Below are 72,089 nucleotides of genomic sequence, written 5' to 3'. Positions count from 1 at the left end.
TACTGTAAGAAAGGAAACTCACTGTTCTGCACAGTATGTTTGGCATATGCAAAGCCATCTGCAAATGAAAGTGCATTCATTAAGGGGGGAATGACAGCCTGGAAGCATGTACATCAGAGAATAGAAGAGCACGAAAGAAACCAAGTTCACAGAGACAGTGCAGAAGCATATTTTATGATGGCCAGTCAAGCAGACATAGCAAGCTTACTAAGTGGAAAACAAGTGTCTCTTCACCGTGACCAAGTCAGAAAGAAACGCCAAGTCACGGACCGTGTCATTGAAGTGATAAAAGTCATCAGAAAGTGTGGTCTTAGCTATAGAGGCATCAAATTTGAAGCTGCATACACATGGGACAACATTGTTGTTGATCATGGAAACATCTTGGAAATTATCATTCTGCTGAGCAATTTTTATGTCTCTCTGCAAGAACATGTAAATGAATGTGTGCAAAAAAGCAAAAGCCTAAATAAGACCGGGGTTAAAGGCAGAGGGTCTTTCGTTACACTGCTCTCTAAAACATTTGTCAACAAAGTGATTGATGTAATCAGCCACTTAATCAAAGAAAGCATTTCAAGGGAAGTAAGGCAAGCAGGAATGTTTTCTCTGCAGATTGACACCACATGTTACCTCCACAGACCAGTGTGCTGTTATCCTCAGATATGTGACTGATATGGTCCATGAGAAGCTCATAGGTGTGGTTGAATGTGAGTCATCAACTGGAGAATATTTTGTGGAGCTACTCTCTAAAACTCTGGCAAAGGTGGATATTGAGCTTAAGAACTGTGTTGGCAACTCAACAGATATTCTTGGTCTGGGAGACACCACGAGTGCTATGATAGAAAGTGCATCCATTTTCTCCATAGTGAAGGATGTTGCTGTATTTATCAAGGAGTCATACAAGCGTATGAAAATGTGGGAGGAAGTGAGTGATAACAAGCGACACAGACGGCTGTCTCCTATCGGGGAGAGAAGATGGTGGGCCAAGGACCAGGCCCTAAGCAAGATATTTGGCTGTTTTGGTAACCCTGACAATGCTTTGTATGTTGATTTAATCATAACACTGAAAAGGATAGGAAAGAAGTCAGACCAGCTCCATTGAGGGAAATCAGCTTCCACAAACCAAAGAGACTAGACAGGCAGCTTCAAGCACCTTTAATATCTGCTAGGAAAAATAGTATCACACCCAGAGGCATGTAATAGTTGACAGCCTAGATAAGCTTCCTATTGCCATAGTGTTTTGACACCATAATGTAGCATGAGAAAGGTGTAACTTGGTGATGCAGAGATGAAAATGCCTACAGACACAGTTTAATTTTTATCAGTGTAAGGGGTAGGACATTAGGACCTAGTAGACATCACCTCAGAGCACGTCATTGCTCAGCTGGCTATTTAGTGTGACGTAGTCACAGAGCGACAAGCCAAGCTAGCATTCCAGCATAGTGTGTCGGTACAGCGTGGGGAATGAAAGCACCAGGATCGATGGTTCAAACCAGTGCTTTTGTCATTGCTTGAGGCTGGAGATTGGCCAGTGGACAAAACGGTTGTTCTGGGAAAAAAACTGTTGCAGGTACCAAGTTAGATTAGGAAATGTTGTGAATGATCGTAAAAGCTTGGTATATTGATTTTGTATATTCTGTCATAGTAACACAGTTTGAGATTGTGGTGAGGATGCATCCTAGTCTGTCACGGTAACGCAGTGCGATTGTGGTGAAGACGCGTTGTGCAAACATTTGTTTGCTATTCAGGTATGAACATGCCTATAACTATTGATTGTATGTTGTTACAAAAGAAGCCTATTTCATGACATTTTATTATTGTTATAGGACGGGTGTCCAGTCACTGTTTTTCCTATTTAGTTTTAGCTATACAAACTGCCTACCATAATTTGTACGACTGTTTGTTGAACGCCCTAGGGGTATGTGAAGAGGGAGAGAGAGGGAGAAGGTTTTTTTTTTTTTTGTGTGTGTGTGTTTATCATTATTGTTACTTTGTCTATTATTGTTATTATCATTATTTTGTATATATATATATATATATATATATATATATATATATCATTTTTTTTTTGTCATGTCTGTAGGTTTAGAAGATCAGGTTAGGGCTCTGACCGAGCAACTCCAGCAGCTGCAAGCTGTTAATACCAGGCTTCAACAGGAAGCAGCAGCGCAACCAAATGCTGTGGCAGGACAGGGAGGGGTAACCAGCAGTCAGCAAGAAAGTTTAGTAAACCCAAGGTATGTCATTATCCCAAGAGAGCGGAAATGCCCAAGGTTTTCAGGTAACAATAGTACTGGATGTCTGGGGGTTGAGGAGTGGGTAGAAGAAGCCCGTAGATGTTTTAATTTTAAACATATGACCCCTACTGAGCAGGCATTGTTTCTGTATGACCATCTTGATGGGGAAGCTAAGTCAGAGATCCGATTTCGTCCCACTGCAGATAGAAATAACCCTGATCGAATACTGGCTATTTTGCTTGAAACATTTGGTTGCCCTCAATCTTATATTGAAGCTCAGAAACAATTTTTTCAACGACGCCAGCATGATGGGGAATCTTTACGTGAATTTTCTCATGCAGTAATGTCTTTGATGGAGATAATTGAGCGTAAGAATCCAGGGGGAATTCCTGATTCTGATATTGTAATTCGTGATCATTTTGCTGAGTATGTCCGTGATAATATGCTTCGCAGAGAGTTAAAACGCCTTATACGATTACAACCTAGTATGTCCTTCATTGACGTTCGCAGTGAAGCTCTGCGTTGGTCAGATGACGGGGAGCGTCCTAGCCTTCCCCGGGCTAGAGCCTATTCTTGTGATACCCATATTGATGCCTGTGAATTGGGGGTAAACTCAAGTGCGGTAGCGGTAGAACCAGGTAAAGAAATTAGTGAATTAAAAGAAACTTTGCACAAGCAACAAGTACAGTTAGATGCAATTTTGCAACGTTTGTCTAACCCAGTTTGGCATGCTGCCCCCAGTGGCCCTAGCCCCCAGCCTAGGCGATATCAGTTTGATTCAGAAGGTCAACCTATCTGTATGCGGTGTGGACACCCAGGTCATATAGCTAGGCGCTGTCGTAATTGGGAGGGAGCCCATCAAGCTGCTGCAGTCGGGGTCGGGGCAGAAATGTCATGGGGCCCTCGGGAAACTAGCTTCATCTAGTGCTCAGAGTCAGGCTCTAGATGGTGGATTGGGTGGCTCCTCTTTAAAATCAATGGTATCTTCACATTCTTCACTCATTGGTCAATGTCCAGTAATGAAGGTTGTAATGGCAGGTGTAATTGTGCCATGTCTTGTTGATACAGGCTCAATGGTGTCAACTATTACAGAGGAATTTTTTGCAGAACATTTCCAACTCCAGGGTCAGGGTATTTTGCAGTCATGTGGCTGGCTACAGTTGAAAGCCGCCAATGGACTAGATATCCCGTATAAAGGATATTTAGAGTTGGATGTGGAAGTACTTGGTAGAACTTTGTCTAGAATGGGTATTTTGGTTGTACGAGATCCCCCCGATGTACAGACTCAGACAAGAAAACGTAATGTTCCTGGTCTGTTGGGAATGAATATTCTGCAAAGTTGTTACCAAGAGCTGTTGAGTCAACATGGCTCTGCGTTATTTCATTCCCCACCAGCTGTACCTGATGTGCTGAAAAACGCTATGTCTGAGTGTCAGGTTCTTGAACGTTTAACTGATTCAGAATTTATCGGTAGTGTCTCAATTCCCCCAGGTCCCTCCATTTGTGTTCCCTCTGGGTCATTTAAGCTAGTCACAGCCTTATGCAGACAGGGAGTTGGTTCACTTATTCCTGCCGCATTTTTAGAACCCCCAGGTATAGGTGACTGGAAACTACCCGCAGACCTCCTTATTCCATCTTCCTTGGTAACTATTGGGGAGGGAACTGTCTATGTACCCGTGGTTAATATAGGTACTCAGGACAGGTGGTTAAGACCCCGTACTTTTTTGGGTAGACTTCAAATGGTGAGTGTATGTCCCCATAGTCAACCCGTAATTTTTGGTAGCGAAGAGAGTTGTGAAAGCCCTACCGTGTTCATTCAGTCAGCTGAAGTAGTGAATCGTACTGTCCCTGGTCTGGCCAATATATCATGGCCTAATCTAAAAGAGGTAGAACAGGAAGATGCTAAGGCTTTGTTGGCGAAGTATAGTGTGGTTTTCAGTCAGAATGATGGGGATTTAGGATGCACAAACTTGATAGAGCATGAGATTCCCTTGCTAGATAATGCACCTATTCGCCAACGTTATAGACGACTCCCTCCCTCTCAGTATGATCTTGTGAAGGCTCATATTCAAGATTTGGTAGAGCAGGGGGTAGTGCGGGTGAGTTGTAGCCCCTTCTCATCTCCCATTGTGGTGGTCAAGAAGAAGGACGGGTCAATTCGCCTGTGTGTTGATTATCGCCAATTAAATGCGAAAACCAGGAAGGATGCATTCCCCCTTCCACGCATAGAGGAATCTTTGGATGCCCTGACTGGTGCTTGCATGTTTTCGACATTGGATTTGGCGAGTGGTTACAACCAGGTCCCCGTAGCTGAGAAGGATCAAGCTAAGACTGCTTTCTGAACACCTTTTGGTCTGTTTGAATTTCAGCGAATGCCATTCGGCCTTTGTAATGCACCAGGGACATTCCAGAGATTGATGGAGCGCATCTTTGGATATGAACGATTTCACTCCCTCCTCCTATATTTGGACGATGTGTTTTTTTCATCATCATTTCAGAATCATCTGGAGCGGTTGGAGCTAGTGTTACACCGGTTGCAACAGAATGGCCTGAAACTTAAGCTCAGAAAATGTCACTTCTTCCAGCCAGAGGTAAAGTACCTTGGGCATGTCATCTCCGCATCTGGTGTCGCCACTGACCCTGAAAAGATCAGTGCTGTTAAGGAGTGGAAAACTCCATCTACTGTTGGGGAACTGCGTTCCTTCTTGGGTTTTGCCTCTTATTATAGGAGGTTTGTGGAAGATTTTGCAAAGTATGCCGCCCCTCTCCACAAATTAGTAGCAAAGTTGCAGCCTTCCAGTAAAAGAGCTAGGCCCAGATCAAATAGCTCCTGGAGTTATCACTGGGACTGGAGTTGCGAACAGGCATTTCATTTGCTTAAGGAGAAGTTGATTGGCGCCCCAGTGTTGGGGTATGCAGATTTTACCAGACCATTTGTCCTGGAAGTGGATGCTAGCAATCTGGGGCTGGGGGCAGTCCTGTCCCAGGAACAGGAAGGAGGGCAACGTCGGCCACTCGCATACGCAAGCCGTGGGCTCAGACCTACCGAGAGGAATATGACAAATTATTCAGCTATGAAATTAGAGCTGCTTGCACTCAAATGGGCGGTAACGGAAAAATTTAGAGATTACCTTCTCGGCTCTAAATTTACAGTCTTCACAGACAACAACCCTCTTTGTTATCTCCGTACGGCTAAACTAGGTGCCGTAGAACAACGCTGGGCATCACAGCTGGCACTCTTTGATTTCACTCTAATGTACAGACCTGGAACATCTAATAAAAATGCAGATGCACTCTCTCGCTTGCCTGCCGCCCCGCTGCTAAGTTCTATGAGAGAAGTCGCCCCTGGTATTACGGTTCCGGAAGAGGTTGCACAAGCTTGCATTAAAAACCATCAGCGGTGTTCTGCGTTTACATCTATTATTGAGGCAACTCCAGCAAGAGGTAAAGCTGACCTGCAAGTGTTACAGGCAGAAGATGCGCTGATACAGGCTTTCTTGGCGTATTGGAAACGTGGTGGCGTCCCCTCAGCTGTGGAGCGGACCAAGGAATCTCCAGCAGTCCTGGAAATGGTTCGCCAGTGGAATAGAATCCAAGAACAGCAGGGAGTCTTGTATCGGCGAAGTCATGTCCCTGGGGGTAGAGAGGAGGTGTTACAGCTGTTGTTACCACAGAGGCTGAGAAGTGAAGTACTTACTAATCTCCATGACAATCACGGTCATCAAGGGGTGGAACGTACTACCACCCTTGTACGTCAACGCTGTTACTGGCCCTTTATGCGTCAAGATATTGAACGTTGGTGTCAAGAGTGTACTAGGTGCCTGACAGCCAAGGCTGTACAGCCAAAGGTGAGAACTTTTATGGGCAGCCTGCTTGCTTCTAGACCCCTAGAGATTGTGGCCATTGATTTTACCACGCTTGGACGAGCTAGTGATGGTAGAGAGAACCTCCTTGTTGTGACCGATGTGTTTTCTAAGTTTGCACAAGCATATCCTGTATCTGACCAGAGAGCTGTGACGGTCGTTCGAATTCTTACGGAATGATGGTTTTATGCCTATGGTGTCCCAAAACGGATCCACTCAGATCAAGGACGAAACTTTGAGGGAGAGCTACTGAAACGCCTTTGCCAGTTGTATGGAATTGAGAAGTCACGAACTAGCCCTTATCATCCAGAAGGAAACGGGCAATGCGAACGCTTCAACCGGACATTGCACGATCTGCTGCGCACTTTACCTCCAGAGCAGAAAAAGAGATGGCCTCATCATTTGCCTCAGTTGTTGTTTGCCTATAACACCTCAGTGCATAGCTCTACAGGATTCTCTCCCTATGAGTTGATGTTTGGGAGAAAGCCTCTTCTTCCTATAGATTCGCTTCTGGGACTAACTGAGGTGACATCGGGTGGGACAGTAGAAGATTGGGTTCAAGAACATCAGAAGCATTTAACATCAATTTATCTTAAAGCACGAACTCAATTGGAAGACGCAGCCGCTTCTCGAGCACAACATCGTTCGGTCCCATTGCCAATTCTGCCTATTGGCTCATTTGTGTACAGGCGAAGTCATCCCCCTGGTCGCCATAAAATCCAAGATCAGTGGGAGCCTGTTGTATATGAAGTAGTGCGATGTCTGGATGAGGTTGGGTCAGTATACAAAATCAAGCCCAAGGGTCAGTCAGGCCCAGAGCGGAATATCCATCGACAAGAATTGCGCCCATTGCCAATCCATTTAGGCTCCCCGCACCCATGTGCGATTGAGGTGGAGTTATTTGGAGATGTGCCCAAGGGGGATGTGGTACTTAGCCCTGACCCTAGTACAGATGGGGAATTTGACTTGGGGGTGTGTGCATCGTTGAATCCACATGATTCAGAAAGACAGAGATGTGTTGCAGTCCCGTTGTTATCCAGGCAGCTAAATGAACCACCTGCTAGTCCAAGTTCCGATTCCATGGAATTGAGTCAAGACCTTGAGTGTGGTAGATCGGAGGAAGAAGAACAAGCATCAATTCAAACAACTCGACGAACCACACGGCTAACAGCAGGTCAGCACTCAAATCGTTTTCATCTCCCTCGTGCAGCCGTAAGAAATAGAGAGGGTGGGGAGGAGGCTACAACGCCCCCTACAGTCAATGCATTACATGCTGTGTTTAGACCCTGGTGTTGATGTTATTTTGTTTCTGTCACCGGGACGGTGACATTTTATGAGGGGGGTGAATGTAAGGGGTAGGACACGTCATTGCTCAGCTGGCTATTTAGTGTGACGTAGTCACAGAGCGACAAGCCAAGCTAGCATTCCAGCATAGTGTGTCGGTACAGCGTGGGGAATGAAAGCACCAGGATCGATGGTTCAAACCAGTGCTTTTGTCATTGCTTGAGGCTGGAGATTGGCCAGTGGACAAAACGGTTGTTCTGGGAAAAAAACTGTTGCAGGTACCAAGTTAGATTAGGAAATGTTGTGAATGATCGTAAAAGCTTGGTATATTGATTTTGTATCTTCTGTCATAGTAACACAGTTTGAGATTGTGGTGAGGATGCATCCTAGTCTGTCACGGTAACGCAGTGCGATTGTGGTGAAGACGCGTTGTGCAAACATTTGTTTGCTATTCAGGTATGAACATGCCTATAACTATTGATTGTATGTTGTTACAAAAGAAGCCTATTTCATGACATTTTATTATTGTTATAGGACGGGTGTCCAGTCACTGTTTTTCCTATTTAGTTTTAGCTATACAAACTGCCTACCATAATTTGTACGACTGTTTGTTGAACGCCCTAGGGGTATGTGAAGAGGGAGAGAGAGGGAGAAGGTTTGGTTTTTTTTTTATTGTATGTTTGTTTTTTTTGTTTGCTTTGTTTTTGTCTTGACTCTCTCTGATAACTCATGTATACATGGTGAGGTTCTTTTAATTGAAATACTTGGGTAATGTGTAGTTTCCTAAAGGGACAAACGCCTGCAGTGTTGTGTATGAAGTGAAGGGGGGATATTGCTGTGAATCACGTGAAATATTTAACTGGGTTGTTTCACCTGTGTATTCTTCTTAAATTATTTATTAAGAGTAACGTGTGGTGTGCTTTATATTCAGACACATCTCAGGAGGGAAACTCCGTACACACCCTTAACCATTTGGTGTTTTGATTTAGAGAAGTTTCATAAAGTATTACAGTTGTCTTTTAGAATTGTTTGTATAATTGAACCATTGTGAAATAAATAAATGTATATGTTTTGACACACCAGCTTCCATCTACGTCCTTTAATTAGGGTGGCTTGCGTGCCACCGGGTAGTTCTTTTGAACTGACTATTTTATAATTATGGGTCTTTGATTTAAGTAGTATTGAGAATATATAAAAAAACCCTGGTGGTTACATCAGTATAATTTATGTTAGTTTGAATAGGTCTGCGTTTGTCTTCAGGTTACTTATTTTTAGAAATTACATTTGTTTGTTGTATATTGTACACCTGTGTGTTTAAAGCTCTGATGTGAACATTATGCAGCACAGTAACTGTGTCTTTTTGTTGCTGTATTATCAGTGTTGACAGATGATGACATCCGGGAACTGCAGGTTGTGGACCCCTGTGCTGCAGTGCTGACAAGCCTGGAAAACAGTGACACAGACACCGCATCATCTGACACTGATTCAGAGGAGCATCCTGACTTACCTGAGCCTTTGACTGCTTTATTTGATGTAACACACAGGGAACTCTCACCACAGGAAATGCAGGTGAAATGTGAGGATACATTTCACAGACTTAAAACTACACTACAACCTCATCAATGTGAGAAACTGGAATTTGTGACACGGCAACAATCAAATTCAAAGGACTGGTACACCTATAGGGCTGGTCGAATCACAAGCACTAAATTACACCAATCGACCACAACTGACAAGATCAGCAAAACATACCTAAACGATATAATGCAGTATAAAAGAACAGAATTAAATGTCCCATCTGTGCTCTGGGGTAAGAACATGGAGGAAACGGCAAGACAAGCCTACACTGCATATATGTCCCAAAGCCATCCAGATTTCAGCGTAAGCTCATGTGGCTTAGTAGTGAAACCTTCTGAGCCACACCTTGGATCATCACCAGATGGGATAGCAAGATGTACCTGCTGTGGCAAAGGGGTGGTAGAGATCAAGTGTCCCTACAAATACAGCGATAGCCTTCAAGGATGTACAAAAGATGAGCAGTTTTGTCTGGACAAGTCATTCGCATTGAAGCATTCACACACATACTACTATCAATGTCAACTTCACATGTTTGTGTGTGATGTTAAATATTGTGATTTTGTGCTGTGGTCCAAGAAGGAGTTCATTGTGCAACGTATCCTAAGAAATGAAGAGTTTTTGAAGGAGGCTTTGCCAAAAGCACAAGACTTCTTCATCTCGAGTGTGTTGCCTGAACTACTGACAAGAAGACATGACCCTGTCTTGGTATCACAGAGAGCCTGCAAATACTGTGAAAGGCCAGATTTTGGAAAAATGATCATCTGTTTCAAATGCAGCAACCACGTTCACTACACCTGTGCACACATAAGAAGGAAGCCAGCAACATGGTTATGTAGGGAATGTCTGAGAGTTGATGTTTGAATGATTAAATTTAGGACTGGGAAATGTTCTGTATTGTGTTATGAATCTGGTCCAGGGGCGGACTTTACCATTAGGCAAAGGTCGGCAATTGCCTCGGGCCCCGAGCTACCTAGGGGCCCCCAAAATGCCCTATTAACTTATGCTTAAGTTTTTTTTTTTTTTTTTTCAAATTATATATTTCTAAAACTCCATTTGCGAAAAATGGCATCAATCATTAGTGTCGCAGACAGGAGGGGGCCCCCCCGCCTCACTACATTGGACTATTCCATTATCTCACTTTTACTGCGCATCTGTGAAAGTGACAAGGCTGTGCCAAAAAAACTGACGGAGAAAAAGAAGTGATTGACAGACAGAGTGTACATAGTAGACAGAGTAAAAATGAAGCGAAGCTAGCTACCCAAGCGGTGCTGAAAAAAGGAGGAAGCGGGAGGAAAGCAAAAAGTCAGAAAAAGTGCGCGGCGCGAAAGATAAACAACACGCAGTAACAGGAGGACTGGGAAATAGAGCAATTGATCCCCAGAGCAAGACGAGTCTAAACGCGAAAATTTAAAGTTTCGAAGTTACCCAAGCGGCTCAAATAAAAGAAAAAAAGTGAAAAGACGCTGATAAGTATTTGGGAACGCTGCCAAAGATGACAAACTTTTTTATGGCTACTGTTGGGGATACAGATCAGGAACAACAACGTCCAACGCACAGAAAAATCGTGAAGCAAAGAGGACACGGAGATCGACAGACAAAACTGAGCAGTTTATGAATCATGATATTTAAAAAAATCTCAGCTCTCAGATTCTGTCAATTCTATTACGAAATTCAAATAATACCGTTTTGCCGTTTTAATGTGACGTGACAGTTTCCTAGCGGCACGTGAACTGATCATCTCTACCTAATAGTAAATAAACATGAATTAACAATGTTGAAAGATACCGTATAACTTACCGAAATGTATATTCCTTATTCATAATATCGATCAATAAGTGTTTTTCAACCGCGGAAAGAGGTAAAACAGCTGGAGAACAATCGTCACATAACATTTACCTCAGGAAAGCCATTTAATTGGCTAGAAAAAAAGAGCTATAGAGAGTATTTGGCTAAATATGTGTACTATAGGCCTATTACTTATTTTAACCTTAAATTATACCAGCTGATAGTTTTTTTTTTTTTGATAAAAAGTAACGCCTGTCTTGTGAAACGTTACCTAATATTTATCCAAATGAGTCAATATTGAATCAAACCACAAGAATTGAATCGAAATGGTGAAATTTGCCAAGCAAAAAAAACATAGCTTACCAGAAATTGTACCATGTAAACATTGTAACATGTTTCTGTTTTAGGGTGACCACCCGTCCTGCGTAGCGCGTGCGCGCACAGCGTTTGAAGCCCAATTCACGCGTCATGCAAATTGAGACCGTGTCACGCATAATCATAATCATAATCTATGCTTGCTCAAAAAAAAGTTGGTCGCTCTATATACTCGAGCCCCAAGCAGACAAACGAACATTACTTGACATTTCAGCACGCTATTGTTGCCACACCCACCCCTCAGTTGAACTGCTGACTAGGTTGTTGTCAACTTTTTCGTTGTTGTCATGACAGCGCACGCACGCGCATACCAGACACACTGGGAAGGAAGGAACTTTTAGATGCGCGCTTTCCAATTCGAAAAATTCGAGAAAGAGACTGTCTGAGAGCCAACGCCATCATCAATTAAAAAGAGAAGGTGTAAGTACAAGAAACAAGAATGGGGAAATTAATATTTGTGGCTTAAAAAGGTGTTGAGGGGGATACCGAGAGAGCTTTTTGTGACCTTTGCAAAACGTCCTTCTCAATCGGACATGGAGGGAGGGGAATACGAGGTCAATCGTTCAATTTTTTTTAAATACTTTTTTTTTTAACTGTTCCTGTGGTGTTGAGCAACTACAATTCCGTTAATCCTATACATTTATATTATAATTTATTAATTTATTTAAAGTAAATAAATTGTAATGAAAAATAAATAAAATTAAATAGTAAATCTTAAGTGGAAGTACATCTGTCAATTCATTGAATGTTCAAAATATTATGAGTCTTTATTTAGAAAAAAATACACATTGGTTGGCCTATTCATGAGCATACATCAAAAGTTACACGTTTAGGAGAATAGGGCATTATTAATACTATGCAAGGTGGTATGTGCTAGAAATGGGTAAACCACTATCAGTGAGTCTGCCAGTGGGGCACCGCCGCGCCAGACAGTGTCCCACATTGTCCCTCAAAAACATACCCCTTGTCCCCCCTTGGGCTTAGTAGCAGGTGGTCACCCTATTCTGTTTAGGAGTAAAGAAGTGTAGCCTATGCAGGGTTTAAAGGGGACGTTTTTTCTCCTCTCTAATCTTCACCTACCCGTAGATTAGCTTTACCTCCCTATCCACCATTCAGTCGGTACATATTTTTTTCGTTCTCTTTTAAAGATTGGATGGGTAGGGGCCCATAGCCTACCTTCGCCTTGGGCCCCCGATTTGCTAAATCCGCCACTGATCTGGTCCATATTACCCAGACCTACATTTATTGTTTTCCTTAATTTTTTCCCTACATTCATTCTTTTCCATCATTCTTTCCTACATTTATTCTTATTCTTCACCCAGACCTACATTTATCCTTTTCCTTACATTTTATATTGTTGTTATTGATTGCTATGTGTTGACGCACTTCTGTTTACAGTTTTATTTTGTAATGCTATAGTACTTTAATTGTAACTATGTTGCTTGCATACATTGCAATTAAACTAATAATAACAATTACAAATGAATTTGAAAAGCACTGTGAATTGTTGAGATAATCTTGGGGGAAGTACATTATACACACCAGTGACAGCCAATGTTGGGAGGTTTATTATAATGCATTATGTTTCATGTACAGTAAATACGTTTTACAAATGTAAATCACGTTAAAACTAAAGGCCTCATTATACTTCTGCGTCGGACCTACGCCGGAGCCTATACGCCGTAAGCAACGTGTTGGTTTTAATTTATACTTCTGTGTCATTGTCCGCGTTGACGCGCACCTAGGGAGCATGTGAAACCCCGAGGGAGGGGTTCTGGCAGACCAATCACTGCGCTTGTGTCCGCGTAGAATTGACGCGTTGTTACATTTTTGGAAAGGTGCACGTCAGGGTACGCCGTAGGGTACGCGCGCTACACACAGCCTACGACGTAGCTACGGCGGCAGTTCCACGCAGAAGTATAAAACAGGCTTAATACATGGTAATGTGTTACTCATTTGGAAACAACACTCTTACAGTGGTTTGTGAAGGAACCACATACAGTCACAACATCTTCTAGCATGTTAACCTGTGACACTGGAATAACCGTTTGCAAAATCTTAAAGTTTTTCCACCGACCAATAACTCGCTCCACATGGATTCTCACACGAGAAAGTTGTCTAGATGTGTCAACTTCCTGTGCAGAAAGCTGCTTTTTTCCTTTTATGAAATGAGGGATACGAAGGGTTGCACACCATAAGCTGCAAGCTCGTCTCTGATGAGAAATCCCCTGTCGGCTAAAACCTCATCCCTACGCTCCAAAAGTTCTAAGAAACCTGACTCTTTTGTGATCTGCTTGTCTGAAACCCGTCCACCCCACCCAGGAGATAGAAATGAAATTGCACCAGCTGGAGTGATGCCAATTAAATATTTAATTGTGTTGTTGTGTTTATAATTTGACCATGTCTGGGCCCAAGCAGTCAGATTACTGGGTCTAGCTATGAAAATTTATGTGCAGTCTATTATGTTTTTAAAGTTCCGCTTGAATGTTTTTGGCATATTTTTAAGTATTGCACCCTTACTTGGCCATTTAATGAGTGGCTTAAGGACCAAGGCCATACCAGGGACCCAGCTCCACAAAATATTTGAAATCGTGGTTTTTGATACTTTAAATCTATATGCCAAGTCAGTATTACATAGACCCAACCTTAATTTCATCAATATAACCAACAGGTGGTCTTCTAGTGTAAGTTTTTGGATAATTCTTTCTAAGCTGCCTGTTATTTTTGTAACTAGCCACTCAAAGAGCACGGAGGTCAGTCCGGTGAGAAAAAACAATTGTCCAATGTTGCACTTAACAGTTGTGTAGGAAAATGTAGATTTCTGCAGCTCCTCTTTCAGCTTTACATTTTCTGCTTGTAGTGCTTCAAACTTCTGACACAGGTGTACATAGTCCTCCTGAAGCTGACTGTGTCTCCGGTTCAGGTCATCATACTCCCTCTTTGTAACTGGGATGTCGTCTTCAGCTTTAATAAAGAAAAGTGAAAAATTAGCATGTGCTGCAACCAATGCAGAAAATTTCACAATTGGGGGTTCTCACACATTTTAGCAATGATTTTTCAAAACTTTTCCATGATAGAAGAGAAGATACTTTATTGATCACAGGGCAAGATTTTTCGTCTGCATTTGACTCATCCAGGGGCCTGTGTACTCATATACAGATATGCAAATAGAGCAGTATGCCTGGCAGGACCACACACACACCCTGACAATCAATAAGTTAAGATGAAATATATTCATACCTGGACAATGATCCATGCTGCATTCTTGTTTCGGAGTTTCAGAAGGAACACATAGATTTGCTGCCGTTATAGGTCTGTCATCTCTCCTCCTTTTCCTATGGTACCTACAATAAAAACAGCAGAAATGTACAATTATGCAAGAGAGAAAAACAAACTAAATAGAACAGTGGGGGAAATGAAATATTCTTACCTCTCCAACTTTGCTTCGGGGTTCTGGCTCGGTTTTGTGTACACAAACACAGAAGGCACAAAATCAGGACTACTAGAGTCCAATGACGCCTCACCTGCAAATAAAACACACACACGTTTTTTTACTAACCAAATATACCGCCAGTTTATCAAACTTTACCTGCATTTGAATATTATTCTACATCGTACAGACAATCACTAATGTAAACGAGGGCCAACCGTTCCGTATAATACGGAATCGTCCCGTATTTGACACATAAAAGTCTTGTTCCGTATTGAACTGATACGGAACGCACTTTGTTCCGTATTTTTGAGAATCAATTCAGTGCAAATCCATGACAGACACATAGCTTCTAATATGAGAAGAAAAAAAAAACCGACGGTGCGGTAGATACTAATTTCTCCCTCTGTTTGTCTATGATCAGCGTAGCGTTTTTAACATCTTGGAACATCATCAGAGAATGCCCTTTTAATTGGTCGTTTCAGTTATTGTGAGTCACGTATCGTAGCAACGATGACGACAAGTGACAACAGCGGGAAATGTAAAAATCACTACCTCCGAGCAGCCGGCGAAAAAGAAGAGAGCACAAAAATATAGAATTGAATCGGAAAACGACTACCCATGGCTGGAATGCGTGAGGGAATACTGTTGTGCTTATTTTTCTTCAAATGCAGTCTAAGCCGATGAGTTTTGAATGTTATATGTTGTATTTGTTTAAGTTAAAAATAAAACGTATTATAAAGTAAACAAATCCATGGTTCATTGCTGGCAAAATGACCATGATAGCCTTTATATTTCACATCTATGTGGTTCAGTCTTGTATATTGATTAGGCCTACTTTGCTATTCTATAAATATATAGGCCTAATAAGTTGTTTAAGTTGTATTATAATATGCTACAATGTATGCAATATATTTATCTAAATGTATCAATTAGTTTCCACAATATTCACCAGAAGTCATCATTTCAGGGGTTATTTTTCTAAATTTTCTTCCGTGGGGGCACCAGACATTTTGATGCTGGGAAACCGTTTTGATAAACTTTCGGAGTTGCTAACACGTTAGAGCCAGTGGGGAACAACACCACTTCCGTTGCCAAAATGTGCGCGCAACTATTTGATCACGTGGGCTGTAAAAAGGTCTATAGCCAACAGTTTGATTTTGAAACCTCAAACATCAATTTGCATATTTAGAAATATATTTGTTCATTCTCTTGTGTTGTTGGTGTATGTTTTTAAGTTGCTAAATCAGTTCAACAGCACAAGTTTCGTCTATATTCCCAAATGCACGTTATTGTGGGGAAAATATGAAGCATAAAATAAAATAATACAAGGACCGTACATTTTTGCTACAAACTCAACTCTGTTGAACAGAATAGTACCAGAGGGTTAAAGGGTGGTGATGGCGCAGTGGATAAGACACATGCCTTTGGTGTGAGAGACCCGGGTTCTCTCCACTGTGAGACACCATGTGTCCCTGAGCAAGACCCCTAGTTGCTCCAGAGGCGTGTGACCTCTGACATGTATAGCAATTGTAAGTCGCTTTGGATAAAAGCGTCAGCTAAATGAATAAATGTAAATGGAAAGGGATAGGATCTTTATGTTGTCCCACACCGGTATTTCTTTTTCTTTCTTCTTTGGAAAATAAAAATTACACAGAGACTTATGGAAGACTTTTCCATGTCACTCAAAAATATGATTTTTTTTATTTCCTATGATAAACACAATGGTTCATTTCAGAGAAATTATGAAAACCAGGGCCGGATTCAGCCAGACTATCAGGGGGGTATTTTTGCCCAGGGGGGGCAAGTCATTTTTGGGGTGTCAAATCCCCCCAAACCCCTAAAATGCATAGAAATCTATACTAACTATACTATCATCATATCAGTTCATCTATTCATATATCTATCTTAGGGCTAGGCGATAAAACGATAACGATATCTATCGCGAAATAACATTTTCTCGATAGAAATATGAGACTTCTATTGCATAGAACTCATTTGTCCAATTTTTTTAAAATAGACATAAGAATAGCCAATCAGAATTTAGTAGCGCTGTGCCGAACCAATCATTGTGGGAACAGAGCCATGTTCCCAGACTTCCCACTGTTACCTACAACACTTGTGAATTAACAAACGGTACACATGTGGCTGTCTGGGCTGCAGGAGCCGACCGGGCAGCGGAGAACATTAATGTTCTGTCTGATGAAAAATTTACCGAGAACTCCAGCGTTATACCATAAGAGTGAAAAAAAAACAAAGAGATTTAAACATTAAAATAAAATAAGCCTTCACACACTGAATATAACCTAGCAGTCAAAAATCCCCCCACACACACACACACACCTGATTCTGGTCTGATTCTAAACAAAATAATTAACATCTGGCTTGACACTGCTAATAGCTTAGCATTTCATTCAGTTTATGTTGTCTTTGAAAGCTGCTCTAATTTGCACCAAGGATTTAAACAAAAATGTATCTATATTCTGTTTGATTTTTTGTTTTAAAAAAACAATTATTCTGATAATTTGTTGTTAGTTCCTAGCTAATTCATTTCATATTGACAATATTATCTTTTGAAACTTGAAAACCTTCACTTTTTGTTTAGTTTGTAATATGTGTAACTTTTTTTTTAGTTATCTGAAAAAGTTGTGCTGTGAGGCAATAAATGAAGGGAAATGAAATTACAAGTGTCGACCACAACCTGGGCAGAATGAGCGGGAGCTCTTGCCAAAATTACGTTTGGGGAAAACCAGAGCTATGGGTTGTGACGGTGCTTCAGTGTTTAAGCCTATGTTGTATACATCCGCAACAGCCACGGATGGGCTGGGAACAACGGGGGCTGTGGGTCTTGTGCAACTAGAACTAGGTGTACTGGTACTGGACTGGGCACGGGGGTTAGAAATTGTAGCGAGTCGAGGAGCAGTATCACCCGACGAGCCGGGTTATTCGGTCTCTGCTGCAGCTAATGCCCTAGCAGCCTCGTTGCTGCTGCCAGTGCTAGCTTTAGCAACCAGAAATCGGCGCATACTCGACTCGTCACTCGGTGCAAATTACAAGAGAAAGCGATAGAGAGATATGGAGGGAATGAGAACACGCTTACAGAAAGAGTAACCAAATAATTTCAGTGACTGACGGCGAAGGAAACTCAAAACGGGCTGAGCTCAGCTGACGACAGTGTGTCTGCGTGCTCCGCTCTGCAGTGACTGACTGAGACGTGAAGCTCAGCCGGTTCACCACAAGCCGGTGAAGCGACTGGCCACGCCCTCCCTATGCATCTACCAATCAGTAGCTACTTTGAATGAGGGATAGAGAGCAGAGAGCGCTCACTCTGACCATTTTTCTTGAAATATTTTTTTAAATTTGGGATCTTTGCATGCCATCACGTTTGGGGGGGCAGTCACGGCATTTGGGGGGGCATTGCCCCTCCTTGCCCATGCCTATATCCGGCCCTGATGAAAACTCTTGAAACCATTAACATTTACTGTACAGCTCACATATTTTTCTTGTTTCTTTTCTAATGTTTTTTGGTCTTGCTCAGCATTTTGCTGTTTTTAATCATTACTTGAAGGCACTGTTTGTACTCTGCTTGCTCACTTTTAGGAAAATAGTGAATGGTAATGATAAATTTAAGTTCATGCACCTGTGTAGCGTATTGAAATGCAATAATTAAGCTACTGGAGTTGTAGGTTCTCACGGAGTGGGGGAAGAAATATAAAATTAGACTGGTGACCAAAAAGCCGGCACTTTACTACAAGACAAACAATACACAGAACAGTTATTCAGGTGAAGGAGATTCTTGCAAATGACAAAAGGTAAGCAATAAAAGTAAGGTCTTCTTTCCTATTTCTTTTTAGTAATAATTAGAAATTAGTTTAGAAGTTAGTGTAGTGTAGTGGATCAAGTTCAGTTTGATCGTCTATTATGAGTATATGCCTATTAACAGTGTTGGGAGTAACGCGTTACAAAAGTAATTAATTACTGTAATGCATTGCTTTTTGCTGTAACGCGGTAATGTAAGGCATTACAGGGGGAAAAAATTGATTATATTTTACTCGGTACAAATGTCAGTAACGCGCGTTAAAATGCATTGTTAGTTAACCTGGAATAAAGTGGTAGTTTTTTTTTTCTTCATACAAATTCGCCAAAATCACCGCGAGATCAGCAGAGGAGAAATGTCCGCGCAAAATTCACTTCCTGTAGTCAGACAGAGCAGAGTGAGCGTAGTGAGCCTGCAGCTGATCTAACATCGGATAGTACATTCTCCAGATGGGCATATGCCCATTACTTTAAGTTTGTGAAAAATAAGGATATGAAGAACATCGTAGTCATATGCACTTTGTGTGTTACACCTAAAGAACTGTCAACTTCCCGAAATAGCACCAGTAATTTAACCAGACACTTAGAGAGGTGCCACAGTCACGTGAAGTTAGCAAAACGGAAGCAAGCAGAGGATGACAGTGGCGATAACACGATGATGAAGCAATCAAAATTAACGTTCTCCCGATCTGAGATACTACTTCAGCCACAAGAGGTGAGGAGACTTGTGGCGGATGTTGTTGAAGATATGCTGCCGCTTTCAACGGTGGAATCGCCAGCTTTTCGAAAACTCGTCAACAAGATCCCTGTCGCCACAAGCAGCAGCAGCAATGATGACAAGGTAAGCAAGGCTACCATTACTTAAACAGGTCCATTTTTACTGGACTACTGCTAGTTTACGTAGTTCTAGCCATCAGAACAGATACATAACGCCATTGTGAATCACGTCAATAGGCCTGTGTATTAAGATGTAATGTAGTCCAAAAAACCTCTGTTTAACACAATAAATCACATGATGCGTAGCGGTCCTGAACTTGAATTCAATATTATCGAAATGTGGATGCACTGCCTGTTTTTGCCCCACATCGATTTATATACTTATTTATTTGAAATTTGAAATATAATGTGGTGTAAAGCATTTTGTAAGGGCTGTCCGTGCTGAATATGAACAATGAATATTGAAACACTGGGGTGCGCTAGGCTACCTGTACCACCATTGAAGTACAGAACCATGTGTCCACCACCGCTGCTCTTTGGAGCGCAAATAACAGAAGCTACCTTGGGATCACAGTGCACTGGATCGACAATGAAAGTTGGGAGAATCCATATGCAAGCATACTTTAATAGAACAAACAGGAACAAACATGGAACTCAGGACAGGAAACAGCTACAACGACTGACAAACAGCAACTGAAGCACAGAGGTATATATACACAGGCAAACAAGCTAAACAAGATAACAAGGGGGTGTGGTTAATCAGAAACACCTGGGGAGACTAATAAACAAGAAGAACTACAAAGGACTACAAAACATGGCACAGGACAGGAAATAACAAAAGTCCACACACGAAAAGGGAAACACCGGACAGGAATCATGACAGTCATGATCCTGCCTCAAGAATTAAAGAACGACAAGGACTACTGTAGATGACAGAATCATGACAGAATATCTGAGTGAAATGGTTGGTGTCCCAGTTCACCTTCTTGTACTCAGCCCTAAATGTATGTACTCTTTTTGTGAAGAAAAAATGCATACTTGCATTATTTGCGTGTAGCAAAACAGTAGAATGGCTTTGGGACATATTGTCACGTCATTATATTGTCTTTTATGGAAACTATGTCGCTTAGTTATGAGCATCTAGACACCGTAAACTGGCCTGTCAATTGTCTTTAGTTAACGTCCTCCACATTTAATAAAACTGAACATATAATTTTATATAAAATAACACATCTCAGACAATGCACGGTCCCAAATTCAGGGTGCGCTTGGATGGTCAGTACACACAGAATTGCAGTATTTCAAGATGTCTTGGTGAGTATTAACGCAAACATAGTTGGTTATGTATTGTGCAAACATTTGAGGAGAAACATTTGATGTGTAACCTTACATTAGATCTGGGCATATGGTCATAACAAGCTGCTGTCTGTAATTAATGTTCATCAAATAACATAAAAGAGGGAATTATTGCTTTTGAAGTGATGCATTTTTTTTGCTGCAAAACGTGTATTCAATTTCTGTTTTTGTTACTTGAATGCTTCTGTTTAGATATGAAGTGTAAAACAAAGCACTGTTCGTTTGATTTGTTTCTTATAATTATTGTACTGTTTGTTGTTTTTAATAAAAACATACAATAACAAAAGCTAAAGCTACTGTGATTATCAATATAGCAATTCATTTTAATAAGAATGGGAGGAAAAGATGCATTGTGATACATCAAGAATTGTTTTGTAATCGAATCGTTACCATCTGAATCGTAATTGAATAGAATCATTAGGCAATACAAGATTCACACCTCTAGTCCAAAGTGATAATTTTTTTCTTTATATAGTTCATAACAAAGGGAAGACAACAGAGTAATCGGTACTGGAGGCCCACAACAGACCAGGATGTGGAAAATTCCAATGACTTTGTGAGAACTGTTTTGTTGTTCGGTATGTACACCCACTACGTGACAATGTTTATGTAAGTACTTGCAGACAGTGTGTTAATTTGTGAAATGGACCACTAAACTTAACATTACTACGCAACACAATGTTTATGTTTGACATTTTTCAGTTATACTTACAGTTTTTACAATCACTTTGTTACTATTTTCAGAACCTTGATGTAATTTTTCACAACTCTAGACACAAAACTCACAACCAATGATCAAAATGCACATTTTTCAAAACTCTAACCCTTTTCTCAATTGCTTGGATACAATACACATAAAACTTAGATCATTTGTTCATTCAACAAAAATCACCTGTTCAATATGACACAACTTAACATCAAAGTACTACTATTTCAAAAGGCAATTCACACATTACATTTCAAATGAGTGTCTATTCATTTCCTTACATTGATCTAACTATCAATTGATACAACTGCTCAAAATGATAAGTTACTGTTGCATTACTCTTAATGCATAGTTGTATGGAAACAGACAAACAATCTTTCATGTTTACTGTAAATCATGAGAGTTTCAAGATAACGAGATTCATTGTCACCAATTAGCATGGAGCATCAACCGATTAGACTACAATATCCATGGATGTAGCCTAATATTTTGGCTAATGAAAACATCCATTGTGATGTAGATGAGAACCTGTGGCCAAATCCACAACACAGAGTTGATGACAATGTAGAAGTACAGTAATCACTCCTGTTTTGTTTCTTACAGTACAAGCAAGCAAGTTGAGGAACATTGCATTTGATGTTTTACAGTAGTCTTTTCTTTTCTATTTCATAGCTAATTATTTTTGCTTTGATTCAAATAAACCTATGTTGTGATTGTACTGTAGTGTTTTGCATCAATATATTACAAACTTTGTTCAATGATTCCACTGTGTCTGTAGTATTCTCTCTACTACTGCAGTGCTTTTACAGAGATGTATTTACTGTACATGTAGTACCATAATGAAACCTGTATCACCTATTTTGTTCTGCAATATTTAATGATTGTACGAACAATGACACAATGAAACTATCGGTTGCTTGTGTGTGGGTGATCTATAGTTATGTTTCAATGGTATTTCACTGTAAATTAGTTTTTTGAACCAATGATTGTGCAAGTGCAAGATTTCTTTAAAGATGTGAATGCACAATGCAATGTTTTGAACATTAGATAGCCTGTGTTACAAGTGATAACCGTTTTGAGTTTTGTGTCTAGAGTTTTGAAAAATGACATCAAGGTTCTGAAAATAGTAGCAAAGTGATTGTAAAAAACTGTAAAGTGTGCATACCCTCAATGTCAATCAGCCAGTCTCTCCACTGGCCAACTGCACACTCATCCGGTGACCGCCGAGAACTGGTTTTGAGTGTCCCTTATTCTGTCCCTTATTTTCCTAAAAAGAACCACGATTGTCCCTTATTTTTCTTTCCATAAGTTGGCAACCCTATGTGTGTGTGTGTCTGTGAGTGTCTGTCTGTGAGTGAGTGAGTGAGTGAGTGAGTGAGTGAGTGAGTGAGTGAGTGAGTGTCTGTGAGTGAGTGAGTGAGTGAGTGAGTGAGTGTCTGTGACTGAGTGAGTGAGTGAGTGTCTGTGAGTGAGTGAATGAGTGTCTGTGAGTGAGTGTCTGTGAGTGAGTGGAGTGAGTGAGTGTCTATGAGAGAGAAAAGAGAGATTGTTCTCCACATCACACACTTCTGATACAGAGAGTCCTTCTTGTTGACATCTTCTCACAGGTCTTCACACCAACATGATGTGCAGATGTAGGAGCTGTACCTGTAAAATAGTAATAATAAAAAACATTGTCACCAACTCTTGTGTCTGTGTGAGAGAGGGCTGAAGTTGCAATTGCCATTGCATAAGCAGACCCATGTACAGGATACAGGGTATGACAGAAAGTGTGTGTGTGTATGTGTGTGTGTGTGTGTGGGGTAGGGTTGCCAACCGTTCCGTATAATACGGAATCGTCCCATATTTAATACATCAGTGAAGCATCCCGTATGAAAGCCATACGGAACGCAGTTTGTCCCGTATTTTCAGGCGTACGCTCTAAATTGAGAATTAACCATTTCTTTGAGACAAATCTTTGTTTGATTTGCAAACATAGACGTTCGCGGAAGGCTTTAAGACCCAGCAGAATCCTCTACCGACAGTCGCTCCCGCTTCACAGCCATCGGGACTCGGGCTAACGGCAAATCCATTCTTTCACTGTCCGCGTTTTGATTCCGGCTAATCAGTTTGGGCGTGATTATTGTTCCACATGAGTAACGCAAGAAAACATGCAATCTACCTGAGGGAAGGCGTTATCAAAAATCTTTCACTATTCACTGTTAATGTTAAATAGAGAAAAAACATTTTACATTAAACTTGTACCGTAGCCTAGCCTACTTGGCTGGACCTCGTTATTGAAACACAAAATAACCAATACAATCTCAAGCACCAAAAGCAGCACATACTAATCATCTAAGTTCTCTTTATCTGGAGAGTATGCACTTTTCATTTATTTATACATGGTTGCAAAAACATTTAGGTCTAGGTCAAAATTTTAAGTGCCATTGTTTAAATGGTTTTTTTTTTTTTGGCTGTAATTTCAAAGATGTTCAGTTATTGTGCTTTTAAATTTTATGCCATCTATATGTATCTTCCTGACAAAAAAAAAACACCTTTTATGTTTATTGTTTTGAATAGAGGTTGATGATACAGTAATATCTGTTGGTGTAGATATACAGGGTGGGCCATTTATATGGATACACCGTAATAACATGGGAATGGTTGGTGATATTAAAGTCCTGTTTGTGGCACATTAGTATATGTCATGGTCACCACCCATCTTGAGGAGTTTGCCCCCTCACATATACTAATATGCCACAAACAGGACTTTAATATCACCAACCATTCCCATGTTATTACGGTGTATCCATATAAATGGCCCACCCTGTATATTGAAAATGGGTAAAATTCAACAATTTGAACATGGAGCCTCATTATATTTATGGGATTGAACCATATAGGGCCTTTAAAATGAAGTTTATTAAGAATGAGAATATAGAAGGATATTAAGATATCTTTATTACTTTTAGAGTTACAGACACAAACTTTGGAAAAATACTATTTATGGCACTCATTAATTTTCAATTGTGTTGATATAAAAAACAAAAAAACAAACAAAAAAAACAAGATACATTTCTAGTTTCAACATTATTTGTTCTTCAGAAAATGTGCAACCATTGAAAACGTGTACTAGTTTACTCATGGAGCCACAGATATGTTTTCAGTCGTTTCAGTGTAGAGAAACTTCTCTCACCTGATGCAACTGTAACAGGAAGAGTAAACAAGAGCCGCAGGGCTATGGTTAGATTTGGATAAAGATCTAGGAGATTCTCTTTGTATATGTAGTTAAGAACTTCCAATGGCGATGAGATGTGTGGGGGGAAAGACTTAACAGCACCTGTAATTTCCATTTTTAGGTCCCCTGCATCCACATCCTCCATTGCCTTCTTAAACCTGTTGCAGCATTCATCTAGATTGCAGCTGTTGCAGATTGCACCTGTTGCAGCATTCACCTGTACGGTGCTTTTCATTATATCAGTGGAGTAGATAAATCCATACAACTTAAAGAAGTTCTCCATGTAGGAGAATCTCTCCCTAGTCTTGACCAGGGCAGTATCAACTAGGTGTAAGAAGAACTCTCTTCTGAAATGTTCCTCTGCAGTTGAAGTAATCTCCTCTGTGCCCTCATAGTCAAACTGCCTTTTTGTTTTTTTCTGCCGAACGTCTGCCTAGATCATCTCCACCTCAATCTTCTCTGCAATTTCCCTGGCATGTATTTTGGCGGCATTGAATCCGTGCTCCCTGAAATCTTGGAGGAAATCTATGACTGCAGAGATTTCCCTCTTCATGGTCTCAATGCTCACTTTGGGGCCCTGTAGGATCTTACTTTGTTGATAACGTACAATACATTGTACCACACCACACAACTTACCATAAATGGCCATTTCTTCAGTTCCCGGCAGAGGCTTGAAGCACTGGATGCATGCTCTGAATCACTCTTTTCTATGGTGAAGTCATGTAAAGCCTCCAGGGCATTCAAAATGTCTGGAAGCTGATACCGTACAGCTTTTACAGCCTCCACACGGCATTCCCATCTAGTGGTTGACAAGGCCTTGATGGTAAAATCCTTCACATTCACCTGGAGAATGGCCCACCATTGAACAGAGGCACTAAAAAGATTGTAGAGTCTCTGTAACACACCATAGAAGTTGAGGGATATTGTGGAGGATTTGGCAGCATCCCCAATGACCAGATTCAGTGTGTGACTTCCACACGGGACACAGAGGGCTTTGGGGTTGAGGTCAAGGACCCTCTTTTGTACACCCTGCTTTTTCCCCTGCATATTACTGCCATTGTCGTAAGATTGACCACGGCAGTCAGAGATATCCAGGAGCAATGTTTCCAGATGTCCAAGGAAAAGTTCGAGTATGCCTTTGCCAGTTGTGTCCTCTGCCAAAAGAAAGCGTACAAAATGCTTGTGGATGGACACGCCTTTGTGGAGCTCACAATAAACTATGCGCAGGACCACAGACAGCTGCTCATTGTGGCTGATGTTAGCTGTGCAATCCATTATGACAGCATAATATTTGGCCCTCTTCACTTTTTCAACAATGGCATCAAGGGTGCTCTTTGCCACATGTGATATCAATTCATTCTGGATGTGCTTACTCAAATAAGTGTCTGACAGCTCTTTTTCTTGGATTCTTCTTAAATGTTCTTTCATAAAAGGGTCAAATTTTGCCATCAGCTGTACTTGTCCTAAGAAGTTTCCATTTCCATGCTCATATAATTTCTCTGTATGCCCACGAAAAGCAAGATTTCGCTCAGCTAGATGGGTAATTATGGCAAGCAATCTTTTTAAAATATTTCTCCATCTCTCAATTTCTGCCATCATTGCATTTTGGTTCAGCTGATCAATTCCTGTCTGAAGTCTTTGGGTAAGTGTGTGCCAGGACTCCATATGAGACACATGTGTAACAAATTAGCTCAAAGGGGAAATATTAATACTAACTCATAATTATCAATTATGATTAATTATTAAAGGTGCTCTAAGTGATGTTGGGTGACATCACTTCTTGTTGACGTTTAAAGTATTGTCAAACAAAACGGAGGCTAGCTAGACCCTCCCTCCTCCTCATCCACGCACTAACCCCCCAAACCCCACCCCAAATCCTTCTTGACGGTTATTGGCTGGAACAATTTGTTATGTTTCATGGTGCAGGTTAGCCCAGTTTGTTTTTCTTGCTGTTTGTGGAGCCCGGGGTGTCTACAGAGACCACGTTTTTTTACAGTGTGTACAGGGGACAGGCAGCTAGCGGATAGTGAGGAGATGTTTGCTGTATGTGACAAAAAATGTTTTGGCCTAAAAAACGCGTGACATCGCTTAGAGCACCTTTAATATTTGGATCAGTTAATTGGATTAACTAGAGGTAGCTAAATTAAAATCAATTAATCAGTTCCAACGAACTCTTTTCTAAGAAAAGTGTACTTTTTGTGTGCTAAAACAAACAAAAATAACAACTTTATTCCACTTTTCATTTCCTTCTCTCTGGGCGTCGAGTCTTTTCGCGTAGTGTTTTAAGCGTAGCGCGTCTGTTGTACGTCACCACGCATCACACATGACCAGCGTCGGCCAATAGTGAGCCTACGTGGTCACGTGCAACAGACGCGCTACGCTTAAACACTACGCGAAAAGACTCGACGCCCAGAGAGAAGGAAATGAAAAGTGGAATAAAGTCGTTATTTTTGTTTGTTTTAGCGCACAAAAAGTATTCTCGTCGCTTTATAAACTTAAGATTGAGCCACTGGAGTCACTTGGACTATATTAACGATCTCTTTAATAACTTTTCTGGGCCAGCAAGTTTCAGTCCCTTAGAAGCCTATGGAGGAGTGAGACAGCGGTCAGATTTAATAAAAAATATCTTAATTTGTGTTCCAAAGATGAACGAAGGTCTTACGGGGTTGGAACAACATGAGGGTGAGTAATTACTGACAGAATTTTCATTTTTGGGTAAATTATCCCTTTAAGTTGTTTTTCTATATATATTTACATGTTTATTATATGAATATTGTATAACAATACTACAATACAAAAATTAATACAACAAAAACTACAATACAAAAATTAATACATATTGTACATATTGTATGTACAAAATCTAAATGTATAAACTATATACAGTATCATGTTTTACAGAGTATAATGTATATTTAACAATTTGTGGATCAGTGTTGCATTGAATGTAATAATAATAATAATAATAGTTTAAGTAATAATGTTAACTGATTGACAAACTACACTGCATACACAAATGCATACATAATGCACGACTGAGGTCTATCCCTTGTGATTGGTTGTGTGTGTCTACAATCTGAGTCCACGACGCACACGGTCTGGTACCTCGCCAGCAGGTGAGACAAAATATTTTGTGTATGTGTCTCTAATGTGGAGAGCCTCTTCAGATGCGCGGTTAACCCTTGGCCTCTGAAACTCCTGTAGACAGGCGTTGCCACCGCCAGCATCATCAACATCAAAGCTTTCACCCAGGCTGGCTTGTCCCACAAATTCATGGCGCAGGTAGTTGCATAAGATACAGGTGGCCTTGATGATGCTGTCTGACAGGTCAGGGTTCACCTCCATTGGCCTCTTGTAAACTCTGAATCTTTGAGTAAAAATGGCGAACGCATTTTCTGAGTTGCGCCGGGCTCTTGACAGGCGGAGGTTGAAGATGCGCTTGTCTTCTTCAAGGCGCTTTCCACCGTAGGGTCGGAGCAAATAAGGCTTCATGGGAAAGGCCTCGTCTGCCATGATAACATGGTTGACCTTCCCCAATTCAGGCGCAGATGGGAGCTCCAATGGGGGTGGAACATTCAGGGTCCCAGTGCAGAATCTGCAAAAATGCCTCCATCGCTGTTCCCACCATAGCTTCCCACATCGATGGCCAGGAAACGGTAATCAGCATCTACTAATGCGAGGAGGACAATGGAAAAAGTGCCTTTATAATTACAAAAAAGGGAACCTGTGTTTGCAGGGGCCTCAATCTTGACATGATTCCCATCGAGAGCGCCAATGCAATTTGCGAAGTTCCACTTCTCATTGAACCTCATCGCCGTGTGTTTCCAGATGTCCTCTGTTGGAGTTGGCATGTAGGTGTCCTTGAGCTGCAGCCAAATTTGGTCACAGGTCTCCCTCACAATCTTCCCTACAGTGCTTATGCCCAACCTAAAACTGCTGGCGATGGTGGTGAATGAGTCCCCAGTGCTCAGATACCTAAAATTATACATATATTATTATAGAACATGAAATGATGTGGTTTTTTATGTTGTTTTCAATAATGTGTGTGTGTGTGAGGCCAGGGGGAGACAAGCCAAGGCTCTGGGAAGAACAGCTCGCTCTGCACATGCGCAGTCCTTTCACTTTCGGTTTTCAATTCGATCAAGTGTTTACATGTTCTCTCAATCGTATTAGAAAAGGATTATAAACCACTGATCGAAATTTCGGATCGATTAAGGTGTGATTGAGCAGCCAATTCGAATGCTAATGTATTATTTGGTTAAAAAAATAAAGCCTGTAGGCTACAGCTGTTCTGTCTGCCTAGTGCTTCCGCCGGCCGGCTGGCCGTGTGTGTGTGTGTGTGTGTGTGTGTGTGTGTCCATACCTTAGACATACTGCCAGTCTCTGTTCAGGATGGATTGGTTCACGATAATTGGTGGTCTTCTTTTTAATGTGTGGCTCCAGTATTGCTAGCAAATCGTCAAACTGTTCCACTGACATTCTGAAGTAAATTTTAAATCGCTCGGGATAATTTCGTAACTCCTTAATTAGGAGGTGAAACTCTCCTTCTTCTCGCTGCAAAGTCAGAATTGGATGGACCCAATATTTCCTCTTTCTTTTATTTTTAAGAAGAGACAGGGCAACAAAATCATCCTCACTGCTTGACGAATCCATTTTGTATTGTTTGCGTTTTTTCCCGCAAATGTGTAAAAAATACGCATCGGACTCAGTGTGCAAGGTTTCTGTGCGTGACGAATTTCTAGGCTGACGAACACGAAAAAACGCATACGAAAAATTCGGACTCAGTGTGCAATGGCAATTTGACTTAGACATATCTAAATGTTTTCCAAATTATAAATATCTAATTAGCGTACTTTTTTATGTATTATTCTTTCTTTGTGGATTTACTTGTTCACATGACATTTCGTGTCACATTCGCGGCAGCATTACGTCCATCTACTGCACGCGAAACAGGAGGAGAGAAGGAGAAGCAAGTTGGTAAATGTCAGTTCAATTGTAAGTTCATTCTTTATGTGCGTAGTGGTGTGCGATGTGTATTTTCTATTATGATATTGTAATCATTGTTTTAACGATGTGTGAGGCACTGCGAGCTGACATCGCATTTGTCTCTCGTGCTTTCACTGCGTGATGTGTGCAGTTATAGGTATGTTCCCAAATGAGTTTTTGTCTTATATTTATATCATATTATGTTGTTATCATAGGCCTACAATATCACATCAGCAAGAGTTCCATTTTCCCACGCACAATTGCAAATGTGATATTTTATATAACAGTTAAATTAACAATAAATTAACATTGTGAGTTACATTAATATTGTCAATATTGTTTGTTTTCCTTTATTTCGCCGACGAGAATTTCAAAATGAAGCCATAGCAGAGTCTCAATCCAACAGACAGCGATGATTTTTTTAATGGAATCCGTGTTTTGAACAAATCAATTTAATGATTCAATGAACAATCACTTGCTTCTTTCCCGAATGAATCAGCTTTTTTAACAAATTGGTTGAATGAATGACTCCCTCAACTCACTTCTTAAGACAGTGACTTGCCGCCACCTACTGGCAGTTTTAGTTTCACATTTAAAGTAGGCCTACCCTTTAATAAGAACTTTAAAATTAGAACATATTTAACAATCTCATAGCTTTATTTATGCAATTGTAAATGCAGTGTAAATATATTAATGCCAGTTCTGATGCCGCTTCTGTGTCACCTCTGCACTGCAAAGATGAATTTTGATTTAATGATTTAATTTGACTGGTAACAGTGATATTGTGTAATTATTCTAATATAATTTAATTTGAATGTTAGAATTTGACATAAAAGGTGATGCATACATCTACAAATGTCCATATATTGATGAAAATGCCCCTGGAAATCAATTTAAGGTGGCTTAATAGAAAATGTTAATTTATGTCACTGCTGTGAACTGACCACTGCATAGAATATGAAAAATATGAATATCTTCGTCAGTCAGCTGTCAACAACAGGCCTAAATCAGCCATGGCACCAAGCACAGAAACACAATCAGTAAAATATTATCTAATTATTATCAACAAAACTTTGAAAATATCGAGACATATTTTGTCAATATTGCACACCCCTAATGCATGGTATTAATTTTGATTTGTTTGGGTCTTTAAAAGGTCTTAAAAAGCTTTAAATTTGACTTTTAAAAGTGTGCAGAAACCCTGGTTTATGCACATGTTTTTTTATCGGATTAAAAGTTTATCTAGTTGCGTGTCATAATGTAAACAATAATTTTTTTTTCTAAATGTCGTTAAAAAACTGTTGGGAAATGAGTGCATTTCCATTAGTGAATAGTGAATGAACCTCAAATGTATAGCAACATTTTCTAAATTACTTACTTGTTTTGTACAGTGAGCGGACTTTGAATGTTTCCCAGTCTGCTCCTGGTTTTTCATGTTGCAGCTGAGCTCTTTTTATATAATTGGGAAATTTATAAGGTGGCCAATAGCAAGCATCCTCACCAGCCATCCACCTCCTGCTTACTACTTCCACCTCTCCCCGTTCCAAGAAATCCACGACATGGAAAAATGTCATCTTATGCATTAAAGAAAATATAAGAATTAATTAGAATGGTTAATATTGTCAAACTGAAAAATATATAAAAATATAATTACTTCTGATAAATACAAACTTGCTTTTTAAACCAGTGTAGTTTGGCATCTTGTGTTGATGCAGTACATATGCCAAGTAATTGAGATTTATGTAAAAAAAAATTGTAGAACTGTGTACATTCAGTTGAATCTTTTTGTATTGTTTTTTTGTTGTTGTTGTTGTTGTTGTTGTTGTTGTTGTTGTTTTGTTGACAGAATCACTTGAGGTCCAACGTAGAACTGATTGAATTGAAGCTTCAATATACAGTTTTTTACAATCACTTTGCTACTATTTTCAGAACCTTGATGTCATTTTTCAAAACTCTAGACACAAAACTCACAACGGTTATCACTTGTAACACAGGCTGTCTAATGTTCAAAACATTGCATTGTGCATTCACATCTTTAAAGAAATCTTGCACTGGCACAATCATTGGTTCAAAAAACAAATTTACTGTGAAATACCATTGAAACATAACTATAGATCACCCACACACAAGCAACCGATAGTTTCACTGTGTTATTGTTCGTACAATCATTAAATATTGTAGAACAAAATAGGTGATACAGGTTTCATTATGGCACTACATGTACAGTAAATACATCTCTGTAAAAGTACTGCAGTAGTAGAGAGAATACTACAGACTCAGTGGAATCATTGAATAAAGTTTTTAATATATTGATGCAAAACACTACAGTACAATCACAACATAGGTTTATTTATAAAACTAATCATCAAAAATAATCATCTATGAAATAGAAATGAAAAGACAGTACTGTAAAACATCAAATGCAGTGTTCTTGCTTGCTTGTACTAGAAACAAAACATGAGTGATTACTGTACTTCTACATTGTCATCAACTCTGTGTTGTGGATTTGGCCACAGGTTCTCATCTACATCACAATGGATGTTTTCATTAGCCAAGCATCTTGGGAAAAACCTTAGGGCATGGCGAATCCAGGCCTGACACTGGTCTGCTGTGATGTCATTGCAGGCGTCATCCATGGCCTGGAGAAGAGTGACTTGTTCATGAGGGTGCCTATCATGAACCTTCCATCTCCACGAGGAGAAAAAATCCTCAATAGGGTTAAGGAAGGGAGAGTATGGGGGTAAATACAGGGTGGTAAATTGTGCATGGGCCTGAAACCATGCTTGCACCACATGAGCATGATGGAACCTGACATTGTCCCACACAATGACATAGGTCACACCTTCAGCTCTACAAACCTGATCGAGCTCATCAAGAAAGGTGACAAGGAGAGCTGCATTATATGGTCCAATGTGAGGTCTGCGTCCCACCACACCATCTTCTGATATAGCTGCACACATGGTAATGTTGGCCCCACGTTGTCCAGGTACTTGGATGGTTGCCCGCTGGCCAATGAAATTCCGACCTCTCCTCCTTGTCTTGGCCAGATTAAAACCTGCCTCATCCAAATATATGAATTTGTGATGGTCGTCATCAGCATCCAGCTCCATCACCCTCTACAAATACATTTTGGAAAGAGATTTAGAGATACTGTACAATGTAGAATTTTTGGGAATGTTTTTACAACAGCCATCTTGAAACTGAACTTACCTGAACATACTCAGCCCTCATTTGCTTCACTCTGTCTGCATTTCTTTCGAAAGGCACATGATATAGTTGTTTTATAGATACCTGGTGCCTTTTCAGTATGCGTGCAATAGTCGGCAAACTTATGGATCCCACATTGTTGAACATGTCTTCATTGTCCAAGATATGCTGGCGAATTTCTGTAAGGCGAATATCATTTCTGGTCCGAACCAAATCGACCACAGCCTGCTCTTGTTGGTCAGTTAGAATTTTGCCTCTGCCTCCACTATTTGGCCTGGTCTCAATTCTACAGGGAACATTAGAGTAAGAAGACACTTGGTCTCATCACCTATTCTGTGATACACATTGGTATGCAGTCATTTGACAATTGAGAGTAGCATAATGTTTAGTGCATGCTGATAACTTACCGGTTCTCATTGCGGAAAGTTCTGATTATTGAGGCCACGGTTGACCTTCTGAGGTTTGGTTGTATCATTGCAGCCGCCTCAGTCATTGTCATGCCATGATTTATGACATGGTCTACAACTATTGCCCGAATTTCATTGGACACTCTATGCTGTTGCTGCCGCTGTCTTGGTCCGTGGTCTTGTCCTCTACCACGTTCCCCCACACCTCTCAAACGAGGCCCACAACCACCTCTCAGAAGGGGTGCCTGTCCTCTACCACGTTCCCCCACACCTCTCAAACGAGGCCCACGACCACCTCTCAGAAGGGGTGCCTGTCCTCTACCACGTTCCCCCACACCTCTCAGAAGGGGTGCCTGGCCCCTGCCATTCCTTTGACCAACACGTCTTCCACGTCTTCCTCGTCTTCCTCCCACCACTGCTTGACCTCCATTGTGATCTGGATCACCTGCTGGCTCCATGTTACATATCACTATGCTCTTGCAATTGGATCCCAATCAACTCTTTATATACTCATTCCACAATGTGCACTCAATCATCAGTAACGAGTTGGCAAAATTGGACAAGCAATTACAAGGGCCTGAATATATACAGTGCAGTGCTGTCAATACTGTAAATAGTCTGAAGAGCTGGTACAGTATTTGGGACCATAGACACAGTGTCTGATGAAGCATTATTACTGTATACTGTAAAATATTAGGCTACATCCATGGATATTGTAGTCTAATTGGTTCATGCTCCACGCTAACTGGTGACAATGAATCTCGTTATCTTGAAACATTCATGATTGAACAAACATTGAACAAACATGGAAGATTGTTTGTCTGTTTCCATACAACTATGCATTAAGAATAATGCAACAGTTACTTATCATTTTGAGCAGTTGTATCAATTGATAGTTAGATCATTGTAAGGAAATGAATAGACACTCATTTGAAATGTAATGTGTGAATTGCCTTTTGAAATAGTAGTACTTTGATGTTAAGTTGTGTCATATTGAAAAGGTGATTTTTGTTGAATGAACAAATGATCTAAGTTTTATGTGTATTGTATCCAAGCAATTGAGAAAAGGGTTAGAGTTTTGAAAAATTTGCATTTTGATCATTGGTTGTGAGTTTTGTGTCTAGAGTTGTGAAAAATGACATCAAGGTTCTGAAAATAGTAGCAAAGTGATTGTAAAAAACTGTAAATGTAGCAATGGGGTTGCTGCCCATTTCAAACCAAATGGAAGCAAAACATATTTGGCCTCAATATCAGAAAGCTTGTACAGTTTAACCTCTGCAGCAAGCTCACAAGCTGTGTTGATGCCAATATCTGTAGAGATAATTGGCTCTGTGTACAGTGGGGTCAGATCCAGAAACCCTCTCAGCAGAATGAAAGTTTCTTCTGTGGTGGTGTCATGCAAAATGTTCTCAAACAAGCCAAGTTGTCCACCAATCATCACGCAGTTGTCTCCTGTCCTACATTTTATTGTAGCATTTTTAAGTGTGACCCTTTTGTATTGCAGTCTTGATGCACCGTTGGCACTGTTGGGCCATTTGAGTGATTTCCACCGAGTTTGGGTTTATCTGGTTGGTACGTGGACTTGTTCTGTGTGGACTGTCTCTCAACAACACGTGTCATTTGCTGGAGAATGTGTTGTGGTTTTTTGACCTTTCTTTTAAGCTGGCCCAGGAAGTTTTCGAAGCAAAATGCAGACACACAGTCTAAGGGACCAAACCTCCTCACATCATCTGCCAGACGACACAGAGAGTGGATATTGTAGACCATCTCCTCAACCCCATACAAGGTCCCGAACTGTTCAAGGAAGTACCTAATCAGGTTATCTGCATAATTGCAGTAATGGGCACACAGGGTTGGAGAAAGCATCAAATAGATGCTGATGGACAGTGAAATGAAGTTGTTGTGAAGTGGAGTTGGGAGAACATCTTTCAGTACTACTGGACCAGTGTACAGGAGAAACTGCCTAAACTCTGTAGCTTTCCAACGATTCAATTCCGAGAGTGACCTTGGCTTTTGCGCAAACTCAGAAGGTATGTGCTTTGACATCCCTACAAGTTTTTCTGAGATAGCTTTTATCTTATGGGAGCTTTGTCTGTATTTTAGGTTGCCTTTGGTCCAAAAGTTAAGCATCTTCCTGGTCACACCTAGACAAACAACATGCATATAGACCAGCACGAATTGTGTGACCATTCCCAAACATAATGTGGTGAGTATTGAGTGACCTCTGTGATGATTTTCATCACGAAGTTCAGCAAATGAATCATCTGTTCTGCGGGTGGCATATGTTTCGGGAAACGTCATTTTTCGTCCCACATAGGATCCCTCCTGCGTGCAGCGATCGCAACCAATAGCCTCCATGTCCCTTTGTTTGCTTTAAGAATGATCGTGCTGGAGTATCGCAAATAAAGCAGTCCAGGGACAGATGAAACATCCTCTCAATCGACAGTGAAACCTTGTTCTAGCGTGGAAACCTCCTCAGCAAAGTCTTGAAGATATTGGTTTGGATTGTGTGGTTTGCTGTTTCCACAAAAGACACCTATAACAAATGGATCCTTTTCAAAGGGAAATTTTTCTAAAATTGGCCAAAGTTGCTTCTGAGAGCTTTTAAATAATGGCAGTCCATCTACTTTCACCTGCAATTTGATTGTGTCAGTTTGTGACAGCAATCCATCTCTCTTTTGGAGCAAATGTTCCAATATTCCAAAATGGACATATTCCCCACCATCAATTGTTTTCACCTTATGTGAATGTGATGTTTTAATTAAAGTTCTTACACATTTTGGGAGAGAGGGGATGTGTTTGTTTAAAATTTTAAGTGGGCTGTCGGCTGCATTTTGTGTCACGTCAGACTCTACAACCCATTGACGCAGTTCGTCTGGCAAGTCATCAAAGTTGCCAGTGTTAGGTGTGTCACTGAAAAAAATCTTCATTCTCACTGAAGTTGCTGAGACAGTCAGTGAATCTGTCATCGTCATCAATGTTACTGTCATTGTCAAGGTCAATGTTGATGTCTGTGTTCTCAAAGATCATGTCTTCATCACATGTTGGTTCATTTGGCATAAGAGATTCCTTGGGACTTACCACTGGAGTGTCAGTTTAATTTTTTTGTTGAGTATGGAGCTTGTGAAGTTGGTAACAGAACTCACACCTCCCAAATCAGCCATGTTTCTATAAGAATTGAAGCACAAACATTTACATAAAACGTTTATGTAAATAACATTTTATGTAAACGTATATATCCTCATGGGACCCAGGAATAGACTTGTGTCCTCTGTAGTGGACATAATATTTGTCACATTCTAGGTGTCCTTTAAAGAGCACATTCAGGGCTTTTCAGAGATACCAAATGTTTGGAGGTTTCACCATGACAACCACTCCTTGGTATTTAAAATTGACTGACATTTAGTTTAGTGAAATTTGGAAATATGATAATATTTTGTGCTTATAATTTTAATATTTTTTAATTAAATTAAATTAAATATTTAACTTTGTTATTTCCCAATATTGAAGACATTGGTCAAGTTTCCAGATGTTTACACATATATCGATGTCCATATAAAATGAAGGGACAAGTGTATTTGCCTCTATAGACAATATACTTTTATTTGTATAAATACACTTATTTAGTGTTGTATGAAGAATACAACAAACATTTTATTTGCAAGACTGCAAGCAAAATATGCACATTCTAACACAAGCTTGGAAGTGCCGCAAACTTGGTACTGTGTCTTGACTTGATCCTTAGCAGGAACTGACTTTTTTGTGCACTGGGACTTGAGATTTGATGTGGTAAGTACTTGGTTTTGCCTTTAACATGCGTGACTTGCTCCCATCTCTGCCGATTTTGTTCCTCATAACCGGTATTATATTGTGGCAAGCCTATTGCAAATATTTGAAGCTTAAAAATCAGTAAATCAAAAAACAAAAACAAAACAAAAACAAACAAACAAAAAAATCCCAATATGATTTATTGCTAATTTATGGCCATTTACCCACATATTGTTAAATGACTTTAAACCTAAATATTGATTGAATGAAAAAAAAAAAATGAATATGTTTATATCCTGTATGTGAATAAAAAAGGCCAGCCTTAGTTTGGAAATTTGCAACCTAGTGGGCATATTAAAGAAACTTTCCATCTTATGTTGACTATTGTATTGTAATTGTGATGTTGGTTTTTGGACACCAGTGGGTGTATCATAAAGTAAATCCACTTTTTTGTTTTGTTTTCTGTCAAGGTTGGATGCTTCTGTTTTCCTAAGATTGAGATAAGTTAATGCACTTTTGAAATGTTATTGTGCAATAGTGTTGGTCCTTAATGAGCTCCTGTGAAATTGCCATGATTACTAAACCAACAATATATGATTCTGAAGTTAAGATTTTTCTGTAATATGCCACTAAGTCTGTTTTGTATTACTTAGTATAGATAGTAAAATTGTATAATACTTACTCTTTTGCCAATATGAACCAAAAAAACAAAACAAAAGCAAGAAACGGTCTGTAAAAAGAAAAATATATTAATGTAATATAATTACAAAAAAACAAGTTATATATGTAATAATTCGTGTCTTGCGTGGACTTTAGTTATTCCTGGGGCCCGTTCTTCGTACGTTGCTAACTCATTTAGCTGGATTTGATTGTTGGCGATTTGGCATGATCTTGGATTGTTTGGTTCTTCGAAGCTCATCCTGGACTTGCTGTCATAGCAACAGGTGCGCAAGCTTAAACCTGCTCGGGAGTAGGCTTATTTCATGTTAACAGAATTAGACTGCGGCTCATAAGCGGAGCTGATATGGGAAGCCCAGCGCTTAGATAGTGCACTTTCTGAGATATATATTTTTTCTCATGACTCGTGAGATTGTCGTTTACATTATTAATTTGTTGGAAACGCACATTTATTTTCGACTTGTCGGAGTCGGGCTTTAACTAGCACAAACTGTTTGCATTGCATACGATTATTTGCGAGTGGCTCTTTCCTTTACACTATTGGAGATGCGGAGAACTTGATGGAAAGTGCTGTCGTGTCATTCGGAGTTTACCTGGCGCTTAGGTTTAAAAAACAGTTTTAGGTTTTTTTGTGGCATTTCCAAGCCACTTAAGACCCAATGTTGTAAAGCAGTTTTTTTTAAAGCAGTTTTTTTTTTTTTTTAGGATATCATAATTTTTTATGAAGATCATGCATGCCGATTACAGTATATGTCACTCAGTCTTCACTAACGTGATTGGTACCATAGACTATAGGCTAGCTAGACCATAGACTGCCATTAAGGCCTCAATGAAGGGGATTATGTGAACAGAAAGGGGGATTATGTGAACAGAAAGGGGGTTCACAATGTAAATGTGCAGCCCAGTTACTATTGTGATTCTTAATATTCCAGATTAGTAATATTATATCAAATAAATAAAAAAGGCAGTTGACTAAAATCTTCCATATCACAAATGTGAAAGCAAAATGGCCAGGATCTGTGCATGACTTAAGAATTTTCAGAGATTCACATTTCTGCACATTATTTGCAAGTGGTAAGGAAAGTTCCACAATTAAATATCAAGCTGACTGTATTAAATACACTTATGCGGATCCTAACAGAACTGCATTTTTTCATAGGTGATTATGACATGTTCCTGCCTGCAGACAGGTGTTTTATGACCCCATTCCCTGACCCAAACCAGTAACAATGCAGCTCCAGGACAAGGGCACACAATGAAATGAACTTTGGCTAACTAAAGGGAAGATTTCAGTGTCTGAAAAGTCTGAGGGTTGCACACCTGACAGGGCCTGTGACATTGTTGCATGTGCCATATTACACAACACTGCCAAAAAAAAAAAAAAAAAAAAAAAAAAAAAAACACTTTTCATTAAATGTTTAATAAAAGACAAATATGCTTAGTTCCTTGAGTTTTATTTCAATTGTTCTTTGTAAAGAAAAGCCAGTGGTCAAGTGCCTGCAACAAGAGACACATGCCTCATGCAACAAATAAAAATAAAAGTTGGCTATACACTGCCCACCTGTAGGCCTACTGTATGTCTCTGTCTGTGCAGACTCTTCTGTAGGCCTTTCTGTAGATGTGGAATCCTGCAACCTATATTGCAGCCATAAAGCATACAAGTATAAATTCAGTAAAGTTATTTATGCACTCTCAGGTAGGCTAGTTCCTCCATATGACAGTTATCTGAGAGGGTTTATTCACTGTCCAGTGCAATGGAATATATACTTATACTTTTTTTCCTTTGGAAAGTTAGAAAATGTCCACTTACTGCACATATTTCAGCCACCACTTTCTTGGGGACAGATACAAGTGTTGGTGTATTATGTAAAAGTGCACAAAAGAGGAAAACACAATGTCATTACAATGAACTACACTCAGGAAAAATGTGATCAATAACTCATGGCAAAATATTTTTACATTAACATAAGTTTATCAGTTTTCACTTTCACAATCCAAAGCAATTCATCATTACTCAATATTTAACAGTTGAAATGACTATACGGCCTTAATTTAATGCAGCAAAAATTATTTTACAGTGTAGGCTACTAAGATCTTTTCTTCTTTTTTTTCTCAGCCTTTTTCTTGGTTGCTTTTATAAACAGACAGCCATTTATTTAACAGTGCCTTTTATAAAAGAGACTGTAATATAACTAAAAATTACCATTATGTAGAATATTTTTGTACTTCACTTTTATTTGTTCCCATGTTCTAGTGTGGTGACTCTGACATTACAATGAACAAAGTAATTATGCAATTATTAAAATACAAATATATAGGCTAATAAGTGATAAAAACATCTAACATGGCCACTTCTAACGGATTTAAATTGTCTGCTACTTTTTGCCAGCCCTCTCTCCTGGCTTTTGCAGACTTTGAGGTGTTCCCTGGCGTTTTGATTAAACATTAAAATTCCGAATAAACTTCGACTATTAGTTCTTGCTCTGCTGAGGAGAAAAACTGAGCGCGCTCTTTGGCCACGCTGAGCAGCCAATAGCAGCGTTGCTGATCAATGTTTCTACTATCGATACATATCCCCTTTTAAGCCAGCGCATGAACGCGCATTTATCTCAGATAACTCAATCCAGCTATACTAATATCCGGCTGGTGTGTTCGAAGAACCTAATTAGCCAGATCATGATTAGCACGATGATATCATCTTGGATGTGTAATTTGATCTCAGATGTTTTAAGCAACGTACGAAGAACTGACCCCAGTTCTGTGCCATGTTTTGTTCTCCTTTGTAGGTTTTTCCTGTTTATTAGTCTCCCAGGTGTTTCTAATCAGCCACGCCCCCTTGTTACCTTGTTATCTTGTTTAGCTTGTCTGCCTCTTTACTTAAACCCTGTGTCTTGTGTTAGTGTTTGTGGGTTCTTGATCTTGATGTTGGTTGTTGGTTGTTCCTTAGTCCGAGTCTGTCTAGCTTTGAATTTTTTTAAATAAATTACCGCTGCATGTGGATTCTGCTTCCTCTTGTTTCAACCGTATCGTTACAATATACATCCTTAAGACAAACTAAGTAAGGGATAATGTAGAGCGAGGTGGTTGTTATAGTGAATACAACCCCGACAGGCTCGAGGAGGGGTCTTGAATCAGACTGAAGGGGTTGTATTCGCTATTACAACCGCTTCGTTCTACATTATCCCGCTTATTACATGGCTACCTACCAAATAAATCAATAATTTGACACAAAATATTGATTTAAAAAGGACAGCATTCTACATTAGAATTCAACCAAGCCATTTAATAAATACTAATATCATCAATCAATTACAATTTCAATTTTAAAATAACTATTCCTTTAATGTAATGTATATTACTTGCTGCATGAATTCATTTTTTTCAATGATATGAAATTACAGAGATAGTAAAAAGATAAATGTAGACAGCAACAGAGAGATGCCTTAATTGTAGATGACTTCTATTTAGATACTTTTGGCAAAGGCAAAACTAAAAATTAAAAAGGTTAAGAAAATGTCTGACACTCAGTCAAAAAATATACGGTAACACTTTAGAATTCTGTTCCTTCATTAAAGAATAATTACACAGGAACAAACTAGTAACGAATTAGTAACATTCTAGTAACTACTATTAACTAGCAAGAAACTCTGATTAACAAATTAGTAAGTAATAGCGCTCAGATGAATGTAGTAGTTCACTATTAGCTAATCAATAACTACTATTTTTTTCATACCTCCCAGTGAACTACTATCTACAGGTTCATAATTAACATGAATAATGCATCATTTATAATAAAAGGTAATGGTACCCACTAGTAATGACTCAAGTATTACTACATCATTCTAAAGGAACTACTAATTATTTGGATCAGTATTCTGAAGTGAAAAACATGATACTGTAACTACCTAATATTGACTGAAGTCATTGTAAGCTTTTCAGATTTTTGTAAGATTTTGAATAGCAATTCCTTCCAATGGATTTGGTAACACTTTAGTCATTACTAGTGTGTTCCCATGATCTTCACTTTAGAATACTGATCCAAATAATTAGTAGTTCCTTTAGAAAGATGTAGTAACACTTGATTCATTACTATCCAAAACCTTACAAAAGCCTTAAAAGCTTACAATGACTTCAGTCAATATTAGGTTGTTATCATGATCTTCACTTTAGAATACTGATCCAAATTATTAGTAGTTCCTTTAGAATGATGTAGTAACACTTGATTCATTACTAATGGGCTACCATTACCTTATATTAAACAGTGTGCATTATAAATATTTATTAACCTGTATATAGTAGTTCTTATAGTTTTCAGTGAGGTATGAAAAATAGTAGTTATTGATTAGCTAATAGTGAACTACCACATCCGACTGAGCGCTATTACTTACTAATTCGTTAATCAGAGTTTCTTGTTAGTTAATAGTAGTTACTAGAGTGTTACTAATGCATTACTCATTTGTTCCTGTGTAGTTATTCATTAATGAAGGAACAGTATTCTAAAGTGTTACCAAATATACTCACAAAAAATCCAAAGATCTGTTTGGTTGCTGCTGATGACACAAAAACAAAAGTGAAAAAAAAAAAAAAAATGTTAAAAAATATTTTAAAAAAAATATTTTTAATTAGATTATGCTACATTGTCTTCTAAAATGTATATCCAGCATAAGGCATTACTGATGACTCTAACTTGCTGCATGATGTATCTGTGTTTGATCTAAATGCAAATCTGATACTTGGTCAAAAAAAATATATACTCACAAAAAAGCCAAAGATGTTCTGTAGGCTACTTTGGCTCTCAAAAGAGCCGTTGGGGTTTATTTTAGCTGCTGCAAGACAAAAAAAAAAAGACAAAAAACAGTATTCAGACATTACTGTTCAAAATTACACATGTTTTTCATTAGATCATTTATGAGCATCATGGCAAATCAGAGATGTATGATGACTATTAGATTGATCACTTACGACAGTCAGATGTCAGTTAACACTATAAAAAAACATAGAATAATTATTTTCATGAAGTTATTAATAGTTGTGCTGTGTTTGTCAATATGTACAATAACATCTGAAATGTATTTTTGTTATGAGTCAATGGAGACTGATAATTTCCCCCGGTGTGGGCGTGGCCTTAATGCGCTCTATCTCTAGACGGAGCTCAGCTCGCGCACTTGAACTTGAACTTGAGGTCACGCGCTTTGCAGTCAAACCAGTGAGAGAACCGCGCTTTCCTTCAGAGTGAAAATGTTGTTAATAATAATTGTAAAATTAATCCATTTTTACTTAAACCTTGACGGGCGTAATTCTAAAACCAAAGAGGTTTTCTCAATTTGACCAGTTAGCCTATTCTCCATTAGCGCAAATGCCCAAATGATGTCACACAGATATAACGATATTAACGGTTATTGACGGGGCTGAAGTGTAGACGGTAGCAAAAGCCGTATACATGAACATTAGAGTTGGTAAAAGGTAGTCCGTCAATTGATAATTCATTGGGTTTTATATGTGAAAGGGGCTGATATTATTATTATAATTATTATTAATGTGTTTGAAACTGCATAGCCTGAGAAAAACAATTTTTTCAAGATTTGATATATGTTTTCTGTATACTTTTAATTGTCATTGATATTTGTATTTGAGTTATGTTTTAAACGTTATTTGAATAAAATAGTTAAAAAAGTACTTTACCTCAGGAAACCTCTCAGTCAGGATGTCCACAGGTGGAGTCTTCGTCATTGAAAAGGAGATTTGTGAATATGTTGAACAAAATGACAATGGGGAGGTTTCTCCATCAATACTGTGGGATGCGTGCAAAGCAGTTATGAGAGGGAAATTGATAGCAAGATCTGCATTTTAGGAAGAAAACGAAACAAGAAATGCTTAAAACTCTGCAAAGTGATTTTAAAAGATTGGAAAAAGAGCATAAAAACACAGTAGATAGCAAAATTATGGCTGAAATTAAAATGAAAAGGGCGGAGATAATGAGATTGTGTCACAAGAAATTCAGAAGAAAATGATATACATTAAACAAAGATATTATAAAGCAGGGAGTAGGTCTGCAAAATTACTGACATATAGGTTTAAAAAACAGGAGATGGGGACATGTTTACAAAATTAAAGACCCACAGACGAATTCTGTGGTGTACAAGACAGAAGAAATTCATAGGAGTTTTGAATCTTAATATAACAGGTTGTACTCCCAGATACATGATAACAATGAATCCCAGATTGATAAATTTTTAAACAGATTAAATTTGCCACAAATAACAGAAGAGCAAAATAACTCATTGGTGTCAGAAATAACGGCAGAAGAAATAAACTCATCAATTTCTAAACTCAAAAATAATAAAATCCCTGGTGCAGATGGATATATTTCAGAATGGTACAAAATTTTTAGAAAAACGTTGATTCCACTATTACACAAGACTTTTAATTGGATATTAAAAGGAGGGGCTATTCCTGATTCAATCGAGAGAAGCAATCATATCCGTAATCGCTAAGGAGGGCAAAGATAAAACCAACTGTTCAAATTATAGGCCTATAAGTGTGCTCAATATAGATTATAGATTATTCACAGCAATTCTGGCACGGCGTATTGAATTTTTTTTACCTGACATTATTAGTTTAGATCAAACTGGATTCATAAAACATAGACAAACCCATGACAATATTCGTAGAACATTACATATTATGCAACATATTAGTGAAAAGAAACTAGAAGCCTTAATAATGGGAATGGATGCAGAAAAGGCATTCGATTCCGTAAGGTGGGATTTCTTATTCCGAGCAATGAAGAGGTTTAACTTTCATGAAAGGTGCATTGAGACCATTCGGACTCTGTACACAGGTCCTATAGCAAGGGTCAAGGTCAACGGTAGATCAAATTAGAAAGGGGCTGCCACAGGGATGTTCGGTAAGCCCCTTGCTATTTGCCGTTTTTCTGGAGCCACTAAGCCAGTGGATAAAACAAAATAATAGCATCAAAGGTATTGTAATGGCAGGATTAGAACAGAAAATAGCATTGTTCGCAGACGATGTCTTGATTTATTTGGAGAATCCCGATTCATCATTGCCTATACTGATGGATGCTTTTAAAGATTTTGGTATGCTGTCGGGGTACAAAGTTAATGTCCAAAAAACTCAAGTCATAACCTTCAACTATGAACCAAATAAAATTATAAGACTATTTATAATTATAAGAGTTTTAATGTAAAATGGAATATGATGTCTATGAGGTACTTGGGTATTAATTTACCAAAAGAGCTTGAAAAATTGAAATCCTCAAATTATGACCAAATAATATCAAAGATTAAAATGGACTTGGGAAGATGGAACTTAAAACCGTACTTGAGTTTGGTATCAAGAGTGGAAGTGATTCAGATGAACGTTTTACCCCGGCAGCTATACCTATTTCAAAATCTTTCAATTGAGGTGTTGGGAAAAGAATTTAAAGAGTGGGACAAAATTATATCAAGATATATATGGCAGGGTGCTAAGCCAAGAATAAAATATAGAACATTACAATTACCTAAGGGGAGCGGGGGTCTAGCGCTACCTTGTCTAAAAAGTTACTTTCAGGCTGTACAGTTGAAGGTCTTGATTAATTTGTGTGATTCAGAATATTCTGCAAAATGGAAAGACATTGAGGAAAGACTAATAGAGGGGCTCCCGATACAAGCTATTTTATGCGATGAAACACTGAGGGCCCATCTGAAATTAAAAATAAATCCATGGTTGGGGGTATCTGTTAAAATTTGGTCTGAAATTGTGAAGAATTATAATTTAACGGGTCAGTGTAGGTTTTTGAGGTGGATCGCACACGCTATAGATTTTACACCCAATAAATTGGATGGCAGGTTTAAATTGTGGAATAATGGCCCAAAAATGTATTGGGAGGTTATTAAAAATCAAACTGTAGTGAGTTTTCAGAAAATGGAGGTTTATAGCCTCCAGAAGCAAGACTTTCACAGATATTTACAGCTACGGCATTATTTGGGAGAAGAAATTAAAAAAGTTAAACTAGGTTCAACATGGCCAGGGGTCATAAAAATTATGATGGAAGCATATAGTTCACAGATAGTTATTTCTAAACTGTACAAGATTCTGGAGGACTTGAAGGCAGACAACACAGTATATGTAAAAGAAATATGGGAGAGGGAGGCAAACATAGTGGTGTCAGGTGAGGATTGGGGGGAAATAAATAAATATCAGTGGAAAACCATAAATTCCTCATTTTGGAGGGAATATGGATGGAAGAATACACTAAGGATTTTGCGAGCCCTGCACAGAGAAAACATGGAGATAGCAAATGTTGGAGATCTTGTGGTGAAACTAAAGCAAATCACTTCCATATCTTTTGGGGATGCTCCCTTATAACTCAATATTGGACACAATTTAAAGTGGTAATTGATGAGGTGATAGAAACGAAGATACCAACCAGTTTTGAAATTATGTATCTTGGGATAGTTGAGACTCTTAATTTAAAAAGAAGGGATGATTATAAATTGCTTCAAATTATGTTGTTGGCTAGTAGGAAAGCAATAACCAGAAGATGGCGAAGTGATTTGGTGCCTAAAGTGGAAGAATGGTTTAATGTAATGCTAAGCATTTATAATATGGAAAAGCTAACTGCGTCCATTAGATTGGAAGTCGATAAATTTAACAATATCTGGAAACGATGGCTATATATTTAATATTAGGCAACATAGAATGGATTTTGTTTAGGGAGTTGTGGTAAGGTCTGAATGTTTATGAATACCTTTTTAATGTACCATGTAGAAGGATGAGGAAAGCACATTTACTATACAAGGATTGTCGCTAAGAGTAACTCATACTGCACCCCGGTTCTAAGCTACAATGTTATTTTATTTACTTTTTTTTCTTTTTTTTTCTTTGTTTGTTTTGTTCAAAATTGAATGTCTTATCAATAGGGGCATTCAAGGAAAACCTGTTGTGACTGTATTAAAGTATTGGCTGTGTTTGCCTTGTTACTCTGTAAAATTCACATTGGGAAAAAGACAATAAAATGTAAATTATAAAAAAAAAAAAAAAAAATTAACACTTACTTTATTCTCATCTGAATTATAAATAATTTATTTCTCTATAAAATAATACTACCATTAAAAACATATTTTTTAATCAATGTAGAATGTGTAAATTAAAAATAAACAGATTAGTGCTCTGTTTGAGGGCAAGAAATGAAAACCTATGATGAATGTCCAAAAAATGGCTTTTTTATTTACTCTAAACCTTTGTAAAAATATTCCATACAACCACCGGTATAACTACATGACATTGGCCTTTATTGTCGATGAGTAGCCTACAGCAATTCAGCATATTATACACTATTTTAACACGTATACAAGATTGCCTACATTTAAACTCTTGTAACAAACATTTTCGAAGTAAAAATTAAACATTTAGGCCTAAACATTCAAGTAATTCAAGTGTAATCAACCGGTCTGTTATCCAGTATCCAACGGATCAGCGCTGGTTCCCGTGCCGGAGACGGACTTGCCTCTGCGGGGGAACCTCTACTTTACACCGCCGTCCTGCGTCACTCACAGCCAAAAGATGCTGCGACGCGACTGACTCCATCACCTGCCAATAAACAAACAGTGCACAGTTCTGGAGAAGGGTCTTACTGCAGAGCCGCAGAGCCACAGTTTCACCCCAGCAGTTTCACCCCCTTGGGGCATGCCCCTTGGGGCATGTTGACCAGCGGGGGCGCCACTCTGGCTGGGGTCTCCCGTGGCGCATGACACATTTATAACAAGCCGAGCGTTGTCGAGCAAATGGTCGACCTAGTCCCCTTATTCAAATCTCGCCACCTCACGGGACACACATCCTGACTCAAGGGGGGGGGGAGAGTTCACAAAGCAGCCTGAACTTTAAAGGACAATCACACGCACACATGCAGAAACCCACTACACAAGGGACTTTTACCCATAACGTCACTTTTCGATGTACTACATATATCCCTCTTGTGTTAAGACGTGTCTATAAACCACAGGAAAGCATATATATGTCCTACCGTAACATTAATCAAACTTTAAATGCTTATAATATGCATATCTTATGTAACTTTGTATTCCTATAATCTTCATGTGACGTGTTTTATATATCTGTAATTCTCTCAATCTAAATGAGTCGAATTCCGATAGCAGAATGCAGTAATGTACATTGTTTTACACATTTCATATTTCTGGAGCTGAAAGGCTTAAGTCAAACACCACTGTAACTCAAGCCAGGAGGCTGTTCCAAACAAACAAAGGAATCTTCCCGCTCGAAAATCTCGGCAGATGATTTGCCCTCCCTGCAAAAAGAGGGCGGGGACGGGATTCCCTCAAAAGACGGAACTTTCCCGTTTCTTCTTTCTCTTCCTCTTCAGTCAAACTTTGGAAAACACCAACTTCGGCTTCAGCCACCGTCTCCGGACGCGCACCTCCGCGTCACTTCCGGCCTTTCTTTTCTTTACTAAGTTTCATTTTCATATTCGCCTCACCCTCCACGAGGGAGATGAACTCTGAATAATTTCTTTGGTAACTTCACGTTTGGTGAACCTTTAAAACTTCGCATAAGTCTGCTCGCACCGGAAGACACGAAAGAACGCACAGCTCCGAAAGACCGACACACGCGTCTTCTTGCCTCAACGCAACAGACCACATGCAAGTATCGAAATCTAAATGCTGTTTAAGGTTGTCTATTCCCTTTTCAAGGTGATTTGATTCCTTGTTTCAACCTTTCTTTCAAAAGGTTACTGACTGTGATTTTGCCATAGCCTACTGTGCTATCATTCTGTGATCTCTCCCTATTCCTCTTTCACTTTCTCTCGCTCATCCTCTCTCCCTCTCTCTCATTCTCTCTTACCTCTCTCATCGTCTGATCTCTCTAATTCTCTCATCCTCTGTCAATTCGTGTTCGTAATGTGTGTCGTTTTGTTTGTTTTCTGTTGTAAATACATGTATTTACTCTGTGTGAATCGTAGTATGTATTATTAGTTCAATTTTATTAAAACCAATATATCCTTGATTGCCCCTGTCTAAATGCTCACATTACGAAGTCAATGAAATGTTGATCCTAGCTACAAAGCTTACGATTTGTTACGATTTTAGTAACCTAATTTTATAAACACAGAGAGTTGTTTTTTTTCAAGGCCAGAAGAAATACTCGTTCTTGCGTTTGTAAGAAGGATAACTTTATTGAGAAGTTGATAAGTTAATCTTACGGCCATTTGCTGGACAAACAGATTGTCTGATAACTAAATTAATTCCATTAAAGTTATCTCATAAACTCGATCTGAAATAAGACGATTGATATATTAATGACGAACCATAACCCATTGTGGTAGTCATTCATATATACGATCGATCTATTTTCAGCTTCGATAATTTAATGTAACTGTAATATGCAATATATTACAATTTTTTTCAGTCGCTAACAAGCGTTTGTCCAACCAGTTGTCACATTTTCAAAACTCTAAACACAATTAGCACAGCATCAGCCTTTTGTGGCCATACCATTCACACATTTCTTGTCGTTTTCACACAATATGCAGTCAGTGAACACATTTCCACAATGCTTACATTTTCTTAACAGACAAGCTATACCTCCCAACAAAATGATGGATTGTTTTTGTAGTATTTACAAATGTTAACACACAACATCCCACAATAGCAAAAACAATATTCCAAAGCTTAGATACAGTATGGACTGCATTTATTTATTTACCATTTACATGAAACTTTTACAATTTTTGTAAATTTCATGATTTTAGCAAAATGTGATTTTGATTGCTAGCAAAATGTGTTGCTTTTGAACAATGTCATGAAGAAACAAGCTTTTCTTCCTGGAGTAATGATGCTGAAAATTCAGGTTTTCATCACAGGAATAAATTTTACACAATTTATTACATGACATACATATTTTTAAACAGAAATCAGTTATTTCAAATTGTACTACTGTAATATTTCACAATATGAAAGTTTATAAAAACCTCTGCTTCTGCAATGATATCAGTTCAAAAACAATATATCAGTGAGAGAGTCAAGGAGCTACAACAATATGTCCAGGTATAGTGTATATTCAATTCAATGTCCAGTTCTATAAGCTTTGCACTTTGCAAGTAGGTAACCTACACAGCAATAGGTTACAGTACAGTATGGAATACAGTAAATGACATGATTTACATAAACTTTGTTTTGAGAGTTATGGAATTGGAGGCCAACAGGCCCCTCATGAATTCATATACATAGATGAGGCAGGATTCAATCTGGCCAAAAGGCATCAACCTGGACAAAATGTAATGTGGAGGTGGAAGGTTTATGACCATCAGCCACATGACCAGATGTCCCTCCTTGAAGCCATGGATGCTGGCTCCAAGGGTGGATCCGACATACCAAGCAGTTTTATCCCAGGTGCATCACCTTGGATGATATCAGATGTGATCTTGATGAAAACATGTGGGCTAACCCTGAAGATCGCAGAGATTAGATACAGTAATTTTATGTTTTTTTTTGCTGTTGTTTTTTTGTTCAGAATGCTCTTGTGTGTTTAATGGATATTTTGTTCACTGTAAGCAATACTGTAAAACTTTTTCTGTTCTATCAAACCGTGTTTCTACTGTACCTCCTGTAGTAAACAGTAAAGGAATAAAAACTGATTTGCTTTTTACTGGAATGATTATGAATGTGAACAGTACTGTACATGTGGACAGTTCCCAACCAAGAATTTAGTGTAAAATGGTGGATTGCACGTTTTGCATGCAAATACCTGTAAAACTGAAACATAAAAGTCTATGCAGTTTTAGTAATGTCAACAATAGCCAGGATTTTGAAACCTGGTGTACTTTGATTGAGTGCATGTACCTTGTGAAGTGAAAACAAGTGTTATTCTTTGACAGAATAATCTTATTTTGAGTCAGATTTCCAGTGTTTTGGTAAAGTTAGTGTGTGCGCAGAGAAACATGTTTTCTGTTTTGAAATGAAGAGTTAGTATATATTTAACAAAATGTGTTTTTGAGAAGACAATTAACCATTTGGCCAATTGTGTTTTGTAGGTGTGAGTCTGTGTTAAGAGTTTAGAAAAAGTATCTTAAGTATGGGTAAGCGCTTGTTAGCGATTGAAAAAAACTGTAATCATATTCATGATTAATTATTAAAATTCCCTATAGATCATTTGAGCTAATGTTAACCCTCAGGGGTCTGGGCTGTTTTTGGGGCCCTTGAGATGTTCTGACATGCCCTGACATTTGTGCTTTTTTCAGTTGCTTATAAACATATTAATGGCAAAGGTGTAAATTCACTCTATAAAGCACAAACAGGGCTACCATAATATGTGAGCCACGTGTATGTACATGTTTTCATTTTTGAGAGAATAATGATTATGCATGGTTATTGAAAAAAATTAAAAATAAAATTTCTGAAATAAGGCCACAAAACACATAGTAAATATGTGTCAATAAGACTTTTGAATAATGGATGTCCTCGCCTAGTGTTTTTTCTTCAAAATTATGTGAAAATAGTCTTGCTTTATCGTTCACATAAAACAATACATTGATTTAAATTGATGTAAAACAGGTTTTGCTTGGAAAGCCAATATGCGAGGGGGCGTGAACGAGGAGTGGTTTACAACTTAGAACACCCACTCTGCATAATAACTCTGCATAATTAGCCATTCATCCAGGTGTGAAACTGACTGAGCCACAATGCAAGGACAAAAGAAATATTTAGAAGAAGACTTATATTGACCATTTAAGATTTTGCTTACATCTATCTTGTAAATATGTTTTGCCATTTTATTAAAAAGGTTACAATTACAACAATATTACAATTTCAACAATATTTCAAGTGTACTCTTTCTTTGTAAAAAAAAAAAGATTATAGGCCTACATTTTATCTATGTATTCATTACTTTCATATTTCACCTGACTGTAACGTTGTTTTCATGAAATATTAGGGCATATTGTTAATTTGCAGTTTAATACGTTGCTTATACAAATAGCCTACATTTTATTTCAGCATATTTCAGTCGATTTTTACTCATCTCAGTATAGCAATACAGTTTGCTGAAACATCATCATTCATTCACACACGCAATTTAAACTGTCTTTGCCAGCTGTGGTAAACAGCGCGCATCTCTGCCGTTCATTCATTCATAAACAGAAACCCACGTGAAGAAATTCACGTGAGAAGGAAAAAACTTACTAGTATTCCTCAGCTCGCTCCTCGATATACCCGCACTTCTGAGGGACATTTTCCATTATTATTATTATTCCTCACAGTTGCAAGACGGTGTAAACAAGTAATGATCTGAATAAACTTGTGTTTTCTCGAGCTGATATGGGGGCATTCACAGGATTGCGTGGATTGCCTCAGTCATTTGCGTTTGAATAGCGCGCGCTCTCCGTGGGCTGAATCAGATGTAATTAGCTCGACTGGAATCGCTCTCTTTTAATACAGATTTCACAAGATGAGAATATTTGTTTTTTATATAAATTACTTCATTAAAAAGAAGAGAATTCAAGCTTCATGCCTGTGTGACTGTATGCCTGTTTGACTGAGTATTCGCTGAGTTATTGTTCATTTTCGGACGCGTTTCAGAATGGACTACACTGGCAGAGAGAAGGCAGAACTCGCCTCGTGTTTATTTTTCTTTATTTGGCAAAAAGCACAACACTTTGTTTTTATTGTGAGTATACACAAAAATAATACACATTTAACAGAATCGATTGATGTATGAAACTTGTTTTGTAAAATCAAAGTCAAAAGAGTATTTCGGGTCTCAATTCAACTCATAAGGAAAAAAGCGAGCAGATCACGCCGGCGTGATCTCCGACCTCTGAGGGTTAATGTACTACCCAGTGCGGTTACACCGCGCATGCGCAGTTTCACTACAGCAGTTTTACCTGCACGTTTTGGTTTTACCCGCGTATGCGAATATTGAGAAAGAGTTAGAGGAGTTTTGTCTACGAGTACGAGATGCATATTACGGCACTGGAAGGGAATAATTTCCCTAATTATTCTAAATGTTCGTCTTGTTGTGACCAATATCACTGTCTGTTCTGCTTGATACATTATTATAAACCGTCCGGAGAAAGTCACCTCAAGCGCCATTTTCAATTACATCTTAACCGATCAGTTCAACTGAGGGTCAGCCGAAGCTAACTTTAAGTTAGCCAACTTTAGAAAGCTATTGTATTCCACGGGAAATGTAGTTATCGATAAGTAACATATGGCTATAACAAACTAGCGTAAACTCTAACTAGGCTTATACTATAATATTCTTTACTATCAAAAATTATAGTTTTTAGTTATATCGAACCATACAGTCAGACGATTGTCATAGTTATTAGGTCCTTAACAGATATAATTTTGACTCTCCTGTTGTGTTAATTTCATATGTTGTGTTCCCGGCCCAAAAAGAACCGCACTATTATATCAGGTTATAGATTCATAATAATACATATTATCACCTATTTTTGTGATAGATTTTTTTATCAGTTTTTGTGAACAATTTTTTAACTTCTATTTGTTATTTATGGCGTGTACGTTAAGCTCATAAAAATCTTTTTTAGCATAATGTATAAATTATTTTGACTAAAACAAATACTCTGACTAAACATATTTTGCTACTTATCACAAGTTTTTTTTTTTTTTGGTCAAATTGTGTCATCAGATAAACAGGCATGTGCCTGAACTCAATTTTATAAGCTTATCGTAGTCTTCCCCATTCATTTCTAATGACCGGTCATTTTTGACCTGGGATCACCATAGATGTATAAAAGTTAAATAAAATTTTATGAAAATTGTCCAAATATATTTTTGTTCAGGTGGCATGTGTGGTCAAAGTCATAAAAACTTATAACAGTCAGATTAAATTTTTATTTTTTTTTTTATTAGAGAAAACTTTCGACCGGAAACACAATAGGAGGGTTGAGGCTATTTTCATGGCCCAATACTTAACTGAGTTTGTTTTCTTATGTTACAGGATACACTATTCACCGACTTAGGGTGTAGGGCTCAACTCCACTACCACTGCATCTATTGTCAGTCTATGCTGCTGCGTAAGGAAGACTTTAAAAAACATTTAACTGTGTGCTAGACTTATCAGTCTACCTCAGTAGATATTTCAGAGCCATCTTCTGCCAGCATAGTGCAGTGTCCATCTTGTGCAGAGTCAGCCTGTATAATTTTGCCGTGTCCACCCAGTGCAGAGTCAGCTGACCAAGGCATTTGTGCAGTCACAAGAGTCCGTGTGAGACCAGTTGTCCTGGAAAGGTGTCCTATGTGCAATGTGATTATGAATAAACATAACATTAGAAAGCACATTGACCGTAAGCATACCAACCAGGTTTTGGACGTGAACGCCAAACACCACCTCATGAGTGAGTGTATTGATGAGGTAAATGGTATATATTCTGTCCAAAAGACTTTCCATGGTCACAGTGTCCCTCTTCATGTTCAGAATAAAACATGGGGTGAAAATCATCGTGTGTCCTGTGAGTCACAGGAATGTCAAGTAAACATGGATTTGGCGTGGAGGAGTGGCATGAAATCCTATAGATGTGTACATCTGAGGTCAGTCACTTACTGTACCAACACAGCTAAGTCTAATTCACTACGGAAGGATTCACTGACAAAGATGGTGCAAACCAAATGGTTCAATGAAGCCACAAGGAAGGGCCCAGCTAACAAAAAAGCCCCCCAGAACGTCCCCTAAATGGCCTGTGCGAACGTCCCCGTGTAGGGTCCGCTTGATGTCCCGGGCACGTTCGCGAAGACGTCCTCCGGACGTTCAAGAGGACATTCACAGGACCACCAGCGGCCATTTGGAACGTTTAGGGGACTTTCGCGTTTAGTCCCCTGAATATCATTTTATTTTATTTTACTTCTGGCTAACCAAAGAAAACAGACACGTTGTAAGGAACAAAGTAAATGTATTTTATTTGAACAAAGGTGTTGTGCTCTTTCAGTGTGTGTGTGTCTTAAAACGCCGTGGACTCACTGTGTTCCGGACGGCTGAAATTTTTTACTCACTGTGTTTCGGACAGGTAAGAAGGAGTCATTTCTAATATAAAACACATACATTTTAACAACTATAAATTGGTAAAATAATGATATTAATCTTCATATGTTGTATATTTATTATTTATAAGCGTCTATACACTCTTTTAATCGACGATTGCTCATGTGAAGCACATGGCATCGATGGTTGCACATGTGAAGCACATGGCAGTAACATTAACGTAAAACACATACATTTTAACAACTATAAATTGGTAAAATAATTATATTAATCTTCATATGTTGTATATGTATTATTTATAAGCGTCTATACACTCTTTTAATCGACGATTGCTCGTGAAGCACATGGCATCGACGGTTGCACATGTGAAGCAGTAACAGGCAGTAACATTAACGTATATTCTAACGTTAACATTATATTTAAGAATTTTAAATCATCTTAGTATATTGAAATACTGCTCATGTATAGCCATGTGGAGGATTTATTTACCGTAAATAAACACAATCCTGCCAATTTGGTGAATTATTGAACGCATTTAATTATTACAAAAGAGAACTAACTTAATTAACACATAAAATTTATCAAAACAAAAACAGAATGAACACAAATATAACAAATAACAACTTAATTTTAACAATAATTTATAATGATATATATATATATATATATATATATATATATATATATATATATATATATATATATATATATAACAATATTCTATCTGTTTATCTATATAATGTCTATATATATATATATAATGGGCCCTATCTTGCACCCAGCGCAATTGACTTTTTACACCGACGCATGGATCATTCCTATTTTGGACCCGCGCAAAGCGCGTTTTTCCCTCCACAGAAGCACGTCGCTAAACTAGGGAATGAACATGCGCTCCCTGGGCGGTTCAGTGCAAAAAAGGAGGCGTGTTCCAGCGCAAACGTTCCTTCATGTTATTTTGCAGGTTTAGAAAACAATTGCGCCACTAACCAGGAAAAAATTGTTTAAAGTCAGTGGCGCGTTGCGCATGTTATTCATATGCTATTTTAAGGGCGCATGCTTGGCATTAATCACAGTAGCGTGTGCACAACGCGCATACACTTTGATTCTCTCATCTACACAGAAGCAGCAGTTTTCATTTTTTGCAAATGATACATTATTACAATAGATAGATAGATAGATAGATAGATAGACAATTTATTATAAAAGCATACATCTAGCTTACACATTTACCCAAATTATCATACGCCTTTTTAACCGAAGTTAATTTGGGTGGGTTTCTCCATCCCCAACGTCCCTGACGAGAGCGTTGCTCTCCTCGGCTGTGAACCGCTCCTGGCGCGCGCCTGGCAAATCTGCCGTTATAATAGGAATCCGCTTTAGAACAAAGCGCGTCTGTTCTTAAAGGGAATGTGAGATGACGCTCTGATTGGTTTATTTCACGTTACGCCCAAACCACAACTATGAGTAATAAAGCTACTTCAGACCAACCCATTTTAGATTTGCGCCTGGCGCAAGAGTCATTTATCCCGCTGGGAAAATAGCAACAGCGCCAAGACCCGCCCACAAAATTACTTGCGCTTTGTGCTTTGACACTTGCGTTTCAGATCGTTAAAATAGGGCCCAATGTCTATATCTAACAATATCTATCTATTCTATCTGTTTATCTATCTATAGGCTATCTATTTACATAGTGACACCACACTTGTGACACAGCCACTCTCCATCAGGGACAGTGTCTGGAACCACAGCTGGCAGAGGTCACACTGGATCCACTCGTCCACCTCTGCGTTGGACCCTGGTGGCAAGCTGCTTTTGAAAATAGAACAGTAGCTGCCATCATCCATCGCAGGCACTCCTCTTGCTGCCTTAGCCTGTCTAGCCCTTTTTGCTTCCCTATTCTTCTCCTGTTCCTCCTTCCTTTTCTTCTTCTGTTCTTCTTTTTCTTTTTCTTTGGCCTCTAGGTTGTCAAGGTGTGCCATATAATCGTCACTTGTTATGACCCGGGCTTGCAGTGGCACCCGACGTCGTATCCCTTCCACTCTCTGGCCAAAGGTAGGTGTGACCAGGATGTCTGCTAAATATTGTGGAATGAGGCCAGTTTCCACCAAGTGATTTTTCGTGCTCTTGTTGCAAGTAGGACAGACAGATGAAGTGGAACAGGTGGGCACAGCAGAGGAGGAAGAAGCCACTGCTGTGGTGGAGCTGGGCACAGCAGATGAGGGAGCAGCGGCTGCCCTGGAGGAGGAGGGCGCATCGGCTGCAGTGAAGGAGGAGCAAGTAGTGGCTGCTGTGGAGGAGGTGGGCAGATAGAGAGTGCTCAAGTTAAAAACTGGTATTCTTCACATTATGTTAGATTTAAGTTGCATAACACAATTAATAGGAATATTTTTAGGAAATACAATGAAGAACCTAACCTGTATCATGTCCACTGCTTCTCTTGACAGAGGATAGATGCCAGGCCTTCCGGAATCCTGACTTGATGTTGGCTGGAGTGACGGCCTTTTCATAGGCATGCTTCAGCACAGAGGAGAAGTGCTTCTTGCCAATCACCATGTCTCCTCTCACCAGGCCCATGCGACTGGCCAGGGTGCTGAACACTCCCTTCAGGGGGTTGAAAACGCTAATGTCCAGTGGCTGCAGAATGTGAGTTGTGTGGGGGGGTAGGGAGGAGAATTTCAATTTGGTTTTCCCTGCAGACGTCTATTATTTGACGGCCACAGTGGGATTCATGCTGGTCCATTATGAGGACTAGAGGGCGTGCAGGAGGGGCATACTTGATGAAATGGTCCAACCATTTCAAAAACAGCTCTGCCGTCATGTAGCCTTTGTCCGCATAACCGTAAAGGCTATTTTCTGGCCCGCCCAAGGCATACGCCACACTGGGAAGGCAGCGGGATCTATTCCCTCAGGTGTTGCGGCAAGGACCCTGGCCCTATCGAGGGAGTCCGGTGTCCGGGTGGTCAGCTCTGGATGGCGAGCTTTGAAGCGGACCCACCAGTTGTCACTCAACCCCGTCTCCAGGTTGACCAGAGTCTTCCGGCTGCTCTCTTTAATTATCTCCAGGGCAAGACACTTGACAATGGTTCTTGTTAGGGGAAAACCATGATCTGCCATCTAAACAATATAATTGACTAACGATTCCTCTTCCTCCAGGGTAAGGGCCCTATTTGGATGAGGACCACATTCAGATTTCCCCAGCTTGTGGTCTGACAGGGTAGACTTCAGTATCCCGAATTTCTGTGAGACACTCCTCACACTTTCTCCTGACTTTAAAGCATTTAATGCTGCATCTAGCATTTCCCTGCTGTATTTATTTTTCCCTGACATTCTTCCCTAACATAACATTACCAAAAGAAGACATGCATTTGTAAGCTTTTCTGTAATGTTAATACTGTTATGAGTTCTTATACTTATGGCTTTAACGGTAAGTGTTTTTAGAGCATTAATGTTTTTCTTTTTAACAGGCGGGGAGCGGACACATCAGGGGTGCATATCCCAAAACCATAGTTGATAACCTTTTAGCAACTTAGTTGGTTGGCAATGGGAAGTTGCATTGCAACCAACAAAGTTGCTAACTTAGTTAGCAACTATGGTTTTGGAAATGCACCCCAGGCCAGGACACACCAGGGAAAGGGAAACATAACATTAAAGGGATAGTTCACCCAAAAATGAAAATGCTGTCATCATATCACCCTCATGTTGTTCCTGTAAACCAAACCTGTATGATTCCTTTTTTCTGCTGAACACAAAAGAAGATATTTTAAAGAAGGTTGATAATTAAACAGTTGCTGGTCCCCATTGACTTCCATAGTATTTTTTCCTACTATGTAAAGTCAATGGGGTCCATCAGTCGTTTGGTTAACGTTACCGACTTTCTTCAAAATATCTTCTTTTGTGTTCAGCAGAAAGTCATGCAGGTTTGGAACAACATGAGGGTGAGTAAATGAGGACAACATTTTCATTTTTGGGTGAACTATCCCTTTAAATGTATATTACATTAAATGTATATAGTTTTTTGTTGATGTTCTTTTCCGTGTTATTAAATGTATATAGTTATTTGTTGATGTTCATCTTTTACGTGTTATTAAATGTATAATGTTATAGTTTTTTGATGTTCATCTTTTCCATGTTATGTTATTAACGTTATATTTATATAGTTTTTTGTTGATCATCTTTTTCCATCTTTTTCCATGTTATTAAATGTTATAGTTGTTTGTTGATGTTCACCTTTTCCATGTTATTAAAAGTTCCTTTTATAAAATGAAGTCTAGATTCATTCATTTTTATTGGGTCCTCAAATAACTTAACGTTAATGTTATAGAAATTATGATTAACTTAACGTTATTAACTTTACTTTTATTTACTGAATAATTTTATTTAGTAAATAAAAGTAAAGTTAATAACGTTAAGTTAATCATTTATTTACTTTTATGGCTTATATTAACTTAATGAAATGTTAAATTGCATGCTATTACAATGCGTGCTGTCCTAACTTTAACTTGAGGCGATTTAATGATGGTGCAGTGATGCGCCGCTGCCGCTCAAATTCATGTAGGACAAAGTGCTCCATTGAACGTGTATATACCTTAAACAGGGCTCCAGACTAACTTTTCCACTGGTTGCACTGGTGCTACCAACTTTCTCAGTTGGTCGCACCAGCATATGATTTGGTCGCACCTTTTTTTTTTTTGCTACATGCAATGGGATTAATCAATGCATGCTGATGAATAGTGGTCTTAATCTGCATACCCTAGTTTTGCACTGATGTAATAAGACTGACAGTGACACAAGACCTCATGTTAGCAAAAAATTCATCTTTTAACTCTAAAAAAAACTAATAAAAAAACATTTATGTTCTTTAATGTTTGATTATAATTTTACTGTATTCACATAGGGATGGGAATTGATAAGATTTGATCAATAATAATGCCACTGAAGATTCTGATTATTGATCCGATTCTTTAACGATTCTCTTATCGATTCTTGATAGCACTGTGTGGGAAAATGTAGTCAAATGCTTTTCAAAAAAACAATTGGTTTTATTTATTTTAAAGCTTAAGTTTGAGTAAGCAAACTGTACTTTTTATGTAATTTATGTAATAAATAGAACCTTATTGTAAAGTGTTACTGATTAGTACACCGATTCAGACGTCTCCTGAGTTCACTGTTGGAAAGATCAGTTGTTTTAACCATTCATTAAAATGAATCGGTTCAAAGGAGTCATTAGTTCGCGAATTGGACGTGTCATGCGCGTTGTGTGATTATCCCAGCAGTTAGGACATGGACATCCAAGATTTGTGTCAACACAGAAAACATTTCATCACTGGATAGTTTTTTTCGTTTAATTAAAGTGTGTTTTTTTTTTTGTCAGCTGAATGTCCGGAACGCTTTTCAGAGAAGATAAGGCAACTTATTTAGCACAATTCACACCCAGCGGTAATTCAGGGAAAAAAAAATCTCCGAATGCTCCACGGAAACTCTTCCGACCTTTTACCACCGTGTCGATTTATATTGATTAATATGCGCGCGGGAGAGAGAGCAAGACAGCGCCTAGTTTGGAGACGGTGTTGTCTACACTCTCGCCTGACTCCGAAGAGAGAGAGAGAGCGCTTGCTCGTTCTTTCAGTTAAACATGCGCAGCAGTTCATCTACATTACTCACCGATCAAATAAGACTTTGGCGGGCGCTAAAACAAGTTCAATGCAGGAAAATTCATGCGTGAATTTAACTGAGTAGTACATGACCATGCACTCGCACAAATGCGACCACATCAAATTTTAACTCGCACATTCTCAAAAAATGGTCGCATATGCGACCATTTTGGTCGCAGTCTGGAACCCTGTTAAAGTACAAATATTTGCATATTGTAACTCTTTAATTATTTTATAAGACCATAAGAATGTTTTTGTTTGACATTTTTTGGTGGGTGATCATGTTTTAAGAGCCGAGGTATTCTCCCCTCTTCCTTTTGTCCAGCCGGAAAACCCTCCCCCTGCCATTTTTTGAAGAGTCATTGGGGTACGTTAGAAACTCACGTTGATTTCTCTGAAATGACTGGCTCTGGAAACACAAGGTTGGTCTGAGTCGAAAGAGGAGGAGGCAAAGAAGAGACAGATATATTTAGATGCCGTGACCTGGCAGTGTTTATTTATAGAATATGTGGGAAAAGGTCAAGTGTCCAGAATACCGTGATGTCCGGAATACAGTGAGTCTACGTTAGTGTTAGCATAACGGTTAGCAGCGGTACACGACAGACAACTTAAGCAAACGTTTTAAAAGGTAACATTTTCATATAATTTAAAGATGGACAGTGGTTACGGTAACTAATGTATACTAATCTAAAAATTAAAAATACCTTTTAGACAGACGAAAGAGAAAACACAAGGCTGCGTCTGAGGAGGACCGTTAACTGTCACTACAGCTGAGCGTTGCCATGGATACATGGATACATGCTGCGTACCATAAGGAATGACGTCACTCGCTTAGGTGCACTTGATCGTCACTTGCTTGTTTCTCCCAGTGTAGCTATATTACACTTTTTTTTTGTTATTTGATCTGCATACTATCAGTCTTAAGTGCAATAATTACAATAATAATTTTCCTAAAATAACTTCTTTTGAATAAAACCAGTCACATTCGCCTGACCAACAGTTTGATAATTTAGGATAGGATAGGACAGTTAGGATAATTTTATTTGTCTTACCTGTGTTTTTTTTTCCACTTTCTTCCCAGCAATGTGCTTTTCCATTCTTCACGTTTTCCTTGGCTGCATTTATCATTTGAAGTAGATGCATTCTTTTAGAGCTCCTGGGATTCAACCTTATTTTCTTCATGCATGAATAGCCTATGTAAATTGTAGCTTATATTCAATTGAATCAATTATCATATTTTGATGTTTAAATTATAACGCTGAAAACAGACTCGTGATTTGATTACATCTTTAATTAGTGATAGAAGTTATTATCTTAACATTAACATTAAAACACTAACATTTTTAACAAACTTAATTTTACAATTAATTCAAATATTTTTACTATAGTTTATTTGCATTTATATTTTAGTTTAATTATTCTTTTGTCTGAGTTGCAAGGTGTCAGGTCTGATGATAAAAGAAAACGCATGTGTGACTGGATTTTGCAAGTGTTGTCATGGAAATGGCAGGTGAGGGACGAAATAGGGACGTTCGCAAACTGGCCTGGACAAATCTGCCCTACAAAGGCTAAGAGCAGTATCTTCAATTTTTCAAAAACATTTTTTTTGCACAAATAAAAAGTGCAGGATCTGCTCTTCAATCTGTTAAAATTTCATATGGCTACCTAATAAATTTCTTATATAAATTGACATTTTTAGTTGCAGTATTGTATTGAAAAGTAGGGTGAAACCAAGGCAGAATGCAGTATCTGCCCGTACTGCCTTGGTTTCACTATGATACTGCAGTTTGCCTTTGTGTCAGCATGAACATTGTTGCAGCTAGCTAAGTGGCATGAGTCAGGTTTTATAGCATACAGTATGTTATAAAACCTCTCTCAGAGAAGAAAGGAACTGTCAAAATGGCTTCACTTTTACGTGGAAAAATGCTGGTGAAACTTGCCTTAAACAAGTCACCAAAAATTGTTAAGTTTTAAACCTCTTAACCTTTTTATCGTTGTCAATTTTGTCTGTTTAGCTCTTTCTAGCTAGCATTAGCTTTTTTTACAGCATTGGGATAGCAACCATACCTTGGGGAATACCTTAGAGAAATAACCTTAAAGGTCAAAGTTAATCTGTAATACTGACAGCTAGTGTTTAAAATAGTTACTGCAGTACAAATTCAAAATACTGGAGAGAGTCGTCTCCCCTACCCCCTCCTCTCCAGACTCACGGTAATAAAAAATTATTTGATTTATGATTTATGATTTATGATATAAGCAAGTGATTATGATGACTTGCTACACTTACTGCTATTTGTTATTGTATGGCCATGTAAGTATACGCAGTAATGCAAAGGCAAAGCGCAGTATAGCCTATAAAACTACCAAATTTTTGCCTGACTGTCAAAAAACTAAATGTTTAATATTCACCTCCCTCTGATCTATCTAATTGTACCCTTTGTTGTTAAATTTAATTGGATGCTTATATTTGGTGTAAGAAAAACACAAAAAGCTGTTTTTCTCAGTTTGGTGTTTTTGCTGATACTGCTCTTAGCCTTTGTAGGGCAGAAATGTCCTCAGAACGTCCGTCAGCGAACGTTACAAAGAGGACCAAATGCGGACGTCATCGGAATGTCCGTCAGCGAACGTTACAAAGTGGACCAAATGCAGACCTAAGGGGACATATATTGTTATTATTTCACTGGTTGTTTGCTGTAAGGTGTCCTTGGGTGTTCAGAAAGGCGCCTTCAAATAAAATGCATCATCATCATCATCATCATCATCATCATTCGAAAAATCCGGGGGACGTCCCTTGTTAGCTGGGGGTTTGCCTTGCACGACAAAGCTTATCCAGAGATGAAAATGTCCCTCTATCTGTCTGCTTAAATATTGGATTTCCTCAAATCAAGAAAATTGTATCTGTATTTGAGCCCACAGTGTCATATTACAGTGTTCTTGGACGAGTTATGGTGGTGTACAACACCAAATTAAACTCGTGGCATTGTCCACGTTCAAAAACGAGACGTTCCTGTCCACATATTATGTGGCCAAGTGGCATTTTTTTCAAGAGCAGCCTGAGTTGTTTAGGAAAGTCCGTAGCACAGAAGAGGTGGTGGATTCAGTTGGTGAAACAGACAAGCATGAATGTCTGGGGGGCCCAGAGGAGGGAGAGACCATTCTATCTTATCCACCAAAAGGTGATGGCCTGAGCCGTATGGTGAAATACATACTGACAGACAAGAAGCTACCCGATAAGCTAAGTTGCCCGATCATTTACGCCTTCCATCAAAAGAATTCCAGTACCCAAGACAACTGGTTCCAGAGGAAATGATATGCCAGAGGTGTCCAGGTAATGTGCCTCTCAGTGAACCGGCCCTCATTACTGACAAAGCGAGAATCCTCACCAGCTTTGGCATTATTGAAGGTAGGTTACAATTCTATACACCAGATTTTACAATGTCACACTCTTAACAAATGTGCCTTATACGTAAACATGTTTCTCAGTACAAAATTAATGTATCTCCTGTTGAATCATCCAACCTCTAGATGTTTCCACTTACTGCAAACGTTGCCTGGTCTGTGACTTGTGTTACCGTTATCAAGAGTGGAAAGATGGTGTGCACAATTTCAGTGACCTCATATTGCTAAACCTGCCCTTGTGTGTCTCATTTAGAAACCTACTTCAGGTAATGTCTTTTGATATCAATGTGACAAGCATGGCTTACGAGAGCCATGAGAGCAGCATTAGAACGGTGCGTGATTGATGAGCGTCATCACCGGTCCTGGCAATCACATGGCTTTAGTCCACCATGCTTGTCATAATCACTATGTTGATTTAGAACACATTTCAAAAATTGTTTTGTTGTGACCCATTTACAAACCTAAACAAATACCAAAATTCAGCTATTGTTTTAGATAACACAATGACCCTACCCTAAACCTAACCCTACCCTAACCAAGGTCCATACAGCAGTCAGCAGGGCAGTAGATTACCTTCAGTTTAACACAGGAGTCAAGTTCCCCTCAAAGGATGCAGTGCTTCATGCGTATCTGCACTTTGAGGCCCTCACAGACCACGACTACAACTATTACTGTGTGACCTGTGGTGATCACCCTGCTGTGGTCATAATGGATTTGCACAAAAAGGGTGCCTTTCATTTTTCAAGTAAGAATATGTCTGCTTAACCCTCTGGGGTCGACAAACGCGCCCGCGCGTTTTGCTGGATTTTCTTCACATTGTAGCACAATAAACTTAAATTACTCCGTCATTTATGGTCATACAGAAAAAAGAAATATAAAAAATAATCTGTGATATTTCTACTTTTGTATGTGTCCACTTACAATCAAATCAAAACATTGTGCTTTTGTAAAATAAAGAAAATAAAAAGGGTGTGCTTTCTGCCTCCCCGTCGCGGTGAACTTTTTTTTCTTGAGCACGTCTATAAATTGAAACCAAACTCAGCGAATACTTGTCACACATTTATGAGCCATATACCTTTATAAACATTTAAGTGTGTACTTTTAAATGATCTGATTCAAACTGAAAACAAATATTCTCTGTTTAAGTAATTTGTATAAAACCAACAAGATGTCCAGCTTCTCAAACGCTTCCTAATTATTTTTAATTTGACCACGCCCACGAGCGCATGTAAAGTTCCCTTAGTCAGATTATGTTGGACGAACCGCAGCCGCGCTCAATAAAGAATAACTTTGTTTGAACGTGATCCAAAAGTCTCCTGGTCTCTGCTTCGATGAAAGAAAACTTTCCAACAATACTGTATATTTGCACTGTTTTATACATTTTTGTTATGCAGCAGCAAGTGCCTACAGCCTCATCTAGACCCACAAGCAGTGCAGACCAATCAACTAGTGGTCAATGTAGCTCCTTAATGGTAGGTAGATTTTATAGCTTTATGTGAGAGAGAATTCATAACGGAAATATTTTATATTCTTGTCATATTTCAGCTCCCAACCACTGCTCCAGTAGAGCGTCCCACAGCTGACACTACACCCGCAAGTTTGGTGAAAAGGCCCAAGCTCACCCTTTCTTCGGTACATATGATGGCATGTGTTTTAAAATGGTTCACAATTGTCATATTAACCCTCTGGAGTCTGAGCGGTTTTCTGGGCCCTGGAGGTGTTCTGACATGCTCTGACATTTGTGCTTTTTTCAGTTGCTTATAAACATATTAATGGCAAAGGTGTAAATTCACTCTATATAGCACAAACAGGACTACAATAATATGTGAGCCACATGTATGTACATGTTTTCATTGTCACGTAACCACACACAAGGAACAGGGGATCCAATTGCAGTGTTTATTTAAGGGAAAATCCGTACTCACAAAACTTGGTCTAGGCAAAGGTCAAATCCAAAAGGGCAATCCAAAACATAAGAAATAAACATGAACAGGGCAAAAACAAACTTCAGAAGTGGTGGACATAAAACAAGGACTCCGTGACAAACACTGAAACTGACAGGGTATATATACACAAGTGCTAAACGAGGTGACGAGAAACAGCTGAACACAATGAACACTCAGTGACAGACAGAATGCTGGGAATTGAAGTCAAATGTGAAAGACACCGTGAGAACGAGGACCTCTAGTGACAACCCAGGGAAACACAACCAGACACTGTGACAGTACCCCCTCCCTACGGAGCGGCTACCAGACGCTCCATAACGTAACTACAACACAACACAAGAGTTCAGGAGGGAGGTGGAACGGTGGAGGATCAGGGGGAGGGATGGTGGGCCAGGTCCATGGCGAGGAACAAGGACAGGGAGTGATGGCTTAACTGGTGGCCAGGACGGAGACGACAGTTCATCTGGCGGCCAGGGCGGAGACGACAGTCCGTCTGGCGGCCAGGACGGCGACGACAGTCCATCAGGCGGCCAGGGCGGAGCAGACAGTCCCTCGGGCGGCCACGGCGGAGACTTTCCCTCGGGCGGCCAGGGCGGAGACTTTTCCTCGGGCGGCCAGGGCGGAGATGCCCCCTCGGGCGGCCACGGCGGAGACGACAGTCCATCGGGTGGCCAGGGTGGAGACGACCCCTCGGGCGGCCACGACGGAGACGACAGTCCATCGGGCGGCCAGGGCGGAGACGACCCCTCGGGCGGCCACGGCACTGGAACAGACACCGGCTCGGGCTCAGAAACAGACACCACCGGCTCGGGCTCAGGAACAGGCACCACTGGCTCAGGCACTGGAACTGGCACCACCGGCTCGGGCACTGGAACTGGCACCACCGGCTCAGGCACTGGAACAGACACCACCGGCTCAGGCACTGGAACAGACACCACCGGCTCAGGCACTGGAACAGACACCACCGGCTCAGAAACAGACACCACCGGCTCGGGCTCAGGAACAGGCACCACCGGCTCGGGCAGTGGAACTGGCACCACCGGCTCGGGAACTGGCACCACTGGCTCAGGTTCAGGAACAGACACAGACACAAACACAGACACAGACACAGACACAAACACAGACACAGACACTGGCTCGGGCTCAGGAACAGGCACCACCGGCTCGGGCAGTGGAACTGGCAACACCGGCTCGGGAACTGGCACCACTGGCTCAGGTTCAGGAATAGACACAGACACAAACACAGACACAAACACAGACACAAACACAGACACAGACACTGGCTCCGGCTCAGGAACAGACACTGGCTCCGGCTCAGGAACAGACACTGGCTCCGGCTCAGGAACAGACACTGGCTCCGGCTCAGGAACAGACACTGGCTCCGGCTCAGGAACAGACACTGGCTCCGGCTCAGGAACAGACACAGGCTCGACGGCGGCCATCTTGTCCGAAGACACAGGCTCGGCGGCGGCCATCTTGTCCCCTCTCCGTCCGCGACGGCGAGACGGTGGCACCACTTGATCCTCCACCATCCCAGAGTCGAAGGGGGGCCATGGTGGAGAGCGGTGCTGGACTCCCCCTCGACCCACCAGTCCTCCACGACCTCCACGGGTCCCACGGAAAACTACCAGGCGGGTTCCCCTAAACAAGTCTCTCCTCTCCCGCTCGGTGGCCGGGGAAGAGAAACCCGAAAACATACTGCTGGATCCTTGTTGTGACGGAGTCCTTCTGTCACGTAACCACACACAAGGAACAGGGGATCCAATTGCAGTGTTTATTTAAGGGAAAATCCGTACTCACAAAACTTGGTCTAGGCAAAGGTCAAATCCAAAAGGGCAATCCAAAACATAAGAAATAAACATGAACAGGGCAAAAACAAACTTCAGAAGTGGTGGACATAAAACAAGGACTCCGTGACAAACACTGAAACTGACAGGGTATATATACACAAGTGCTAAACGAGGTGACGAGAAACAGCTGAACACAATGAACACTCAGTGACAGACAGAATGCTGGGAATTGAAGTCAAATGTGAAAGACACCGTGAGAACGAGGACCTCTAGTGACAACCCAGGGAAACACAACCAGACACTGTGACATTCATTTTTGAGAGAATAATGTTTATGCGTGGTTATCGAAAAAACTAAAAATTAAAGTTTTTGAATTAAGGCCACAAAACACATACTAAATATGTGGCAATAAGACTTTTGACTAATGGATGTCGTTGCCTATAGTTTTTTCTTCAAAATTATGTGAAAATAGTCTTGCTTTATCGTTCACATAAAACCATACATTGATTTAAATTGATGTAAAACAGGTTTTGCTTGGAAAGCCAATATGCGAGGGGGGCGTGAACGAGGAGTGGTTTACACCTGAGAATACAATGTCCCACCCACTCTGCATAATTAGCCATGCATTCAGGTGCGAAACTGACTGAGCCACAATGCAAGGACAAAAGATATATTTAGAAGAAGACTTATATTGTCAATGTCAATGTCAATGTCAAATTTATTTATATAGCACCATTTATCCCAACCGAGGTTGTCCAATGTGCTGCACATATTGTAATAGACAATTGCACAAAACATATAAGCAATAAAAACATTGTAATAAAACAAACATTTCAATACCACTTCCTCACTAAGTATATGCTAATTCAAAAAGATGCGTTTTTAGCATAGTTTTAAAAACAGATAAGGATGATACAGAGTGAATACACAGAGGTAAAGCATTCCATAATCTGGGGGCAGCTACTGAAAAAGCCCGGTCGCCTCTGCACCTCAGCTTTGACTTTGGGATACATAGCAATTTCTGGTTAGATGACCGGAGAGAATGAACAGGACGATACTCAGTAAGTAATTCCGAAAGATACGGAGGGGCCAGACCATTTAATGATTTAAACACCAAAAGAATAATTTTGAAATTTACTCTGTAACGCACGGGCAACCAGTGCAAAGAACGTAAAACTGGTGTAATGTGCTCCCGTTTTTTTGTCCTGGTTAAGAGTCTAGCAGCTGCATTTTGAACTATTTGTAACCGGGATAAAGCTGACTGGCTAATCCCAAAATATAGTGAGTTACAGTAATCCAGTCTCGCCGTAATGAAAGCATGGATCAATTGTTCAAAATTTGTACTCGTCAAAATGGGTTTAACTTTAGCTAGTAGTCTAAGCTGAAAGAAACATGATCTAACCACAGTATTGATGTGTTTGTCAAATTTCAGCTTATCATCAAAAATAACCCCTAAATTTTTAACCCAAGGTTTTACAGAGGAAGATAACTCACCAAAATGTATTTTTGGTGTACTAACAGAGTCTGAAGGACCAAATACTATTATCTCAGTTTAACTCTCATTAAAATTAAGGAAATTTAAAGACAGCCAGGCTTTCACATCAGCCAAACAAGTCATGACCATTATTGAACCATTATTAAACAAGTCATATTGACCATTTAAGATTTTGCTTACATCTATCTTGTAAATATGTTTTGCTATTTTATTAAAAAGGTTACAATTACAACAATAATTACAATTTCAACAATATTTCAAGTGTACTCTTTCTTTGTAAAAAAAATGATTATAGGCCTACATTTTATCTATGTATTTATTAGTTTGAATATAGCCAACATTGGAACAGCTAACATCTTAGTTGATGAATTTATTTTTGACAAAAATAGTATTTTATGTATAGAGATTGCTAAACAAAGCTTATTTGAAGAGGCAGTATATTCTACAGTGAAAAACTGTTTATTTCTTAAACTTTATAAACTTTCATATTTCGCCTGACTGTAACGTTGTTTTCATGAAATATTAGGGCATATTGTTAATTTGCAGTTTAACCTGTTAACCGTTGCCAGAGCGCGGGCGCACTGAAGCGGTTTTTTTTATAAATAGTTCAAAGTTACTATCAGATTTAATGTTATACCTTGACAAACTATACATCATTACAAAGATATAAGACTCAAGTTTCAGAATTTGACCACTATTGTATTCTGAGAAACTTATATCGACAGTTATTTCTTAATTTGTGTCAGGAGTTATGAAATGAAAAAATGAGTCGATACCTTTGATATGAATTATGCGCGTCAGCCGCTTTCATTCATAAAAAAACTCCCGTGCCGTCGTCATGACAGCGATACACAAAACAACGTCCTTCCGGGCTTTTAGCTAAAAAATGTGCAGATTTGGAGAAATATTGATATATTCTCATAGGTTTACATCAGATTTCTATAGACAGGAATAATATTTATTGAATTTATACCCAAATGCGTCGATGTAATCATTATGAGCGTTTGTATACTCTGTTAATGCGTTTTCAATTCATACCAATAGCATGAGGGCGCCCTCGCCGCCCTGTGCACAGTATTAGAACATGAAGAAGTGCCATAATCATGTGACAATCCAGGAAGCCTCGAACACACACACAGCTAACAAGAGATCGCGCTGTAACTATGGCTGTAACATGGAGATACAGTCGTTTTGAAGACAATAAACATGTTTGCTATGATATTTGAGTTACCTGTGTTTTTCAATCCATGCCAGGTATTTCCATAATAATAGATTATATTTATAATGTAATGCTAATCTATATAGACTATCATTGTGCAGAACAGTATACAATAGTATATTTTCTGTCTGATTTTTTTATCTGAAGCCAAATTAGATCACAGAAAATTATTTAAAATACTCGATTTGCTTTATAAAGTAAGTTTATAAGCACAAACATGGTTTTAATCTCATAAATTGTCGTGTATTGATGGTGTGCTAAGCTAACATGCTAGCTAGCCCTAGGTGCACCTGCCACCTAGAAGTTATATTTTTATTATTTTTTGAACGCTTACTGAAATGTTTCTTTATTCAAGAAATGCATTTAAAACAGTTTAGAATGTAAGGGTGAACTTTGAGAAAATAAATTAGTGACTGAAACCATATGAATAGCATGTGAATAGCCAGTCGTTAGTAACTAATGCAGACAAAAGAAATGCATATTTAGAGCCATAACCTGGCTGGAGAGGTGTGAATGTGTGCAGGGGGAGACTGAGACTGAATGGGGCTCGTTTGCACCACAAAACAATAAAGACAATATACTGCATAGATGGTAAGAAGATGACACTAAATATCAGTAGCATTTTAGCATCAAATCAAAATAAAGTCACATGACATGGTCTTGAAAAACATTTCACTAAATACAGAGTTTTGGACTTATTATCTTAAGATTTTAAACATAAAATGTTTAGACATGTGGCATTAGCTGTAGTGCATTTCTAGACTGCTCCAGGGCCAACTTCAATTTTATTTTCATGAGGATGTTTCATAAAAAATAATTTCTAATAACTTTACAAAACTTTGAAGCTATTTATAACAATTTTTGTCATTATGACAATAATTAATTCTACATTACAATAAACTGCCAGGTGTCAGCTTTCAAATGAGATCATACTTGTGCTTTTAGTACAAAGGGTTCATGAACTGTATCTGTTTCAGTTTGGGTATGTCATTTCTTGGGATTTTTCAAAAGTGGGGTTGCAGCTTAACAGGTTAATACGTTGCTTATACAAATAGCCTACATTTTATTTCAACATATTTCAGTCGATTTTTACTCATCTCAGTATAGCAATACAGTTTGCTAAAACATCATCATTCATTCACACACGCGATTTAAATTTAAACTGTCTTTGCCAGCTGTGGTAAACAGCGCGCATCTCTGCCGTTCATTCATTCATAAACAGAAACCCACGTGAAGAAATTTGTGAAGGAAAAAAACTTACTAGTATTCCTCAGCTCGCTCCTCGATATACCCGCACTTCTGAGGGACATTTTCCATTATTATTTTTCCTCACAGCGCTGCAAGACGGTGTAAACAAGTAATGATCTGAATAAACTTGTGTGTTTTCTCGAGCTGATGGGGGCGTTCACAGAATTGCGTGGATTGCCTCAGCCATTTGCGTTTGAATAGCACACGCTCTCCGTGGGCGGAGTCACATTACATCTGAATCAGCTGTAATTAGGTCGACTGGAATCGCTCTCTTTTAATACAGATTTCACAAGATGAGAATATTTGTTTTTTATATAAATTACTTCATATAAAAGAAGAGAATTCAAGCTTCATGCCTGTGTGTCTGTATGTCTGTTTGACTGAGTATTCGCTGAGCTACAGTTCATTTTCGGACGCGTTTCAGAATGGACTTTACTGGCAGAGAGGAGGCAGAACTCGCTTCGTGTTTATTTTTCTTTATTTGGCAAAAAGCACAACACTTTGTTTTTATTGTGAGTATACACAAAAATAATACACATTTAACAGAATCGATTGATGTATGAAACTCCTATGGAAAATCAAAGTCAACAGAGTATTTATGAGTTTCTTTTACACTGATAAAAAAAAAGTGAGCTGGTATCGCCGGCGATACCGTCGACCTCAGGGGGTTAACCCTCTGGGGTCTAAGGTGTTTTTGGGGTCCTTGAGATGTTCTGACATGCCCTGACATTTTTGCTTTTTTCAGTTGCTTATAAACATATTAATGGCAAAAAAAATTACACACTATTTAGCACAAACAGGGCTACCATGAAATGTGAGCAACAAGAATGTACATGTCTGCATTTTTGAGAGAATAATGTTTATGCATGGTTATTGAAAAAACTAAAAACTAAAGTTTCTGAAATTAGGCCATAA

This window comes from Scardinius erythrophthalmus, assembly GCF_964197995.2.
Source record: "Scardinius erythrophthalmus genome assembly, chromosome: 4".
NCBI classification, from domain to species: Eukaryota; Metazoa; Chordata; class Actinopteri; order Cypriniformes; family Leuciscidae; genus Scardinius; species Scardinius erythrophthalmus.
This window is presented reverse-complemented; position numbering follows the sequence as displayed.